The 72089-nt window shown below is 38.9% G+C and overlaps 2 protein-coding genes across 6 annotated transcripts; one reads left to right on the plus strand and one right to left on the minus strand.

Moving 5' to 3' along the window:
* The first annotated feature begins 19270 nt into the window (after positions 1-19270).
* Positions 19271-23982, plus strand: LOC104890625 (hypothetical protein). Its single transcript, XM_010676179.4, has 3 exons — positions 19271-19856; positions 20249-20417; positions 21020-23982. The coding sequence occupies exons 1-3, from the start codon at positions 19743-19745 to the stop codon at positions 23818-23820; spliced, it is 3084 nt and encodes a 1027-aa protein (XP_010674481.1). The 5' UTR covers positions 19271-19742; the 3' UTR covers positions 23821-23982.
* An 8654-nt stretch (positions 23983-32636) lies between these two features.
* Positions 32637-53856, minus strand: LOC104890624 (uncharacterized). Of its 5 annotated transcripts, XM_010676177.4 has the most exons (9): positions 53376-53855; positions 52870-52926; positions 36079-36153; positions 35527-35713; positions 34737-34891; positions 34337-34480; positions 34137-34237; positions 33889-34042; positions 32637-33090 (listed from the first exon to the last, which is right to left on the minus strand). In XM_010676177.4, exons 3-9 carry the CDS (start codon positions 36145-36147, stop codon positions 33007-33009), a joined length of 894 nt encoding a protein of 297 aa, XP_010674479.1. In that variant the 5' UTR covers positions 36148-36153; positions 52870-52926; positions 53376-53855; the 3' UTR covers positions 32637-33006. The 5 variants fall into 5 exon arrangements, with proteins under 5 accessions (XP_010674479.1, XP_010674480.1, XP_048499288.1 ...); XM_010676178.4 differs by lacking the exon at positions 52870-52926 and having other exon boundaries at positions 53376-53856; XM_048643331.2 differs by lacking the exon at positions 36079-36153 and having other exon boundaries at positions 53376-53856.
* Between the last annotated feature and the right edge of the window lie 18233 nt (positions 53857-72089).

Below are 72089 nucleotides of genomic sequence, written 5' to 3' on the forward strand. Positions count from 1 at the left end.
GGGGTATGAGGTAGAAGGATAGGAGGGGTAGGAGGGTAGAGGGGTAGAGGGATAGGCACGTAGGAGGGTGGAGGGGTAGGATGGGAGTAGGAGGATAGAGGGGTAGGAAGGTAGGAGGAGTAGAAGGGTAGAGGGGTATAGGATATGGGGTAGAAGGGGTAGGAGGGTAGAGGAGTATGGGGTAGAGGGGTAGGAGGGTAGAGGAGTAGGAAGGTAAGAGGGGTGGATAAGAAGGGTAAGAAGTAGGGGGTAGGAAGGATAGGAGAGGTAGGAGGGTAGAGGGGTAGGGGGTAGAGGGGTAGGACGGGTAGGAAGGGGGGGTAGGGGTAGGGTAGGGGGTAGGAGGGGTAAGGGGTAGAGGGGGGTAGGGGTAGAGGGGAGGGGGAGTAGGAGGGGTAAGGGGTAGGACGATAGAGGGGTAGGGGGTAGGAGGGTAGAGGGGTAGGACGATAGAGGGGTAGGGGTAGGAGGGTAGAGGGGTAGGGATAGGAGGGGAAAGGGGTAGGGGTTGGGAAAGGGGTAGGAAGGGTAGGGGATAGTGGGAGTAGGGGTAGGGGTAGGAGGGGTAGGGGTAGAGGGTAGGGGTAGGAGGGGGTAGGGTAGGAGGGGTAGGAGGGTAAGGGGTGGGAGGGTAGGGGGGTAGGGGGTTGGAGGGTAGAGGGTAGAGGGGTAGAGGGTTAGGAAGGGGTAGGAAGGTAGGGGTGGAGGGTAGAGGGTAGGAGGGTAGGGGTAGGAGTAGGAGGTAGAGGGGTTGGAGGGTAGAGGGGTAGGAAGGTAGATGGTGGGAGGTTAGAGGGAGGATAGAAGCGGGGGTAGGCCGTAGGGGTAGGAGGGTAGAAAGGGTAGGAGGGTTGGAGGGTAGAGGGGTAGGAGTAGGAGGGGTAGGGGGTAGGAAGTAGAGGGGTATGAGGAGGTTAGGGGATAGGGGGTAGGAAGGGGTAGGGGTAGAGGGGGTTAAGGGTAGGAAGGGGTTGGGGTAGAGGGTAGGGGTAGAGGGGTATGAAGGGTAAGGGGTAGAGAGGGGTAGAGGGGGAGGGGAAGGGGGTAGAGGGGGTAGGGTAGGGGTAGAAGGGTAGGGGTAGGAGGATAGAAGGGGAAGGGGTAGGAGGGTAGGGGAAGGGGGTAGGGTAGAGGGGTAGGGGAGTAGGGGCAGGTAGGGTAGGGGTAGGGTAGGCGTAGAGGGGTGTAGGGGGTAAGAGGGGTGTAGGGGTAAGAGGGGTAGGGGTAAGGAGGGTTGGGGGTAGAGGGTAGGAGGGTAAGGGGGTAGGAAGGGGTAGGGGTAGAAGGGTAGGAGGGTAGGGGGTAGGAGGGTGGAGGGGTAAGGGGGTAGGAGGATATGGGGGGTAGGAGGGGTAGGGGGGTAGGAGGGGTAGGACGGGGTTGGGGTAGAGGGTAGGAGGGGTAGGGGTAGAGGGGGGTAGGAGGGGGTTGGGGTAGAGGGTAGGGGTAGGACGGGGTTGGGGATAGAGGGGTAGGAGGGTAAGGTGGGTAGGGGGTAGGAGGGGCAGGAAGGGGTTGGGGGTAGAGGGGCAGGAAGGGGTTGGGGGTAGGAGTAGGGGGTAGAGGGTAGAGGGGGGTAGGAGGTTAGGGGGGTAGGGGGTAGAGGGTAGAGGGGTAGGGGTAGGAGGGTAGAGCCTATTCTTCTTTCTTGATAATTGACAATCAATGACAATATAATAACACAAATACCTAAACCTATTCTTCTCTCTGCCGTGACATGGTATCAGAGCCACGCGTTCTGCCGTCGGCCACCTGAAACTTCCGTCGTTAAAACACTCCCGCGTGAACAGCCGAGAGTTATCTACATTTATTTCCACTATGGTAGGAGAAGACAAGAAAGAAATTGTAGGAAAGGTCGAGTGGCACGTCGCCGTCTCGTCGCCATACTACTTGGGCTCCGGTGGTCATCCCGGAAACACTATTACCCATGTTATTTTTACGGGAGACAATTATGTGGCTTGGGTGCGCCATGACAATATCTCTCCGTGCTCGCCGGAAGTTCGGCTTTGTGGATGGGTCAATTCAAAAACCCATCGAACCGGATGCGATACTCGACTGGGACACCGTACACTCGATGATGTGTCGTGGCTTCTTCGAAGCATGGATTCTCGGATCGCTGGAACCATACCGCTTCATGATAACGCAAAATTCTCTGGGATTACATTGAACGACGTTTTTGCGTGGCCAATGGGCCTCGCATTCAGCAACTCAAAGTTGCCAATGGGCCTCGCAAAATTCTATGGCGATCCCCATGCTCCAACTTGAAGGGGGTTGTTGGACCATCTATGTATAGTAGCTTGGGGCTTAAGTTGTAGGCTTTGTATTATACTAGGCCCATTAGTCTAATTACACACTTAGGTTGTATATTTACTCTGATGATTGACAATCGATGACAAGATAACACAAATACCTAAACCTATTCTTCTCTCTGCCATGACACAAAAGTTCATTGTTATTATAAAAAGTTGGATCTCGCGAAGTTGCAGATTGCAAATCAATAATCAAAATTTGTGGGGGGGTTTCGAATTAATCGCAATTTTCTCTTTCCTCCTTTGATTCATCTTCCCACGTTTAGTCCACAGTCGCAATTTTCTCTCTTCTGCTTCTTTGATGTTCTGTACCTTTATTTATATAAACCAATAATGCATCTTTTCAAGCTTAAGCAAGTCCACACCAATTGGCACATTACTTCTCGCCTACTATTAGGAGCAAATATGGTTGATTTTCTCAAAGTCATCTTTTCCAAGAGTTTCAATTACATATGCTTTACCCTTTGAAAGCAGCGGATACTATCAACTACATGCTTTGTGATCGGTTTCTAAATAAATGCAACAATTAGGTTGAGTTATATGTAATTACTTCGGATAAAGTCTATATTATTCTTTCACATATCTAGTGTAGTACAAGTACCTATCATCCCGGCATCCCCTAACTATCCATCAGTAACCACCAATGACCAATGCCCAACCTTGGGGCACCAAGTTAGCGGACATAGCGCCTCTTAGCCACGTATAACTTGGGCAGGAAGCGGGAAGCGAGAGGCGGGAGGCGGGAAGAATTAGATTTTAGAGATACTTTTGAAGTTATAATGTCTTGATGCAAGATGAACCCGTTTTTAAGGAGAGAATGAACCTTTTAGTTAAATGTTAGTCACTTTTGCTTAATAATTGAGTTATCCCTTTATAAATGCAAGTCGCTTCCAAGTATTATAAAAGTCACCCCTTGGTAATTGGGTAATTGTTGGAGTAATAATTGACAACGAGCCATTGACCTTATTGATTGGGGTCTAGAGTGCCCTAGGGGTGTTCAGTATGCCTTTGGGGGATACCGACCTTAGTGAGGCCTCGCTAATGTAGAAGTAATTTCAATGTTAAATTTCCAAAAACAATACGAGAAAATAACGAGAAAATACGAGACAATACTTAACAAGAATAAAAAGAAAGGGAATAACGAGAAAATACGAGAACTAATTTTATTTGAATTTGATTCAAGGACATGCACAAACAAAGATAAGTTGAGGTTGAATAATAATTCCATAGAGTCATGGTGGAAGACTAAGTTACTCCCATCATAAACTTGACAATTACAAAATGGTTAATCAAATGATTTAATATTAAGTAAGGCGTACACGATTGGGATGAAAGGCGAGGCCCTGTTTCAGCAATGGAGCAGGGGGAAGAGAGAGTGGGTGGTGGGCTCTTTTCTATTTCGATATTCTACTATGTAATAGAAAGCTGTTTTTTCTTTCCCACTTTTGAATTCATTCTTTGCTGCGCTGTCCTAAGAGCATGAGAATTATGCTAAAAAACTACTATGATATAGGCTGATGAGCATAGATGCTAAGACTAGCGCTAAAAGCAAAGAAAATAGAGAGTAATTGGTATAATAATTAGTTGATAAACTACTATAATATAGGCTGATGAGTAGTGAGGAAAAGAGAAATGAATAGATAAACCAATATAACCATGGCGATATGAAACCACGAGAAAATTAGTTCTACAATCTCATTCTCAAAAGTCAAGATAATGAAGATACAAAAAAGCACTCTAAGAAGTCTACGAAAATACTATTGCAATTATAAACAAAGTCTTAACTACAAAATCAATCGTAGAAGAACGATGCTCATCAAGTACAACTAGGGATGACAATCTAATTCGAATCCGACCCTAGTCCGCTCCGATCCGAATGAAAAAATTCGAGTTGACTCCGACAAAAAAGTAATCCGACTCCGAATCCGTTTAAAAAATCCGACTCCGAGTCGGAGGAGGGTTGGAGTCGGATCTCATAAAATAATCTGACATCCGAATCCGACTCCGACTTTGAGTCAATCAATCCTTTTTTCTTATTTATGTAATGTATTATTTGTGTATAATCTGACTTCGACTTTCAGCCAGTTGTATTATATAGGATTTTCCCACAGAAAAAATGATTAAAAAATTGGAAGAAAAATAAGTCGGATCAGGTTCGGAGTCGGATATTCGGATTTTAAGTCGGATGTCCGAATTTTAAGTCGGATGTCCGGATTTTAAGTCGGGTCGGATCTCGGAGTCGGATGTTCGGATTTTAGATCGGGTCGGATTCGAATTTTCATAGTCGGATCTCGGAGTCGGACTCAAATTTAAAATTCGACTTTCTGTAGGGTCGGAGTTGGATTATGCATAATCCGGTCCAAGTCCGACCCGTTGCCATTCCTAAGTACAACTACATTGATTATTTTACACCCGTATGGTTCAAAAACAAAGAGAGGAAGTGCAAGAAAGAAAAGTCATTTTGAGAAGACTAAAAAAAATAAATTTCAAGAACCAAACTGAAATTGGTACAATAATTACTCCAAATGCTAGGTTGTTTTAAATTATTTTTGCAGGTTGTCTTTTGTATTTGACATTTTAGATTTGTAAAAAAGTTGTTTCTTCGTTTATATTAGAACCAAAATAATGCTCTATTAATCTTAACTAATTATAAAACAACACTAACTAACGTATGGAATATGTTAACTAAAAAACAATGAAAGTCTACATAAAGATTACCAGCTAGAAACTATTGTGCTAAAATACTTAACTAATTCGCCAAAATATTATCGTGAGAATTTGTGAGACGTGGTATGTTTTCTAAAAATATATATCTTTTGGGCTGGTCAGGTCTCACGTTAAGACTAATGTGAGACAGTCTTTTTTAAGACTTTGTGTTAAAAATACTGCTTTTGTTTTTTTTTTTTTTTCAATTTGTAATAAAAGATATAGTCATGTGATGCCTTGTTTGATTCGTCTCAATTAGTTATTAATATTTAATCATTATGATTTATATTGATACATAATAAAAGATATTTAAGTTCAAAGATATGCATAGGGAGACGTGCACAGGAAAGAGAGAAGGATAAGAAAAAATGGAGGAAATATTACGTTAGTTAGGTTTGGAAAGATCATTCAAATTAATCCCAAAAACTATTAAAATGATGGTAAAATGATACTTAGGTCTGTTCTTTTCGGCATAAAACAATTGAACTGAACTCAATTAAACAGAACTAATTGCAATTGAACCGAACTGATTGCAACTGAACTGATGAATTGAATTAAATTATAACTAATAGTAATGATAATAAATAATTAGAAATTGAATTAAAATGAACTGATTGGAACTGAACTGATTACAAATGAACTAACTGAACTGAAAATGAGACAGGAAAACAAACCCTAATATATTATTGATTGTAATTTTTATACTTTGAGGGGTAATAACTTTTATATTACGATGATGTAACTTTGATTAATCATAGCATAACTTTTGATTTGTTTCAATATGACATGTTATGCTCTTATCCCTAACCTATATTAACAAAAAGGAATAGTCAACTAAAGTCAAAGTTTGTAGTAATTGTGATTATCCCCAATTTACCCTTCTTTAAGTCAACCTCGTAGTGTTTGTAATTATAACCAATTTACCCTTCTTTCTCACATTAGGCTTAAGTGGCAGTTGCTTAGGTTTTTACTTTTAACAGATGGAGTTAACGGTTAACGGTTAACCTTTGTTAAAGTCCCACCTATTTTCACTTCTTTTACGCACTTCTATCACTCTTCTTTAATCACTTTCAGTTCTCATCAGTTGTACGGCACATGGAGAACGTACAAGCAATAATATGTACCATTTTCCTTTGTGCTGCAGTTTTGACTTTTGAGGTATACTACTCTGGTTTATTCTCATGCTTGATTTATGTATTCTACCGTCTTTTTCATCTCATTCTTCTAATTTTCTTTGTTCATGTTTTAAAGTATGAGAAAATAAAAATAAAGAAGATGAATAACATATTTACGTGGTTCACTTATGATGACCTACTCCACATCTTTACCTACTAGGGATAGTATTTTTTTTTATTAACTTTCGTGGAGGATCAAAGAAGATAAACAATGGAAGAGCTACAACTCTCTTTCTCTCAAAAAACACTCTTTTAAGTGGAGAAAATCTTAGCTTGAATTCGCTTTATGGCTTCAAAGTTCAAAATACAAATCATTTGTTAAGTTGTTTTCCTTTTATTCTAGTCTATGATATGAGCAAGTTCAGCATTGAGATCACCAAATCCATCAATTCATGGAAGTTAAATTGTAACATACAACAAAAGATGGCAGTTCAAGTATTATAGCATCGTGTCACTAGCAAAATTGATACGAAAATGCTCATTTTCCAACTTTTAGAAATAGAAAAGCTAACCCAAGTTCCTGTTGAAGATAAGAGTTGACATAGTCATCTCTATCTTATTACGTTAGTTGCTATTCTTTTGTTAAGTTGTTATCTTTTCATTATTATCTCTTCTTGTTAAAATATAGTAGATATACTATTAGTTATCTCTTCCTATCTTGTAGAGATCTTCTGTAACAATAATTATCTTCTAGCTTTAGCCCTGTATTATAAATACTTAGCAATACTAAACGTAAATACTCAATTTCCCAAAAGCTATTCTTTACATGGTATCAGAGCAGGTGTGACATAAAGGTCACGGGTTCGAATCTCATCACCCCCTCATTGCTAAGTGGAATATTTAGCGCCAGGTATGACGGAAACCTGTGCTGCATCCACACTTCAAGCCCAAAGGGCTCTGCATGAGGGGGCGTGATAGAGTATAAATCTATTCCTGGGGCCTCAACCATCAGCTTAAGCTTTTGGTTGAGTTGGTCCTTTGACATGGTATCAAGCCTACGATCTCCTACTGCATTTTTTTTCCAACACCCCACACCAATGACTACCGAACTCAACTCCCTCCTCAACTCCTCTGAGCCTTCCAAACCCCTTACCATCATGAATGCCACCTCTGTTCAGAAACTCACCCCCTCTAACTATATTATCTGGAAAGCTCAACTTGAGACCCTACTTATTGGCTATGATCTCCATCAGTTCATTGATGGATCCTCCACCTTACCTCCGCCAAAAATCACCAACTCCTCCGGCGAATCCGTCCTCAACCCTGCCCATGTTACTTGGGTTCGCCAAGATAAACTACTTTTTGGTGCTCTTGTGGGCACTCTCTCTCCCACTCTCGGCCCTCTCATCTCTCGTGCCACCTCCTCCAAAGAGGCCTGGGATATCCTTGCTCACACTTATGCTAAACCCTCACGTGGCCATATTCAACAACTCAAAGCTCAAATCAAAAACATAAAAAAAGGCACCACCCCGATTGAAGATTATATGCACAAATTTCTTCGTATAATCGATGAACTAGCGCTCCTTGGCGCACCTCTGGATCCCGAGGACATCACCGACTATGTACTTGATGGTCTCGACAGTGACTACAAACCTATTGTTGATGCTGTGCAAAACCGTGACACCCCTATTTCCTTTGAAGAGCTCCATGAAAAGCTCATCCGTGCCGAAAACAAATTACCCACACCCTCTCTCCCACCCCCTACTATTTACCCACCCACGGCCCATCCTTCTAATACCCGCCCAACCTACTCTCGTGGCCCCTCACCGAAATCTCCCTCCACTCCCACTCCAACCCTCCCTAACCAAAACCCCCGCAACCCTTTTAAGGGTCGTTGCCAGTGGTGCAACGTTCAAGGCCACACCCTATCCTATTGTCCCACCTTTCGGGCACTTCACCCAGCCATCCGCCCTCCACCCCGCACTCCTCGCCAACCTGATACTCCCCCTCAAGCCCACGCCACCACTATCTCACCTGCCTCTCCTCCTCCCACTTCTCAAACCTCTTCCTCGTGGCTCCTAGACAGCGGCGCGTCGCATCATGTGACGACTGATCTCGCCAATCTCTCTCTCCACTTTCCTTATGATGGTACAGATGAACTTGTAATTGGTGACGGTTCGGGCCTCCCTATCTCTCATACGGGTCTTGCTCACCTTTCTACTCCCACTAAAACTCTCACTCTTTCTAATGTTTTGTTTGTTCCTACTATGCACAAAAATATAATCTCTCTCTCTAAATTGTGCTTAGATAATAATGTCACTGTTGAACTCACTCCTCTCTCTTTTTGTGTTAAGGATCCAACCACGGGGACAACGCTTCTTCAGGGCCACTCTAAGGATGGAGTCTACCACTGGCCTCTTCCTTCCATCCCACTCGCCCTCACAACCGTCAACCGACCCATTGACTGGCATCATCGTCTCGGCCATCCATCTACCTTTACTTTAAATCAAATGATGTCTATTCTAGCTCTTCCTAGGTGTCGTGATCTACCTTGTAATTCATGCCACATTAATAAAAGTCATAAACTTCCTTTTCATGACTCTTCTCTATGTACTACTTTTCCTCTTGAAGTTGTATTTAGTGATGTATGGTCTTCACCTATCTACTCTCATGATGCCTACAAATACTACATTATTTTTGTTGATCATTTCACTAAATTTACGTGGCTCTATCCTCTCAAAAACAAATCCGACACCGCTACTATTTTTCCTCAATTCAAAGCGCTTGTTGAAAAACGCTTTAGTCGCCCTATTCTCACGCTTTACTCTGACAATGGTGGTGAATTTCTTAAACTTGCCACTTTTCTTGCCTCTCACGGCATCACCCATCTTACATCCCCTCCCCACACCCCTGAAGATAACGGCTATGCCGAACGCCGTCACCGCCACATAGTTGAAACAAGCCTTGCCCTACTCTCTCATGCTTTCATGCCTCTCCCTCTCTGGCCTCACGCCTTCCAAACTGCAGTCTATCTAATCAACCGCATGCCTACTCCTTCCCTTCACCACAACACGCCATACTTTACTCTCTATGGCTCTCCTCCCAAATATGACCATATTCGTAACTTTGGTTGCCTTTGCTATCCATGGCTCCGACCCTACACCACTCACAAACTCAATCCCCGCTCCTCTCCATGTGTGTTTGTTGGCTACTCCCCCACCCAACACGCCTACTTATGCCTTGATCCACTCTCCTATCGACTCTACTCTTCCCGTCATGTTCGTTTTGTCGAAGGCACTTACCCCTTTGCTACTCCACTCCCCTCCCCCCCTGCCTCGACACTCCCCTCGTCCCAAGCTTGGTGCGACTTTTCCTGCACCATTCTACCTCCCCCCACTCTCTCGCTCTCACCTGCTCCACCCTCGGTCTCGGCCTCTCCTCATCCTCGCACAGCACCCTCTCCTCCTCCCAACCCCCCCTCTCCTCCTCAGTTCTCTCCTCTCACGACTTCTGCAACCCCTCCTCCCCCCTCTCACCCTTACCCCACCCGTGCCTCCCACAACATCTTCAAGCCCATCCAAAAACTTAACCTACACGCCCAGCTCACCCCCACTGAACCAACTACTCTTAAACAAGCCCTCGCCTCTCCCCCTTGGAACCAGGCCATGAGCATCCAATACCATGCCCTTCTCCAAAACCAAACGTGGGAACTTGTTCCCCGTGCACCAAACCAAAATCTAGTCGGGTGTAAGTGGGTGTTTCGTACAAAATACAACTCAGACGGCTCCTTTCAAAAACACAAAGCTCTTCTCGTTGCCAAAGGGTTTCACCAAAGACCCGGGCTTGATTTTACAGAAACTTTCTCACCCGTTATTAAACCTGCCACCGTGCGCCTCATTTTGAGCTTAGCTACTACTAACAATTGGTCTTTACGCCAAATAGATGTGAATGATGCTTTTTTGCAGGGTACATTAACTGAAGATGTCTTTATGATCCAACCTCCAGGCTTCGTCGACGCCACCAAACCAACCCACGTGTGCCGCTTGCGTAAGGCTATCTACGGTCTCAAGCAAGCTCCAAGGGCTTGGTATACGGAGCTGCGCAACTATCTCCTCAGTATTGGCTTCACTAACTCTGCTGCAGACACCTCTCTCTTCTACCGCAGTGGCACACCCTCTCTCTACGTCCTAGTTTACGTAGATGACATTATCATCACCGGCTCTTGCTCCACACAAGTTTCGGACTTCATAACTACTCTTGGGGCTCGCTTTTCACTCAAGGACCTCGGCTCTCTATCCTACTTCCTTGGTGTCGATGTCAAACCTACCCCCCATGGGCTATTTCTAAGTCAACGTCAATATATTGTTGATCTTCTTCGTCGTGCCGCCATGCTCGAAGCCAAACCTGTTACTACTCCCATGGATATCACTGCTCCACTCAAACTTACATCTGGTACCCCTCTTGACTCCCCTACAGAATATCGTGCCCTTGTCGGGAGCTTGCAATACCTTGGTCTGACTCGACCCGACATTGCCTTGTGGTCAACAAACTCTCTCAGTTCATGCATCGTCCAACCACCGCTCACTGGCAGGCCCTCAAGCGGCTGCTCCGCTACTTAAATGGCACCCTTGCGTATGGTCTCAATATCTACCGAAACTCCCCCATGACATTACATGCTTATTCCGACTCCGATTGGGCTGGTGATAAAGATGATTTTATTAGTACCGGAGCCTACATTGTCTATCTAGGGCGCAACCCCATCTCCTGGAGTTCTAAGAAGCAACGTTCGGTGGCTCGCTCTTCTACCGAAGCTGAATTTCGGTCTCTCGCTAATACTACTGCTGAACTTTCTTGGTTATGCAATGTGCTTCATGAACTTGGTATAACTCTTCCAACTACTCCTACTATCTACTGTGACAATATTGGAGCTACTCATCTAGCTGCCAATCCCGTTTTTCACTCTCGCATGAAGCATTTGGGTCTTGATTTTTATTTCATACGAGAAAAGGTGCAAGCTGGTGCCGTACGTGTTGCGCGAGTGGCTAATGATGATCAACTGGCCGATGTCCTAACTAAACCTCTTGCCCGTCCCAGATTACATATGCTCTTGACCAAGATCGGACTTACCTCACTGCCGTCCGTCTTGCGGGGGGATGTTGAAGATAAGAGTTGACATAGTCATCTCTATCTTATTACGTTAGTTGCTATTCTTTTGTTAAGTTGTTATCTTTTCATTATTATCTCTTCTTGTTGAAATATAGTAGATATACTATTAGTTATCTCTTCCTATCTTGTAGAGATCTTCTATAACAATAATTATCTTCTAGCTTTAGCCCTGTATTATAAATACTTAGCAATACTAAACGTAAATACTCAATTTCCCAAAAGCTATTCTTTACAGTTCCTACCAACAACAATGTTTTAAACTTCTATTTACAAAATGGGTGTTGACATTTCTTTGTATCATGTACAACTTATAAATGGTTGAATGGGATATATTTTGCAAAGTTAGGTGTCAAAAGACCAACTCAACTAAAATGTTAAGTTGATTGTTGGAGTCATGAGAATAGTTTTATCTATATCATGCTCCCTCATGCGAGATCTCATTGGCCTCTATTAAACTTGACGCTAAATATTCTACTTACAAAGGAGGGGTTGAGATTTGAACCCGTGACCTTTATGTCACACTGACTTTGATACCATGTTAAAAGAACAACTCAACCAAAAGTTTAAAATAATAGTTAGAGTTCCAATAATAGTTTTATACTCTATCACATCGACTCGATGAAAGAAAGAACATGACCAACAACTAGTTTATGGGTTATCAGGATCCTGCTTTGCTATCACATCGACTCGATTAAAGAAAGAACATGACCAACAACTAGTTTATGGGTTATCAGGATCCTGCTTTGCCCAAAAAAAAAAAAACTTAATTGTACCCTTACCTGACTACCCAATTCTTTTCTCAAACAAAACCACTTTTTTTTACCATGTTTTTCAAAAGTGTGTCAGCAGGCCGGGCTTTGTGGGTTGTAGTCGAGTATGAAACCCAATATAAAAAATTGGAATTCTTTTTTGGGCTTTCTTTCGAAAACTCGTGGTAAGATGAAATTCCTCTGGACTTCTCTCGCACAAGACCACTCTCACAAGAGGTCCAACAATCCCTGAACCTCTCCTCTCCTCAACAATATTGAAATTTTGCTTCCACCAAGATTTGAACCTTGGTCTCCCATGTAGGAGATAGATAACCATATCATTGGATCCAAGAGTCCTTGGTATAGAAAATTGGAAATGACAGAGGGATCATATCACATAATAAGTTCCCTGCATACTACAATTTCTAATGATTTTCACTCGTTATACAATTGAGCTCGTTACATGAAAAGACTGTTGCTCCAATCCTCAATCACAATCATGCAGAGCAAAAAGAGACAAACATGAGATCGATTGCTTTGATTTCAAGTACTACAAGACTATCTAATCATATCTTAATTTAGACAAGTACAAGGGTATAAATATACATATACAACACAACAATTTTAATGACTCAAAACAGATCATCCTTTTTCTATACTAATACATAACATGCCTAATAATTATAATCTTACAGACTTACACAACATACATTAAGCTTCAGTGACAATCACCCCATCACAGAGTCTGCGCCACCGAGCACCGTCATCTCAGTCTGAGCTTTGGGAGTGTATGTAAATGAACAGCTACAACCACCTGATATCATGAGTACATATTAGAGCATTACAGAAGAGTTGTAACCTTTAAATGGCTGTAATGGCAATAAAATCATGCATAGAGTATATATAAATCTCATCCCTTGGAGTTTCTTCACAAATATCAGTCCACACTTCATAGTTCATACCACCATTATGATGGCATTAAACATATTTTTTTTCTTACAAGACAGCACCTAAAATTTATTAAGTTACCTCTAGGTTCATGTAAGAAAGCCATGAACAACATAAAAGACAGTGTTATTTTAGCAGAAAGTACCTTTGATGCAAAAAATCCACAGGACGTAGAGGATCACAATGAGTACGCCGACAAAAGTTGGCACGGCTATCTTGAAAGCAGTACCTCCAAAAACAAGAACATCACCACCACCACCACCTCCTCCATTAGTTTCGGATTGCGAAACTGGTGATTCGCTTACGCTTAGAGACAGAGTGGAGTGCCGGCCAGAAGCAAGCACTATAGGAAATAGAAAGATGATGAGGAGGAGATAAACCAGTGCTCTAAAGGTAATTGAGCGATTAGCTTTGAATGATGACATTGTAACAGGAATTGATGAACAAAGGCAGGATTTTATTCGCAGAGAAGATGTAAAATGTGAAGTTGTTCTTCCGTATATATAGGATTTAGGAAATGGGAACTTGGAGGGAAATTTAATTGCCTGTGTCTTGACTTACAATTATAAATCAGTGTAGTATAGAATATACGTGGTCGTATTGTGGACCTGAACCTTTGGGTTGCACCAGGAAAGGTTCAGGTTCAGATTCAGGTTCACTTCATAAGTAGGCTATGGGTTTTTAAAAAGTCAAACGATATAAAAGATTTGAAATTTATCACTCCCATTGTCCAATTCTTACTTACGTATGTTACCTCTGTACTCTTTTAGTTCCATCATTTGCTTTTTCACATTTGTTGAGACGATTCTTTGAACGTTAATATTTCTTATTGGGTGTAAGTAAAAATTATAAAAATTTGATATTTGGAATTCTCGCATTGAGACGAATCTAACAAGGTCCCACTTGACTATATTTTTTCTTATATAATAATGCGAGGTAGCTTAATAAAGTTGGTTGATGGATAGTGTCACAAAAACAATGGTGCAACTAAAAAAGTATCGAGATAGTATAAATGTATAATATAGATTGTAGGCTTGTAGTTGTAGCTATCAGATGTGGAGGTCCATGTTATACTCTCTTATTAGGCAAATTGCAAACACCTCATTTTCTTCCAGCTCGTTTTGTTCTAGCTAAGAAAAGGGATAAATGGACCAATTGCGAATTTTCAGGTGCTCCTGGAGCACCAAGAATTTTGTGCTCTTAGTTCATTTTATCACATATTTTGTTCAAATCAACAATATGCGAAATGCAAAAACTATTTGTCATCAGGGAGGCTCTGATGGATTCGATCGAATCTTGTTGAAGTTATGATGTATAGTGCATTATCCAATTAATACATGTGAATGTCCCATATCAACTAAATAAGATAAATGAGTTCACTTTATAAGGCTAAGGAGTTATTCCCCTTATAGCCATATATTTTACGATGGAACCTTCTTTGATTTTGTAATGTTGTCCGACTCTGATTTAAGTTTTTTAGAGTCATTAATTTCTGGACGAATCCTAATTTATGTATAAAAATCAAGCCTTGGTCCCGTTCTTATATGTTAAGACTTTACATAACCATTTATTCTTTTACATACTCTAGTTTTTTGGACACGTGCGTTGTACTTCTTTAAATAAAGTAGTATTTCATTAATCGCTTTTTTATGTTCCTATTTACATTTTGAATAATTTCAATACACATATTTGGAAATCAATATTATTAATTACGTATTATCAATAAAAATTTAAAATTCCAACGCTACATATTAAGATGAATTAAATAAGAACCCTTATGAATATGTTTTTCCTTATATATTTTTGTGTATTCTTGCTCAAAATTTTGGCTATCTAAGAAAAACATTGCAAGTAGGAACATTAAATAGGAAAAAGACATGTTACATTTGCTAATTTTTTTTAATATTATTTTAAACAGATATTCAAACAAATTCCATAACACTTTGCACACTAAAATTCATTTTCATTTATAAATATCAAAGTCTCTATAGTGTTATTGGGAGGCTTGAGAGCAACTTTTTTTTTACACAAAATAGGGCATTATATTAGAAAATCAGTTTACTACATCATAAACAGAAACTAGCAAAAACCACCACTGATTTGAGCACATTACAACCAGCCAAGCAATTCTACTAACATACATCATCACCAGAACCCAAAAGGAAACCAACAGAGCAACTATGCCACAGGGTTGACCAGTTCGTGCATATACTCTTTCATTATGCATTGTGGTGGTGCAATATGAGTGATCTTGTTTGCATCCATTGCCATTCCAAATCTAGCTAAACCATGAGCAACCATATTTGCATCCCGTTTTGCATGAAGAAAGACAACTACCCAGTTCGATTTAAGAAGTTTAACAATATCACAGATGATAGCATTTGATTGATGATGCGGGTGATGTTCAGCTCTATCCATCATGATCTTAAGCGCCTGTGCGTCAGTTTCAACCTCAAGCCGGGAGATGTTGTGGTCTTTTGCAATCGAGACTCGAGAGCCCTTCTCTTATAGTCATTAGCTCCGCTGCAGCTGGGTTAATGGCACTAAATTTGATAGAAAATCCCATAAACCAAGAACCATCGGTCCTTCGTATCACCCCTCCACCACTAGCTTTATCATTTGCTTTCCACGAACCATCAGTAGTATTGAGCTTCAGGTAGCCATGAACAGGTGGTTTCCACGCTACAGGTTGGGTTGGTTTGCTAGTTATCTTGCTTTGATTCTGAAAAACATTGTTATTATGCATGTAATCGATGAAGAAATGGTTATAATGAGAGGCAGAGCTGGCCATAGCACCTTCAAACACCACCCTATTCCTGTTTTTCCAAATATGCCATAAAGCAACAACAAATAGTTCTAGCCAATGCAAATTTTGAGAGTGGTTGAATTGGATCCAATCATTCCAGTCGTCATTAAAAAAATGAAAAACATCAATTGCTTTAGCTAGATGGCAGTTTTGGAAGATCCTTTTCCACAATATACTAGCATGAAAACAGTTTCGGAACAGATGCAAATGAGACTCTGAATCCATAAGACAACATTGACAGGTTGCATCAAACCCATGAATTTTTTGGAGCAAATTAGAACCTGTTGGAAGAATTTCGTGAATAACATTCCAACAAAGCATTTTGTATTTAAAGGGAACATTTATTTTACACATTTTATATTGCACATATTATATTCAAGCTCATTTGAACAAAACATGTGACAAATGTGCTGTTTAGAAGCATATAATTCTACGTGTTCCATAAAACACCTAAAAATATGCAATATAATATAGTCAAATCGTGTAACATTGGATAATTTGTCAAAACATACCTTTTATATAAGATTTTTACAAGAAACAACTTTTATAATATTTCTAACAACTTACGGCCTTATATTTTTTTTAAGATAATCTTTATCCTATTTTCAGGTGTTAAACCGCTAGTTACTGGCATTGACCCACCAATTTTCAGGTTTTTATATACCATTTTTTTCAATCTAATGTCGCATGTACGCCATTTTTTTCTAACCGTTTTCCATCCATTTTCTTTCCAAAATAATGTAAAAGCTCGTTGTACGTATAGAGCACATGGGAATTTATCATTTATGTGGGTCTGCAACGGATGTCGATGGGTCAATGCCAAAAAAAGATAAGTTTGTTTCTTGCAAGAACTAAATTTTTAAGGTATGAAGTTACAAAAAATATTATAAAAAATTATTTAATGCAAAAAGTAATATATCTCTATTACATAAGGGAATGGGGGACATATGGTGTTCTCTTTTAAACTGACTATTTTGCCCCCCTTTCCCTTACTAAATTACAAAAATAATATCAATACCAAAATAGGGATTCAAAAAAAGCTACCGGATATTAAATTTCAACATCACTCCCAAATTACTTATGTTAGGAAACTTTACAAATCCGTTTCTAAATCACGTTCAAGAAATCCCGCAAATCACTAAACTTTACAAAAAAACTAAAAATTAACTTACAAACCAAAACTAATATAGTAAGGCGTAAATACATAAAAAAAACATTCACAAAATTTACTTACAAATCATTGTTCTCAAGAACTCACATATTTCACTTACAAATTATTCTTTACCTATACACGATGTGCATAAACATCTGTAAAAAACATAAAATTTTGACGGGGATATCACACATTTATCCATTGACGATTTGCAAACTTCCAAAAAGGTACATAATTCTTTTAATCTTCCAAGTTATTTCAAATTAGTTGAAAAAACAATAGCAATTGTTAGGTAGCGACTAATAGAAAAAAGGGAGAAGATAGCAATTAGTTAAAAAAGACTTAAATTCAACCCTTTATTTTCACATGAATTGAGAGAACAAGATAAAAGTAACAAATTTAGTTTTTTTTTTAAATTCCAATATTAAAAAAATTATGCTCATAACTTTTGCAAAAAAACCATTTTCACAAATAAATTTTGAAAAAAAAAAAACCAAAATCAAAGTTTTCGCGAATGGTTTTTGCAAAAATCAATTTTCAAAAAAAAATTAAATTAATTTGCTAAAACCATTTTTAGAAAAAAAATTACATTATTTTGCGAAAACAAATAGTGAAATTAAGCACCAAGACAACTGTAAAATTTTGAAATGGAAAAAAAGGGCTTTTATACAATTTAAATTTAATTCATTTTCATGTTAAATCAGAAAACAAGATAAAAGAAACGATTTTTGTTTTTTTTTAAAATTCCAATATCAAATTATGAATGAAAATTTACAATTTTATCTCAAATATAATTTTAAATATGAGACTGATGAAAATTTTAAATATAAGTTTGTGAAATCATAATTTAGACATTAGGCAAGGGGAAAAAAAACTGAAATTGATTCATACTTTTCAAATTAAATTTTGGAATGATAGAAAATCGACCCAAGAAAAAACTGAAGTTGAGTTACCTTTCTTTGTTAGAAAATCGACCCAAGAAAAAACTGAAGTTGGTTTGCTTCAAAAGTGGTCGATTCAGCTGATGGATTTTTGATGAATTAGCAGATCTACTACTTTGCTTAATACTTGAAAAGACTGATTTTCTTATTTTATAATGTATAGTTTGATGAACTAGGTTCCTTGATGATATGGTTTCTAGATTTGTAGTGAGAGGAGAGAGAAAATGAATAGCAAATGTGGTGGAATTATAATGATGTTGCCAAGTAGTGGAAAAGGTAGTGAAATATTTTTTTGTTGAAATTCTAGAAGGATGTGCCTACAGGCTACAACACGTCACTCAAAATTTTGGGTTTCGAATACAAGTGTGGATCAAAGTATAAATTAGCCAAATTATAATATGGGTTTTAAATACAAGTGTAGATCAAAGTATAAATTAGCCAAATTATAATATTGTTGGATTGGAAATTCAACGTAACAGATAATATGGACTCTTTTTTTTTTCAATAGATATAAGTTTAACTAAGGGAGTAATATTGTAATGCTACTTAAATGCAAATAGTTAATGACTGCAAAAGAAAGAACATAATGTAGAAGGAGTACTATTTGATTGTATTTCAAAGAATCTTATTCACAAAATAGAGGTGAACTTAAAATACTAACTTGCATTTTCTTTTTGTTTACTACTTAGCAATAACTGAACTTCTATACATCGCCCCACTTTACTAAAAATCGCCCAAAAAAAAACTAAAATTACATTTATAACCTTACTCCACCACCTTCACCTTCACCTCCATTAAAATCACCACCTCACTCCACCAACCACTCTCACTCCACCACTTCCTTCGTGGCATAAATCACCACCACCTTCGCAAGTCACATGGCACATAACCACCACCACCTTACCACCACCACTTCGCAGCGTCACGTCGCACCTAACCTCCTCCACCTTCGCGTAACCCAGATCTTCAAATTTTTTTATGGCGAACGTCCGGCTAGGACGTTCAAGCCATGGGGCGAACGTCCGGCCAGGATGTTCTAGCCGGACGTTCACCCCATGGCTAGAACGTCCTGGCCGGACGTTCGCCCCATGGCTTGAACGTCCTGGCCGGACGTTCGCCATACAAAAAATTCGAAGATCTGGGTTACACGGCTTCACGGCTACGGTGGAGGAGGTTAGATGATGGTGGTGGAGGTTTGGGTGACGCGGCTGCGGTGGTGGAGGTTAGGTCGCATGCAATGGGAAGGTAGGTGGTGGTGGGTGGTGTGGAAAAGAGGAGAGGGTGATATGACAGTAAGTTGGTGGTTGGTAGGGGTGGTGGGTGGTGGATGGTGTGGAAAAGTGAAAAGAATAAAATAGTATATAAAAATAAATTTGGGCGATTTTAAGTAATTTGTGGGCGATATTTAACAAACCTCAATAATAATTAGGCCTAAAAATAGTAAAAAATATATGTTAACAAAATTTTCCAATTATATAACGAAATTTCAAAATATGTGCTCAAAGTTACAACGGTAAATAAATTATGTATTCCACCACATGAAAAATCATGAACAAAATGAAGTAAAAGTAAAAATAAAACGGATGGCGAGACCAAAACCAAAGTCACAAAGAAGACAAAGTGACAAACCATCATCAAAAGGAGAAAAAAAAAAAAAAAAAAAAAAGACCAAAGAGAAAAAAAGTCCATTGTTATTACAAAAAGTTGGATCTCACGAAGTTGCAGATTGAAAATCAATAATCAAAATCTGTTGGGGGTTTCGAATTAATCGCAATTTTCTCTCTCCTCCTTCTTTGATTCATCTTCCCGCGTTTAGGCCAAAAATCTCATCTTTAACATAAAAAAAAGGATGTTAGAGAAGATTGGATTACCAACAAAACCCTCATTACGGGGTAATACTTGGGTTGTTGATGCTTCTCACTGTCAATCTTGTTCTTCTCAGTTCACTTTCCTCAATCGCAAGGTTCTTAATTTTCCTCAATTTTTTTCTGTTTTGAATTTTTCAAAAGTTTGTTTTTTTAGGTGATTATGATAGATTTTGTGATGTGGGTAATCGCCAAATTATAATATTTCTTGTTAAATTTGATGAAAATGGATATGCTAAGTTGAGAAATTTATGAAGTATGTTGAATTGTGTATTTTCTTGCTTAGGTTATTTTTAGTGAATCATAGTGTGAGCTTAGTTTTAGTATGATTAGTGATTATTATCATTCATTGTGATTTGTGAGTGATAAAGGGGTTTTTTTTTTATTGTCATTGATTTGGTGGGGTAGAAGTATATGGAAGTAGGAAGATGTTCGTGTTTCTGAAGAAGGGTATTGTGGATTTTTATTTTGTTTTTGTATTTTGTTTTAGCATCATTGTCGAAGATGTGGAGGAATCTTTTGCAACAGTTGCACTCTGAACAGAATGGTGTTGCGGGGACAAGGCGATTCTCCGGTTCGTATTTGTGAAGCTTGTATGAAACTAGAAGAGTCTGCTCGGTTTGAGCTGCGGCATGGACATAAGAATCGAGCTGGGAAAGGTATCAACTCTTATTTTACTTCATGTGCTTAATGGCTTGAATCTTCTTGCAGATGAAAGTCGATCTGGGTGAGACCTTGCTTTGTATTGATTGTGTTTGTTTCGCATTTGTTATTCAAATGTTGTGTCAAGACTGTCAACATACTTGCTTATGGCAGGTTCTGTTGGGGCGGAATGGCAGATGGTTAATTAGACTTTAGTAGACTTACCATTGTGATTGAGATGAGACACTTTACACAGTTTACAGTATATGGTACCTTAGTATACTTTACTAGTATTGTATGAATGCCTTTGTGCTCCTGCTAGAGCGGAAAAAGGATGGTTAGATTATTCATACAATCATGAAGAAGTCTTAAACAAAAGACAGTTGTGGTGAGTCATTTGTTTAGTCCGTGTTCCTTTGTAGTCCAAGGTTGAAACCTGGTCCATGAGAGACTCTACCAACGGACAGCATTGTTTAGGGTTGACTCAGTTGATTGTTGATTGTACAGTTTCTGGTTGGAAACACTTTGTACTGTTGTGTTTTCGGATTTTTTTTGGTTCTTTTGTTACATGGTGTTTTAAGATCTGTTTTATCAGCTAATGTTGATTTCGTCTCACCAGGGACCTCAAAAACTGCATCAAGGAGTGTGGATGAAGTTCTAAATGAGTTGATGAATGATGGGAAAGAATCTGCTCGTATGGGATCTGGGAAAGAAATTGCTAGCCAAGATGAAGATGTAGATCTGATAGGCGATCCCTCTAATAGCAGTAATAATGAGATGGATTGTTCTACTCCTGAAGAATTGCGCCAACAAGCTTTGGATGAAAAGAACAAATATAAAATCCTTAAGGGAGAAGGAAAATCGGCTGAAGCTCTTAAAGCCTTTAAGAGATCACGGGAACTTGAGCGACAAGCTGCTGCTCTGGAACTCCAATTGAGGAAGAATAGGAAAAAGGCTTTGGCTGAGACACAGAAAACCCAAGACACGTCTCCTGAATTAGGCATAAGAGATAAGCCTGTGAAAGTTAAAGAAAAGGATGATCTCACAGAAGAATTAAAAGAACTTGGATGGTCTGATTTGGATATCCATAGTGCTAGTAAAGCACCACCCCCGACAAGCTTGGAAGGTGAGCTTCTCAATTTAATCCAGGGTTCTGGTGACACTAGTCGCAGTAAAGTGTCTTCTGGTTTAGACAAGACTCAAGTAATTGCCATGAAAAAAAAGGCTCTCGCGCTTAAGCGTGATGGGAAACTTGCTGAAGCCAAGGAAGAACTAAAGAGAGCAAAAATTTTAGAGAAGCAACTTGAGGAACAAGAGTTTTTGGCTGATGCTGAGGAGTCTGATGATGAGATATCTGCTTTGATTCGTAGTTTAGATAATGATGAAAAACAGGATTTTTCTGCTGGGTTGGATCTGGATTCTGTATCTGACTTCAATGATATCTCGGCCTTTGCTGGTGATTTTGGTATTGATGGGAACTTTGAGATTACAGAGGATGATATGGATGATCCTGAAATGGCTGCTGCCTTGCAATCACTAGGCTGGACTGAGGAGCCTGATCAACTCGAAGATTTTGTATCCCAACCCGTTTCTGTTGATAGGGAAGCACTTTCAGATGAGATTCTTAAGTTGAAGAAAGAAGCTGTGAGCCAGAAACGATCCGGGAACATGGCAAAGGCAATGTCACTGCTAAAGAGGGCCAAAGCTCTTGAGAAAGATCTTGAAAGTTTTGATTCTGTCTACAGGGCTACACTTGATTCCAGTGCTGAAAAAGAATCCGAATTAGGTGGATTGCATTCTAGGACATCTAACATAATCCCAGACACAGACAGAAAATTGCCAAAAAAGAGTAGATTTATGATTCAGAAGGAGCTTTTGGCACTGAAAAAGAAAGCTCTTGCCTTAAGAAGGGAAGGGAAATTAGAGGAAGCTGATAATGAACTGAAGAAAGGAAAAGTCCTGGAGCAGCAACTTGAGGAGATGGATAATCCTGTCAGGATGGACACTCAGTTGAATGTTGGCAACGAAGTATTAGAGCCAGTTTCGGAGCACCTTGATTTGTCTTCTTCTCTTGCTCCTAAGGATGAAGAAAGTGATGTGACAGATCAAGATTTGCATGATCCGGCATATCTTTCACTTCTCAAGACCTTGGGCTGGCAGGATGAAGACAGTGTTAGTGTGATGCACCCTGCTGAGGTGTCTAATAGAAAGGCCGAGGTCACTGTGGAAAATAGAAACACTGCTCCTGCTGGGCGTACGGTTGAGAAACGGAGAAGAAGTAAAGCGGAGATCCAGAGGGAACTATTAGGCTTGAAAAGGAAGGCTCTGGCCTTCAGACGTCAAGGACAAGAGGCTGAGGCTGAAGAAGTGCTTGAAACTGCTAAGATATTGGAGGAAGAGCTGGCTGAAATGGAAGCACCAAAAGTAGAAATACAAGAGCGCAAGGCTGAGGATGAAGCTGCAATACAAGGAAATCTACCTGAAAACACTGAGACTAGGGAAAGTGGAACTCACCAAACACCTCTCAAAAGACCAGCTAAAGTTAACGATACCTCAGAGAAACGTCAAGTGGTGCAGCCAGCCATACAGGGAGCTGACCTTTCCCCAAGTGTTTCTCCAGATAACCAAAAGAGTGCAGCTATACAGGGAGCTAACCTTTCCCCAAGTGTTTCTCCTGATAACCAAAAAAGTCCAGTCCAACAAGAGATTCTTTCTCATAAAAGGAAAGCGCTTGCATTAAAAAAACAGGGTAAATTGGCTGAAGCCAAAGAGGAACTTAGGAAAGCGAAGCTGTTGGAAAGAAATTTGGAAGACGATAAGCCCCAGAACCCCACGGGTCCCATACCCACGGAAGTATCTTCAAGAGAGGAACGTAGCTCATCTATTTCCGCCTTACCTGAGGAGCGGGACCCTCCCAATGTGGCCCCGAAACCAATGTCGAGCAATGAGCGTTTAAAATTGCAGCGAGAGTGCCTGAATCACAAAAGGAATGCTCTGAAGCTCCGTAGAGAAGGTAGGACTGAAGAAGCAGATGCTGAACTTGAAATAGCCAAGAAACTTGAAGCACAGCTCGAGGAGGTTAGTCCTGCTAATCCTACCGTACCCTCGTCAAATGGAGGACCCGTTGAAGATGCTATTGTTGAGGATCTTTTTGACCCTCAACTCTTATCGGCTCTTAATGCAATTGGTCTACAAGATGCTCACATTGTTTCACATACCCCAGTGAAAGCAGAGCTGCAGACATCAAGCTCCATTAGGAATGAGAGTTCCAATCAAGAGAGAATTCAGCTGGAAGCACAAATTAAGGCTGAAAAAGTGAAGGCCCTGAACCTGAAACGCAGTGGAAAGCAAGCAGAGGCGCTGGATGCTCTTCGCCGGGCCAAACAAATAGAAAAGAAGCTCAATTTACTGCCTTCATAACTCATAATAGAGATCCATTTTTGTGTTGAATTTCAGTATATTCTTGAGGATCAAAGGCAGAAAATTTGGTATAAATTTACAGGAATTTGCCAATTCTGCTTTAATTGGCTGAGGATCAATGTAAAACTAATTAACTTTTATTCAACCAAGCTATTCTGTGAATATTATAGATACCTTTAGAATTTAAATGTTTGTGCAACTTATCCTAAACACATAGTCCTGATATCCTATGGAGGCTTGTGTTGTCTTGTGTGTATTCTTTATTATCTTCTTCCTTAAAAAACACTTAATTACGTGAGATTCGATTTAATGTGTATATACAAATAATTTTTTCTTTTTCCTTACATAATCAACTTATCTTTCCATCTTGGCTTTATGAGCTGCTTCGCTTTCTTATTGCCATTGCTATTGCCATTGCCATTGCCATTTCCCTTTGAGTTCGGATTCTCGTGTGGCTGACTCGACGAGTCCAATTTGTGCTTGATTTTAGCTCTCCTGAACCGTTTCTCACCGTGTATGAACTTGTAGTGTGAGCTCAGCATTCTGACTCGTCGATTTTGCAGCATGAAAAGCCTTTGATTCAGAAAGTTCAACATCATCTAAACGAGTACCTATGTTCCAACCTTTGGTGGTAGCACCAAAACATATCTTTTCCGTTAGGTTGTTGATCCACGCAACTTACGTAACATCATTCTCTCCTTTCTCGTCCTCTTTATTCATTCAGGTTTCATGAATATGTTTCTTGTTTCTTGGACATTAATAATTTAATATGAACACAATAGAAAATTATGACTTTACTCTCTTCAATATACTACACTACTGCTTAAACTTTTTCTTTAAAATAATTATTATTGAGTTAATCTTTCTATTAGTGAATTAGTATTGAAAAAAGTCATAATTAGCTCATAAATTTGCTATATACCACAATCCTTGATTGTTTACTTCATTTCATATTCCATGGCATCCCAAAAACACATACTTATTTGACAATTATCATGTTTAATTACGTATTTGTAAAATATATAAGAAAACTGATCTACAGGTCCTGTTTAGATTTAATGAGGATTTGAGGTAGATATTGGTACTTTGACTCTAATAATGGAATTGGAGTGCATAATTTCTATTACATAAGAGAAGGAGGAGGAAGATGATGTTCTCCCTTCGGAAATTCTAGAGCGCGCTACATAGGATTCATAGATTTAAATACATATAACGAGCCTTGGCTAAGCGAAAATTAGAGTTTCGTGTTGAATGAACAACTTAAATTATTATATTATGTAATTTGTATATAACTTTTGCGACGTAATTCGGAATATAATAATTTTTGTACTATTCGATGGTGCTCGAAATATGCTTCTAAAATCTATATCACGTTAAGTTTTGAATAAACAACCTAATTATTATATTACGTAAATTGAATATAACTTTTGCTACCTAATTCAAAACATTATCATTTTCTACAATTGGAGACTGCTTGAAATATGCTTCAAAATGAGAACCATCTACAATACAGTTTTACAACTCATGAAAATATAAGACATTTTTTAGTCTTTCTTTTTCATAAATATAATAATAATTAAGCTATAAGTATAGTGTACAACATGTGATTATAGCATTTTACAATCGGTGAAATTTACAGAATTGGACATATTATCTCAAATCCTCAATCTTAATTGCTCCACTAAACCAAAACAATTTAGTATTGCAACAAAAAATTTTAAGTAAAATTTATTATTACATCAAAAACTAAAATATATAGCGATAAGGTTACATATATGTATTAGAATTTTGATATATATACTATGTCTACCTAAATACATTATCATCACCTATCATCCTCCTTGATATATAGACCGAGCTTCTCCAATGGGCTCCTGGACATTGTAGCGCGGGATGTGCGATGAACCACCATATTAGAGGTCCCAATTAGAGCTTCAAGATCTCGCATAACTTGGAAATTATCAACTAAATCGACAGATTATTCCATCTTATCAAGAGTCATCCGAGCTGCCTCCCTTTGTTGTTGCCTTTCCCTTTGTTGTTGTTGCCTTTAGCGTTGTTGTTGCCTTTCCCTTTGTTGTTGTTGTCGCCTTTCCCTTTGTTGTTGCCTTTTGAGTTCTAATTGTGTGGCAAACTTGATTCTAGTTTTCACTTGATGTTACTTTACCTGTAGTTTCTCCTTCTCTTTCTGGCAGATTGTTGCATCAGTTACACCATCGTCCATGTCGAATAGTGTATGGTTTTGGGCCTTACGGATGATGTGAGCATACCGATTAATCTTTAAAGTGCGCGAATCCATTAATGGCGAGACTTGAACATCATCTACTATAATTCCCGAACCTTTGCTAGTAGCACTAGCACCGAGAGAGCCCATAATATGTGACTTTTTACCGCAAACACTTGCTAAGCCATGTGCTTGAGCTTTATCATCTACAGACTTCAAACTTTCATTAGAATCTTGACCATAACTACCTTTTTATGGACTCGACAAGATATAGATCGAGTAGAATAATCTGAGCTTGATGTTGCACCTTTGTATCTTATCTGAATTGATGACAAGTCTACGGAGTTTCTTTCTTCTTTATCATATTTACACTTGCCATAACAACTCATCTTCGTCTTCGTCTTCGATTCCATTCTTGCTTTAACAGGCTCCCAAAGACCGTCAAACACCATCATGACTTCTTTCGCGGCAATGTTCAAGCTATGCTAAATGTTGAGTTGATGCAGACGGACAAAGATCAGATTTAATACCCAAAGCAAGCCACACACAAGTAACTAAGTTTCATCACTAAATGATATATATTAGGGGTGCTTATTGAGCGAGCCGAGCCCGAATAGTACTGGGCTCGGCTCGAGCTCGTTTGACTTTTCATGGGCTCGGCTCGGCTCGTGAGCTCGCCAAGCTTGGGGGAGCTGAGCTCCGCTCGAGCTCGTGATTAGAATTTGCAGCTTGAGCTCGACTCGTGAGCTCGTTAGGCTCGACTCGTGAGCTCATTTAGGCTCGACTAATGAGCTCAGCTCTTTCGCGGCAATGCTCGAAGTAGGTGATCTTGTTCACTCACCTAGCATATGCTTTTATAAGTTGATTTCCCTTAGCATTGCATGTGGGACTTCATGGTTTGTTAAAGAAAAACAAACTCACTATCCCCATGCTTTATAACTTGGTTTCCCTCTTAGTATACTAAGATTTCAATATGAGACTTCATGTTTTGTTCAAGATAAAGAAACTCATTCTACATATAATTATATAACTTGGAATCCCTCTTAGCATTGCTAAAATTTCAATGTGGGACTCTATGTTTTGTTAAAGTAAAAAAAAACTCATTATACCCTTATTTTGTTTACATATGCTTTTATAACTTGGACTCCATGTTTTGCTAAAGAAAAAAATTATCAAATATTTTAAGTACTAAATAATCAAATATTTAAAAATATAAAGTATAGTTTTTGTTTTCCAAACAAGGAGATACAAAATTAAACTTTAAGTTAAAGTAAGGAGTAGTAGCTATTTATAAAAGATAAGGTTGATCCTTGTTTTCTTAACCAATGTGGACTTTAGTGCCTAGTGGAGTAGAGGTGAGTTGGATCACAAATTAAAATTATAATTTCTAATCTAAATTAAAATATAAATTTGTAATTAAATTTTTTTAATGTAAAATATTTTTTTAATATAATTTTTTTTAGTATAAAATAATAATCGAGCTGTTCACGTGCTTTACGAGCCGAGCTTTGCCTAGCTCGGCTCAGCTCGTTTAAGTCTCTAGCCGAGCCCGAGTTCGAGCCGAGCTTTGACCGAGCCAAGCCCGAGCTGCTCGCGAGCTTGTCAAGCTCATTATCACCCCTAATATATATAATGTGGTCTTATCCTAATAATCACTTGATAATAGGTACATAAGCCCATCAGACTTATCTGATAACCATCTCTAATTGCTCAAGCTGGATAATTCATATTTGAGTTTCCTTTTTACATTTTTCTCACATGTGACCCCATTTATTTTTTACACGTGAAAGACTCTGACATCCTTCTATATCAAGTTTAATTAAGGTTCCCTCTTAAGGGAATATATATAGTTTGTTACAAGATATCTTATGTCTCTTACAAGACAAACTCGTCAGTCAAATCAACTCATTATGTCTATTTTTTTAATTCAAAATTCATAAAGTAGAAAAGTCACTTGCAACTTTTGTTAGTTTTTTACATTGGTTAATTATTAATTTATTATATCTAACTTCATCTAGCTTTTAATCTTCACTTTGCAAATGTGTCTAATTACAATTATAATATGGATGAAATATAATAGAATAACAAGTTTTGAGATTAATATACGCATCGTGTCCATATAAGACTAGTAATTAGGAATGGAGGGACATAGCGGTATCCATTATGTTAATCTTCGTTTTTTTTTTTTTGCTGTTTTAAACGATTGATCTGTTAAATATATGCGCGGTAAGTTATTGATTGAGTTTAAGAAAAACGTTTTTTTATCCTCTCTAAAATCAAGTAGGTTTAAAATAATAGAGATGTAAGAGCAAATGTCATGGGAAAATAAAAGAATAAAATCAAATTGTTTGCCTAAGGATGATATTGTGACACTTGTTTGTTTTTTTTATTTAGACAACTTCTTTATATCTCTAATATTTTTTCTCAGTGGATTACAAAATAATAACATGTTCTAGTGCTATAAGTGTATATACACATCCTCAACCAATTTTCACTAGCCGTATATGCACGTAATGTTTGCAAAAGCAAATAAAATTTATTATTATTATTATTATTATTATTATAGGCGTTCGACGTCTTTAATTTTCAATCCATTCCTTTTTTTGGTTGCATATCTTGTTTTTTTTACCGCAAACACTTGCTACGCCATGTGCTTGAGCTTGATCATCTTGACCATAACTACTCCGTTGGACCTTTTTATGGACTTGACAAGATATAGATCGTAGAATAATCTGAGCTTGATGTTGCACCTTTGTATCTTATCTGAAATGATGACAAGTCTACGGAGTTTCTTTCTTCTTTATCATATTTACGCTTGCCATAACAACTCGTCTTCGTCTTCGGGTCCATTCTTGCTTTAACAGGCTCCCAAAGACCATCAAACACTGTGATGAGTTCTTTCGCGGCAAGTTTATCAACCTTATTGTATGACGATACTGCCTTAGAAAATATTAGCCTCACGTCAGCTTCAAAGTCTATAGCATGTACGTATTTCTCCCGCATCAGTTTCTTCTTTATTGTCCCGAAATCAATACAGTTTTTTAATTAACAGGAAACTCAAATCATGATTCATAAGCTTTTCAAGAATGTTATAACAATTTAATATCGTAGCTCCCTCCATCATCTTTAACCCCTTTCTTTCATGACCTTCTAACACTATCTCGATATTACGCTTGCATCCTATAGTAGTTATGCCAATCATGGTCTTCATCGTCGCACGGTTACGGTTTACTTGTTTAGTACCTACTAGTGTTGATTCGAGCTCCTGCTTCTTCTCGTGGATATGAGTGTTTTCACTCTCATCAGCTGTCTTCTTGACTTCAACTAGTTGTGAATCTTTATTCACAGGCTTCTTTCCAAACATCTTTAACCTCAACTTTGTTAGCTTAGTTACCTTCCCCATCACTTTCGTCTTTGATGATTTTGAAACTATTGAACCAAAATCTTCTAGAATTGTTGGACGTAAGGTAGAAATAATTTGTGGGAGAGAGTTGCAGAGAAGATCTAATGATATGTATACTTGTATGGTTGATATGTATGAGGATATAATTACCATTCTCTTATATGTGTTAAACAACTCTATATGTATAGTAGATATGTATGAGAAATAATTACCACTCTCATATACCTATTCGGTTATTAGACGTGTTACACAAGTCTATAATTACTTTTTGATGCAATAATACTTATTATTTATAATTAATAATAATAATTTTTCTGTGTAATCTATCTAATATGTCATTTCTTCCTGTTTTTAGTTGACCTGTTTTTTATTCACGTTTGCGAATATAATAATTTATAGGGGAATAATTTTTGTCGTTTATATCTTACTATCAGTAATCATCCTTAAGCAAATTTTCTAAATTAAAATTGAATATTTTGAAAACATATAGTGATAAAAATTATAACAAGGTTCTATTTGACTATATATATGTTTTTTCTTAATTATGAATCACAAAAGTTAGTCAAAGTAAATACGATTGTTTGGAAGTTGGTTATGAATGATGGTAATATATTTGTCAAAAAAAATTAATGTACATTCCCTTAGTGTTCATTTGGTATACATGGGAATTTAATTCCTGTAGTACGTTTCCATTCTAGGAAATTACTTCATCTATGTAATTTATAGGAAATGGTCTAAATTTGTTTGGTTGACATCAAGGAATTTGCAATTCATGTGGAAATTCTAATTGACTAAGGGGAAGTGGGTAATTAAATTCCCACATTTTGTGGGAATTTAATTTCCCAAGGAATCTCCATTGCACCCAATTTTTAAAAATTCTTGTCAACTAAACTTTTCAAATGAGAAATTCATGTGAATTTTCATCGCATACATAAATTCTTGTCAATCAAAAGAGCACTACTACTAATTCATCTCAAAGTGTCCATTTTTCTTCTTAAAATTCTCATTCCCACCTAATACCACTCCCCGAAGTGGTAGTGGGTGATAATGAAAATCCATGAATAAACACAAGTTTGAGGGTGAAATTGCTTCCCATGCATAAAAAAACACAAGTTTGTGGGTAAGAGATTGCATGTTCTTATGTCTATAGAGATTTTAAGGGTGTTTTCTATTAAATTACTTTTGAAATTCATTATTCTTACCACCATTTATATATCTATCTAAAACCAAAAGTTTGAGGGTGAAATTGCTTCCCATGCAGAAAAAAACACAAGTTTGTGGGTGAGAGATTGCATGTCCTTATGTCTATAGAGATTTTAAGGGTGTTTTCTGTTAAATTACTTTTGAATTTCATTCCTCTTACCACCATTTATATATCTATCTAAAACCCAAGGTAAAGAATTGTAATACTGATACATATACCCCCCTCCCTCCTAAACAAAAGACACAAAGTAAACAACAAAAATGGGTGTGGAAACTTGAATTATAACCTCTCATTTGAAATACAAAGATTCTAACCATCTAATCTAAAATCTTATCTTGGTCATTGTGGAAAAAAAATAGAAGTATTTAAAAACAAGATAACATACACCCCACGGTCAAAATTATTAAAATCGCGATTCAAATCTTAAAATCTTACGATTTTACGATTCAAAATATGATAGACGATTCGATTCGCGATTCTAGACGATTCTATACATTTCTGTTGACTAGCGAAAACCTCACAAGTTTAAATCATGTTAACAAAGAAAATAAGAGATATATATTGTTAGTTATTGCCAATATAGTGGGTAAACAACTATTTTTTCCAATTTTTAGGTCTTTTAACTTATCATTTTAGCATATTCAATGGAGATTGAGTGCAATATCTTGATTATACATGTTTGTAGAATCTTACGATTCTACGATTCGATTTTACGATTCGATTCTAAAGGTTGTTTTCAATTCAAACTAGATACTCGATTTTAACAACATTGCCCACAGTTATTGAATTTAGTAACTAATAAGCTTACATTCCGTTATTCCAAAATGACAATTTCATATACTAAAACACAAAAACCAAATATTTTAATAAAATAATTTTACCATGAATTTTGTTTTTTGAGAGTATGATGACTCTTTTAATCTCTTGCATGAGTGTTGTTCTTGTCAAATGACTATGAGTAGCTTTCATCGTCATGTTTAATTAAAACTTTGACTACATTTGCTAGATCGGTAAAAAAAAATGAATATAGTCGAAGCTATATGTGCTTTTAACTATAATTCTACAAATATATATCAAATTGAATTATCGCCATTTCTTTATTGTTAAAAGGTTTTAGTTGACATTTCACCAAAAATAATTAAAGGTTTTAGTTTCACATTATGTCTTTTAGTTTCGTTTTGTATTGCTCTTTTGTACGTTTTCTCGATGTAAAAACCATCTACAAATCCTAGGGTCATTTTTTTCGGATCTGATTTCCATTAGCTTAATTTCAGTACATTTATACAACTGAAATCGCGGTAATATGGTTTGCCGAAGCCTTTTATACGGTAGATGTGCCACCTCTTCTGGGTTTTTGGTACGTTTAATTTGCCTACAATATCTATTAGATTGCTTGCTAAAGACTGGCTTGCTGAAGACATGAGGTCTTTGTGCAATTCCTTCTGTGCTTGTGTTGTGTTGTCAACTAACTCGGTCGCAAGAGCCTAGGAAATGTTCTCGTGAGCGTATGATTCAGTGTTGGATTTTGGCAATCGCCGAGTGAGCTTTGCTGAAATTATCTACGGTTAACAATGTCTTGTTTCATATAAGCTGGTTTTTGCAGTTGATCTTTCCAAGTACTCAGCAACAGTTCACAGCAATGGTAGTAGACTTAACAGTCCATTCTAATATATATTTCCTTCTGAAGCATATAAATTATTGTTTGATTGTATCTCCAAGTATCTTAAAATCACATTCAAATAATAGTAATAGTATTAATTAGCAACAAGAATAGTTTCATAGTATTATTATATTAAGCTCATCGCGTAAATCATTATCAATTTTAATCTCTACTGGCATATTCTATAAAACATCCATATGCATAAACTATATACTTTCCAATCTGGTCTAATATGATCTGATAAAAAGTGAACCAAACATAATCTAGATTTCGAACTCATCGTAATAAGGCCCTATAGTTTACTTTCTAATCAAGACATTTCTGATTGAACAAAACAATACAGAAATAAATTTTGAAGTAATAGGACGAGGTCATCTCAAATTGCCTCACTACAAAGAGTCGCAGATTGACAATATTTTGGACAACGAAATCAATAGTTGTGAGCAAAATAACATGAAAAGAAACTTAGCAACAACTATGAATCAGAAAGGGCGCGGGATTAAGTGAAATTGAAAACAATTCGAACAGCAACACAGCAATGACACTGAAGGTATCTTAACTCTGTTTCTCACACTTGCATATTAACTTACAAACCACGGAAAGAAAAGAAACTAAAACAAGAGGTGAAGATGCTATCTGATGAGAAGCATCATCTGGACAGCCGCAATAATTGTTCAGCCAGAGAAATCTTGCCGTCATGACTGATCTTCGTCACTTTCATTGCCAAAGATAGAAGGAACTGGTACTTTTGGCTTCTTAGCAGCACCCCCGAATAAGCTCTGTCAAGTAAGAAAGCAAAAATATAAGAGTTATCACTTGTTAGGTAGCAATCATGGAGATAAAGGTAGGGGGAGGAAAGAACGAGAACTTGTATTTTTCTTCTACATCTTTCGAACATTGGATTACCCTTCCCTTCTCCCATGTAATATCCAAACTAGTATAATTAATTCATTCTCTTCCCTTCTCCCTCCCTTTCCGTATTCCCTTGTCCAAACACACTCTAAGACCATACCACTATCAACATATCCATTGATATGGGATACCAGGAAAAGACAAAAGAGCACCAAGTACAGGAAACAAGAGGAGATTATAAGCATATAGCTACTATTGTGACAACCTATTGCATCCTCCCCAAATCATTCAATTCCTTGATGATGAAGTTAGTTACTTGTTTGATTGACACTTGACAGTCTTGACACAACATAGTAGGGAAGTGGAAGTTCATGGAAATATGGCTGGAAAAACTCCAGAAAATGGAGAAAGTTGCTTATTTAATCCCCCTAAATAAGCGACACTTCATGAGGGGAATTTCACTTCCCATAATCAGTCGAAGAACTTTTTTTTTCTAAGGAATCAACTTCATGGGAAAATCTACTTCCTAGTAAGTACTACTTCCTACATTCAATTAAACAACCAATAAATGTTGTATGGAATAAGAAAACAGTTAACAAGCTTATAAGCAGTTAGAAATGCAGAAGCACAACTGTGTGTAAGAAGTTTCTTAGTTCAAATAGCAATCTTTTCCAACTAATGCACATAGCTTTTATGTCATCATCAAAATTCATGATCTCACTTACTTTAGATGTGCCACTTTTAGCGGAAAAGCCAAACTTCAGTGCTTTCCGCTGATCATTATCAACAGGTGCAGCAGTTGCTTTTGTTGCATTCGTAACAGGAGCACTTCCAGGCTGCTCTTGCTCTTGCATTTGCTGTTGCTTGCGAGCATCAGCACTGATCACCAAAGATATAGTATAAGACGCATAAAGACAAAAGAAACATCTACTATATGACTATATCCTAATAAAGTTCACAGAATAGAACCAACATTTGGGCAAACTTGGCCATCTCTTTCTCTTGTCGTTGCTGTTCTCGCTTTAGCCGATCATCACGACTGCTACCATGCATCTCTCTCATCTCCTTGAAGCGCTGATAAGCCAATAAAGTATATTGATTAGACTTAGAATGTCACACGGAGATATAGTGCAATATAATGATATATCATATATATGTAGAATTCAAATGTACCTTTCTATGATTGTGGTCATAGGAGCTTAGGTGAGCTTCAAATTCCATAGCCAACTTGTATTGCTTGTTACACAGATCACAGAAAAATACTTTGCGTATTTCTTTCACCTCAGTTTGAATTTTCTGCTCCCGTTCTGCCAACACCTGATTTCAATATGTGCACGAAGCAGGCAGAAGAACCCACCAGGTAATAAAAACTGATCGAAATTCTCAAGAGCTTCCAAAGTGGAGGTTCGCTTATCCTATACCACTCCCCTCAAAAGACATATATATATGCTATATGCTGCCTTCTGCTATTAGATATAGGTTTCACAAAAAGTAATGAATCAAATAACTTTATCTCATAGTTCTATTACTTGCATTTGTGAAAATTCAGACTAATTTAATTGTGTCAGCATACCTCTCTCTTCCTTGCAACTTCCTCCGTCTCCTCCATCTCAATATCAAGCTTTTTGCGCTGAATATTTTCTTCTGCGGTAAAGTAATCATCTTCTTCTTGCTTTCCGATCCCTAATTTCGGATCTCTCAAGCCAGACTTTATTGGTTCAATTATACCTGCATAGATCAAAAATCTCTTATAGTAATAGAAAACAGTAGCTAGACAGACCAATAAGCTAAAAGACAACCCTAGGACATTTGTAGAGAATTTAAACCAACAGGTGGAAAAATCTCTAGCAATTAACACATAATGCTTGCCAATAATAAAGTCTCAGAGAGGTGACACATGATACATATCAGATTGTCAAGAACACTTCAGTCCTCTACAAAAAAAAAAGGGTCGGTAAGAATTAAGGGGAACTACTAAATGACCCATGTCATCTATGGAAATGCTGACTAAGGGCATATTCTTTTTACTTAGAAAAACCCCTTAACTTATCTGATGTAAACTTATCTAAACTTACTGGTAGTTGTCTAAACACTTCTAAGATACTTATATATTTCTAAAGGTAAAAGAACAGGGATTAAGCATACGCCAGCATAAATTGTAACTCGTAGACATGTTAATTCCCATGACCATGACGTAAACCAAAATGGAACAGAAATACAGCTCCACAGGCAGGAAGTGAAGGTGTTACACTCACATTCATTCACACAAACACACCACACACACACACACACACACACACACACACACACACACACACACACACACACACACACACGATTTGTATCGTTGGAGCAACACGTACCCTGCTCATCCTTTCCCAGTCCCTTTCCTTTCCATCCCATTTTCTGAAGAAGCTTGAACCCAATATTAGATGATGACATATGCTTGTCCTCTGATGCTTGCTCAACATTATCTAAATCAACATTCTCGGTAGGCCGGTGGTAGATTGGCAAGCGAAAATCTCCGCCCATATCATCGCCAAATAAATCCTGATAAGCAGAAAATTCACAAAAATGGAAAGATATGAGCCAAACACACTACAGTAGCAATCTGAGTCATGATTAAAGTACCACCCCAAGGCATAATTGAAAGGCTAGGCAGGAAAAAAAAAACCACATTCTTCAATAGGATATCAAATCTTTAACTGGCACTGAGTTATTGACAATTCTAATTTCTAGAGAGAAGAAAATTTTCACAATCATTAGAAAAGAATTACTCTGGTTCACATTAAGCCATGTAGAGTTCTCAAAGAAACAAAGATAATCATTCAAGATTTTTGGCTGTAGTCCATAGCTAGCAAAATCAATATCCAAACAGTGTCAATCTCAAGTAAGAAAATACTTAAATACTTTACCTCTTCCTTTTCTTTCTTTTTGTTTCTCATGTTTGACTCTGCTGCACTGTAGTTCCTTCTATAGTCCATTTGACCCTATAAGAGACAGAACAACGAACATCACTCCCCTGATGGTTCTTATCCCACACACTTCTTCAATTAGTAGGAAGGAATACTTCCTGAGGTCCTTCTAATATAACAAAGCCACTCTTCCAATTTTAAGTTCAGTTTCAATTCCAACAATTTAAAACGCAGAACATCACAATTCTCAAGCATCCACCAATGACAAGCAATGAACAGAAGAGTGAACCCAATTCGAATAATTCACAAGTAATGATGGTAAAGACAAGGTAAAACAAACTGCTACGAGTTTCTTCAACAATAACCCAAAATTAGCAGTTAGCAGTGCAGCCATTTTCCAAGAAATTCCAATTACATTATACTGTTCTACATCACGTATTTGCAAGTAATAGAATGCCGTTTAGCTTGAGAAGCGGAGTAGTATCTAGGTGAAGGCTAAAAACCTAAATTTAATTTCTGCTCCTTGGTATATAAACTCACTAACATAACTTCCTCTACACACCACTCATGATTCATGACCATTTTACTAGTAACCTATGTAGCACGGGTACTTCACTTGATACCCGTCCCTTGTGCCCGATACGTCCTCGTACCACGTATAATAGCGGTACTCACTAATTTTACCATCTACAGACTTGGAACAAATCAAGATAACTGGATTGACGACAAAACTCAACTAAAAGAACATATCCGGTCTGCCTTCCAGCAAAGATTCACTACCTGTACTGACCCAATCATATCACCCCAGGATGCAGAAGTACTCACTGCACCATACTGTTGAGGAAATTAAAAATGATTTCTTTGACATGAACCCGCACAAAGCACCTGGTTCGGATGGGTTCGGAGCCCACTTTTACCAAGCCTTCTGGCCTCTTATCGAGAATGAGATTTGTATTGCAATCCAAGGGTTCTTCCGCCATGGGAAATTACCACCCTCTCTAACTCATACCATAATCGCACTAATTCTAAAGAATGCTAACCCGGAAACGGCAAATCATTTTAGACCCATTAGTCTTATCAATACCTTATACAAAGTCATCTCAAAACTTTTGGTAAATAGACTTTGTCCTATTTTGAAAGCAAATATTAGTCCACTACAAATTACAAAATACATTCACCCCACAAAGATCCATTCATGATAACCTGCTTATAGTTCAAGAGAACATGAATGTTTTTCAGAAATCGTCCTCTGAAATTGGATGGTGTGCCCTTAAACTTGATATGGAAAAAGCTTACGATAGAATCGAATGGGTTTTCTTGTGGAAATGCATAATCGCATTAGCTTTCCACCATAATGGATTATCTGGATTAAAGAATGTGTTTAGTGTCTCATACTCGATCAAAGTAAATAGGGAGAATACTCCTTGGTTCCGACCACAAAAAGGATTACGGCAAGGGGATCCATTATCCCCATACTTATTCATTATGTGTATGTATATTCTCATTCAGAAATTATCCCTTGAAAGCGCTACTTCAAGTTCTGATCTAGGGAGAAAGTTATGCCCAAATGGGTTAGGGTGCCCTGTCTCATGATTGCACATGATAGCTTGGTTATTTGCAAAGGTACCACCTGAGCCTCTAACAATCTTAAGCGGATTCTTATCGATTTCCAATCAACTTATCAATTTCCGCAAATGTCCAGTCAACTTATCAATTTCCATAAATCATCCTTGATTTCCTCTCGAAACATACCCAATTCATTACCCCAGGCCATTATTTGGGATGCACTTCTCCTCCTTCCGACCACTAAAAAAGACTACCTTCCAATCCTACAAAAAAACTCAACAATGAATCAACCAATGGGAAGCCGACTTCCTTTCAAAAGCAGACAGATTCACATTGATTCAATCCAACCTTGAATCACTGCCAGCATACTCTTGCTCCTGTACTCTCCTTCCTAGTGATGTTTGTAAGCAAATTGACTCTATTCATAGCAAGAAAAAAATTAGAGACAAAATAAAGAAAAATTAGTATTCCGCTTATTAGTTGGTCGAAAATTAGCCAACCAAAAACACACGGTGGGTTGGGCCTCGGGAAGACCCAACCCCTAAATCAAGCATTCCTAACCAAACTAGGATGGCAACTAATTTCTAACAGCAATAGCTTATGGGCTAAATGTGCGTCGAACCACGTTCTTCTAATACAACGCTAAAGCAAATGACTCCACTATTTGGATAAAAGTCCTAGCACAACGAGAAATTCTACGAAAAGGCATACGATGAAAAACAGGAAAAGGCAAGTCTGTTTCTTTCTGGCTCGACAACTGGGCAATTGATGACAATTTTGCGAACATTATGAAACAATCATTGAGCACTATTAACGTCAACCTCAAAGTCGTTGATTTCATAACAGCGTCTAAAACATGGAACATCACGCGCCTCATGCAACTATTGTCGGATTATCTTAATCCAAGGCATCCCCCTCCCAACTTATGTTATGGAGGATTCCCCGGTATGGGGTCCTACTTCCTGAGACAACTTCTCCATCAAATTGGCAACTTGGCTAGCGCATAATATCACCAAGGACAATGTCTGCCTTTTAAATGGATTTGACAAATCAATATACCGCCAAAGATCCAGATTTTCTTATGGCAAATTTGCCACAAAAGTCTAGGGTGTGTCCAACCTTATTTCAGAGAAAGATCATTCTGTTCCAATCTTCCCTCTTTGCAACATAGATACAGAATCTTTCGATCATCTTTTTATTTATTGCACAAGAGTAGCAGAAATGTGGCTCTCTAACCAGATCATTGATTGGATTCACTTGCAAGTTCCAATGCAACCAGTGCTTAGTGCTCCAACAACTAAAATCTAAACGCTCCCTAACCAAAATTATTCTACTTCTATGGAGTATCTGGAAAGAAAGAAATAGCATTATCTTCTCTAATGACACGTGGGGCTTGCATCGAGTCTTCCACATTGCCAAATTCCTTTTTCTAGAGTGGCAGACAAGATTCGATCTTGATAGCCATCAATCTACTGGATCTCCCCTAAAGGGAGCACTACCCCTTTTCCATCCCCCCACTCATTCCTTCATCCTCACCTTGTGGCTCCCTCCGCCACCAAATTCCATCAAACTATTCGACTGCTCCGTCAAATACCAAGGCACGGCAGCAGGATTCATTTTCATAGACCACTCAGGAAGCACTTCAGGCCACAACTTACAACCTTGGACAAGCACCAGTTTTCATAGCCGAAGCAATGGCACTTCACAAAGGGTTTACAACAAGCCACCCAACTTGGATTCGACAACATCCACATTGAAGGCGACAATCTTTTAGTCATAAACACAATTAAGAATATATGGAGTGCTCCGTGGCAAATTCAGCCATCATCAAAGACATACAATTTCTTATGCGACACTTCAATTCGATTAACATTGCACATATCTACCGCGAAGCTAATAGGGAAGCAGACTGGATTGCAAATGTAGGGCATTTAGTTACAGATTCTTTTATTATAGATCTCTGTAATGCTCCTGAACTTTGTAAGATCCTTGTAACAGATGCATTAGGTATTCCCCTCGAGCGGAGGGTCTCCTAATGCTTTTTTATCTTACCTTTATTTTTTTTTTTAAAAAGCGTGTAAGCGTGTTGTACCCTAAATGATATCTACTTCCTCCAGTCTCAGCCAATAATAGCACAAGGTTCACAATAAGTGCAGACAGATCTTGGTCATCCACAAAATAGATGGATCCCATAACAAAAAATGAAGGCCAAACAAACAATAACATCCTTTAATTAATTCATTCACAAACAGTAACATCTAGTGACAATAAACCCACAAAATCTGGATTTTTTTAGCTTAATAGTGAGTTAAAAATAAAAATCTGAATTTTCAAACAAATATTTAAGTGTAATCTATAAAAATTAAATCTTGAAACTAATAATCGCAAAATTAGTCCTAAACATACCTTCAATTTTTTCGGGAACCGTCGAAGAAAACCCTTCAATTTCTTTCCTCAGCTCCCCCAAGTTCCAGAAACAAGTAATTGAATTGATGCTCGCAATACGAAATTCAACTTCTTAGATAGAAATCTGGGATGGACGAATATGAATGTAGAGACTAGAGAGAGGGGGAATTTCTTTTGTAATCGAGGGTTAGGGTTAGAAACTTCTTGTTTCCTATCCCTTTTCCGTTTGTTAAGATTGTGGGGTAGATAATTTTTTTTTTTTTTTTGAGGGGAAAGAGAAGTGCATTAATCAAAGGGACAAAGTGTCCATAAGTACATAAGGTGTTACAGTACTAGGGCAGTGATGCTCCCAACATTGCTCAACACCAAAAGGCACAACTCTAGCAAGGTTATGGGCGACAGTATTCCCATCCCTTTTAACATGAGAAAAAGAAACAGAAGAAAATGCATTACATATAGAAAGAATGTCCCCAAGTATTGCATCCAAATCTGAGAAGAAAATTGCTGCTTTCGATAACCTTTTCGTTACTACCAGAGAGTCGGATTCAAAAATTACATCACCATATCCATGAGCTTTGGCCAAGCGGGTTGCCATGTAAATGGCCTTGCATTCAGCTACCTCGGGAGGCCAGTAGGCACGCACACGTCTAGTTGCAGAAAAGCGCACCTTACCTTCCGAGTCACGGGCTATCACTCCAAGTCCCACCCATCCTTCCTCGGCCAAACTTGCATCCGTGTTCAATTTAATAGCGCCAACCGGGAGGAGCATACCATCGGCTTGGGCTCGGAGCCGCGGGGGGCGCACTCCTCCATAAATCCTCACAGCTAGTTATTAAAATCATCAACTTGTCTCATAACTCTCACCCACAACAGTGGCAGGGTGACTGTATGCTCAAAGACTCTCCTATTTCTTTCAACCCAAACGTTCCAAAGGATATAACATCCCTTCTGAACCACAGTTGCATCCATCTCACTCCATCTGACGAGGGTATCACACATGACTTCATCTTCCACCCCTGGCAATAATATATGCAGCCCATCTCTTCCCACAACTTCAGGACATCGGGCAGCGTAGAATAAATGTAATTGCGTCTCATCCTCTCTAGCACAGCAGGGGCATCCTGCTTCGTCGATAAGGTGGCGTCTCTGAAGCACTTCCTTACTGGGAGCGAACTTGTGCAGGCACGCCACAGGAAATGACGTACCTTAGGCGACACATTTAACTCCATAAAATATTCCACACTCTATGAAATCATCCAGGTTCCCCCTTTCCCAACATATAGCAGTTTTCACCGAATAATTGCCGTCCTTTGAGTATGCCCAAGTTAAATCGTCCTGTAGACTCTAGTGCTTAAAGGGATGGCCAGTATACTCGTTGATCACGTTCATTGAAATGGCTCTCAATAAGTTCACATTCCACTCCTTCCTTTCAACATCCATTAAATCTCTCACCACTTCTAGTCCCTCCACTCGGCACTCTTGATGAATCTGCCTTCTTCATCCCCCACCCATGGTGCACTCCATATGTCAATTTTCGTGCCATCGCCAACCCTCCAAATCAAACCCTCCAATACCAAACTCTTCGCACCCCAAATACTCTGCCACGAGTAGCTATGCGAGTATCCTAACCGCGCTTGACAAACATCACCATCAGGATAATACTTGGCACTCATTACCCTACTCAAAAGGGACTCTTTTTATGTAATAATCGCCAACTTGTTTACCAATAAAGCATCATTAAAGACCGCAAGGTCCTTAAATCCCATACCCCCCATACACTTGGGTTTGCACATTTTCTCCCAACTTAGCCAATGCATTTTCGCTCATCCCCTTTCCCTCCCCACCAGAATCGCCATAGCAGAGTGGATTTCTTTTATGACAGCACAGGAAGCTTATAAACTCCCATTAGGTATGTAGGCAATGCTTGGTAACAGCCTTGATAAGAACCTCTTTCCCAGCTCGCGACAATAACTTTTCTTTCCAACCCCTTAACTTTTTCCACATTCTATCTAAGAGTTCCCGAAAAAGCACTTTCTTAGATCTCCCACAAAGAGCTGGAATACCAAGATACTTCTGGTGTCTATCAACTTGCCTCATATGGAGAAGATTAATCAATTCTTCTTTTTTCGCACAGCTTACACCCCTAGAAAAGGATACCTCCGACTTTTCATAATTAATTTTCTGCCCGGATGCTGCTTCATATTTGTTGAGAACATCAACTATTGTCAAGCACTCCTGTCGGGTAGCCCTAGTAAAGAGAAGCTGTCATCTGCAAAAAGAAGGTGAGAGATTTCTGGACCATTCCGGCTTGCTTTCGCACCATGAATTTCTTTCGTAGCCACCTTTTGTTTAACCATCTGAGAGAATGCATCAGCAACCAAGATAAACAGGAAAGGAGACAAAGGATCACCTGGCGTAATCCTCTAGAAGGGGTAACAGAACCACATACCTTCCATTAATAATGAAGGAATACGAAACAGTAGCAACACAACTCATCACCAGATTAACCCATCTTCCATCAAACCCCATCGTCAACAGTAGCTTCCTGAGAAAACCCCACTCCACTCTGTCATAGGCTTTACTCATGTCAAGTTTCATCGCAATCAATCCTTTCCTGCTTTTATTCCTCTTTTTCATAATCCAGAGCAATGAGAGTTATCAGAAATCATTCGTCCAGGGACAAACGCACTTTGATTCTCCGTTACAATACAGGACAGAAATTGTTTAAGCCTCAAAACAATAGCTTTAGAAGCTATTTTGTACAATACATTGCATAAACTTATAGGCCTGAACTCAGAGACAATAGTAGGGGATTTAACTCTCAATGATCACCAAGAACAAAAGTGGCAAAAGAAGCCTATCTTAAAATTGGGAGGTTGAATCCAGAAAAGTCTCTCTCTAGCGTCTGACTAGGGTTTGAGTGTGAGTCTTGGTGTCCATCGTTTTTCTCGATTTTTCGATCATTTTGATCCCTCTTGGGATTGGTGTTAGTTGACATGGCTGATGAGATTCTCCTTAAGGTTTCCGAATTGACAATAACAGCGGAGGAAACCAATCAATAATCTTTGATGATATACTGGATAATGAAAACTCTCAAGACTTTGCCCTAGCGTTAATTGGAAAGGTTGTGACAGTAAGGTCGTTCAATTTCGAAGCGCTTAAACGTACTCTAAATCAGGTTTGGGCGATTTCCAAAGGGGCACTATTTCGAACCATTGAAAACGACCTCTTTGTGGTCCAATTCGCATGTAAACGTGATAAAGAAAAGGTTATGGCAGGCAGGCCATGGACCTTTGATCAAAGTTTGGTGATATTACAGGATATCGACGCTGACATACAACCATCAAACATTACTATGAACCTGTCACCGTTCTGGGTTCGACTCTATAATCTTCCAATGCGATGCCGGTCGGAAGCGCATATTAGAACGATAGGAGGGAGTCTCGGGGAGGTTCTTGAAGTGGATACGAGCGAAATTCTTTGGGATAAATCGGCACGTCTTCGGGTGCTTGTTGATATTACAAAGCCGTTGCGGAGGGTTCAGCGAATTTCTTTAAGAAATGGCGGTTCTGCCATGGTTGAGATCAAGTACGAGCGGCTTCCAACCTTCTGTTTTTTGTGTGGTGTGATAGGCCATATAGGGCGGGATTGTGTGGATTTTTCTGAGGATGATAAAGAAGGTGATAGACAATGGGGTGCTTGGCTTAGGGCATCACCTAGGCGTGGGAGGCAGAAGATGGAAGAGGAAACAAAAGCTTTCTTGAAGGTGGCTCGTGCGATTGACTTTAGGAGGTCGGAAGGGGAGTCGAAGGGAGCTGTAAAACAGAAAGAGGTGCAGGAGGGGGCTGTACAACAACTGGCGGGTCCTTCTCTTGTGGATAACCGTGTTTCAGGCAGCCCAAGCCCGACTACCGTATGCATGGCTGCTGCTACGTACCGAGATCACGGCCCATTTGTTTCTGCTAGCTGGATGTTGGTAGCATGGCTGCCGATGTCGAGAGTGATGCTCCACCTATCCAAGGTGACGTGAATATAGTTGCAGCTGTGGATATCAATCATCTTAACATGGAAAAAGGTGATGGTTTTGAAAGTTCTATTAATTTTGTTGCTGGAGAAGGGAATGTGGCCACTAAATTTAAAAAACAAAAACATAAGCCACGGGTGATAAAGAGTGGTGGGGTTTCTTTACATAATTCTTTAAATAATTCTATGAATATAACTCATTGCAATATTGCTATTGGTTCTATGGTTGGTGAAAAAAGGAAAACTGTTGATCATATGATTGTGGATGATTTTTGTGACTTGGATGATGTGGGTTCTAAGAAACTTAAACGAAATGACTTTTCTGAAATTGGCAGTAATGTGATTATTGCAGAGGCGGAGGTTGGGTGTGACCAACCCGCCGGGCATTATGAAAATATTGTGTTGGAACTGTCAGGGTATGGGTAACCCTTGGACAGTTCGTCAGTTGAGAAGACTTAGTGCTTCTAATACCCCCGACATTCTGTTTATGTCGGAAACTAAAGTTACTAAAAATATTGTCGAGCAGAAAAAAGAGAGTCTTGGATTTTCCGGGGCCTTTGGAGTGTCGTGTGTTGGGAGAGCCGGAGGTTTATGTATGTTTTGGAAGGAAGAAACGATCTCTTTTAGATGGTGTCTTTTTCCCAAAATTATATTTGTGGTGATGTGGGGAGTAGTAATGATGTGCGATGGAGGTTTGTGGGTATTTATGGTTGGCCGGAAGAGGAGAATAAATAAAACTTGGGCTTTGATAAGGGTTGTGTGATGAATATGAGGGGCCTATAGTTTTTGGGGGCGATTTTAATGAAATTTTGAGTTATGATGAAAGGAAGGGGTGCTCGAGGGAGCGGAGAGCTATGGTGGGTTTCGTAATGTGATGGATGATGTAGTCTTGGAGATTTGCGTTTTGTGGTCAGTGGACACTTGGGAGAGAGGGAGGAGTCCGAATCTCGAATTAGAGAACGCTTGGATCGGTTTATCGTCTCGCGTTCTTGGTGAATTTATTTCCAGAGGCTTCTTGATCATAAGGTGCGTTACTGTTCGGATCATGCTGCTATTGTATTACGTTGTTTGGGAAATGAGGGGATGCCGAGAAGACAGGCTGTGGTTTTCGTTTTGAGACCTTTTGGCTCTTGATGATGCTTGTGAGGAGGTGGTGAGGGGAGCGTGGAGTGCAGCAGAGGGTGGTAGAATTTGTGAAAAATTAGGGGTTGTTGCGAGGGAGTTGCAGGGATGGAGTAAAAAGTCTTTCGGATCTCTGAGAAAGAAAATTGAAGTAGTGGAGAAAAAGTTACATGAAGCCCAGGTGAAGCTATTTCGAATGACAGTTGTGAGAGGTGTGCGAGTTGGAAAAGGAGTTGGATGAATTACATGCTAAGAATGAGGCTTACTGGTACATGAGATCGCGAGTGGCGGAAGTGAAGGATGGGGATAGAAATACTTCCTATTTTCATCATAAAGCTTCCAAAGGAAAAAACGGAACCTTATTCATGGTATTTTGATGGAGGTGGGAGGTGGCAAACGGAAGGCGAGGAGATTGAGTGTGTGGTGGAACGTTATTTCAGAAATCTTTACTTCTTCCGAGCCTTCTTCTAATGATTTTCAGGAGGTATTGCAGCATGTGAAGATGTCTGTGACACAGGAGTATAACGATATTCTTCTGAAGCCTTACTCAAAAGAGGAGATTTTTGCAGCTTTGAGTGATATGCACCCTTGTAAAGCCCCAGGGCCTGATGGTATGCATGCTATCTTTTATCAGAGATTCTGGCATATAATTGGTGATGAGGTTTTTAATTTTGTTAGCAGCATTTTACATAACTATTCTTGCCCAGGGAATGTTAATTGTACTAATATTGCTCTTATTCCCAAAGTTAAATCCCCTACTGTTGTCTCTGAGTTTAGGCCTATAAGTTTATGCAATGTATTGTATAAAATAGCTTCTAAAGCTATTGTTTTGAGGCTTAAACAATTTCTTCCTGTATTGTAACGGAGAATCAAAGTGCGTTTGTCCCTGGAGAATGATTTCGATAACTCTCTCATTGCTTTGGAGATCTTTCATACTATGAAAAAGAGGAATAATAGCAGGAAAGGATTGATTGCGATGAAACTTGACATGAGTAAAGCCTATGACAGAGTGGAGTGGGGTTTTCTCAGGAAGCTACTTTGACGATGGGGTTTGATGGAAGATGGGTTAATCTGGTATGAGTTGTGTTGCTACTGTTTCGTATTCCTTCATTATTAATGGAAGGTATGTGGTTCTGTTACCCCTTCTAGAGGATTACGCCAGGGGATCCTTTATCTCCTTTCCTGTTTATCTTGGTTGCTGATGCATTCTCTCAGATGGTTAAACAAAAGGTGGCTACGAAAGAAATTCATGGTGCGAAAGCAAGCCGGAATGGTCCAGAAATCTCTCACCTTCTTTTTGCAGATGACAGCCTTCTCTTTACTAGGGCTACCCGACAGGAGTGCTTGACAATAGTTGATGTTTCAACAAATATGAAGCAGCATCCGGGCAGAAAATTAATTATGAAAAGTCGGAAGTATCCTTTTCTAGGGTGTAAGCTATGCGAAAAAAGAAGAATTGATTAATCTTCTCCATATGAGGCAAGTTGATAGACACCAGAAGTATCTTGGTATTCCAGCTCTTTGTGGGAGGTCTAAGAAAGTGCTTTTTCGGGAACTCTTAGATAGAATGTGGAAGAAGTTAAGGGGTTGGAAAGAAAAGTTATTGTCGCGAGCTGGGAAAGAGGTTCTTATCAAGGCTGTTATCCAAGCATTGCCTACATACCTAATGGGAGTTTATAAGCTTCCTGTTGCTGTCATAAAAGAAATCCACTCTGCTATGGCCGATTCTGGTGGGGAGGGAAAGGGGATGAGCGAAAATGCATTGGCTAAGTTGGGAGAAAATGTGCAACCCAAGTGTATGGGGGGTATGGGATTTAAGGACCTTGCGGTCTTTAATGATGCTTTATTGGTAAACAAGTTGGCGATTATTACATAAAAGAGTCCCTTTTGAGTAGGGTTATGAGTGCCAAGTATTATCCTATGGTGATGTTTGTCAAGCGCGGTTAGGATACTCGCATAGCTACTCGTGGCAGAGTATTTGGGGTGCGAAGAGTTTGGTATTGGAGGGGTTGATTTGGAGGGTTGGCGATGGACGAAAATTGACATATGGAGTGCACCATGGGTGGGGATGAAGAAGGTAGATTCATCAAGAGTGGCCGAGTGGAGGGACTAGAAGTGGTAGAGATTTAATGGATGTTGAAAGGAAGGAGTGGAATGTTGAACTTATTGAGAGCCATTTCAATGAACGTGATCAGCGAGTATACTGGCCATTCCTTTAAGCACTAGAGGTCTACAGGACGATTTAACTTGGGCATACTCAAAGGACGGCAATTATTCGGTGAAAACTGCTATATGTTGGGAAAGGGGGGAACCTGGATGATTTCATAGAGTGTGGAATATTTTATGGAGCTTAAATGTGTCGCCTAAGGTACGTCATTTCCTGTGGCGTGCCTGCACAAGTTCGCTCCCAGTAAGGGAAGTGCTTCAGAGACGCCACCTTATCGACGAAGCAGGATGGCCCCTGCTGTGCTAGAGAGGATGAGACGCAATTACATTTATTCTACCGCTGCCCGATGTCACTGAAGTTGTGGGAAGAGATGGGCTGCCATATATTATTGCCAGGGGTGGAAGATGAAGTCATGTGTGATACCCTCGTCAGATGGAGTGAGATGGATGCAACTGTGGTTCAGAAGAGATGTTATATCCTTTGGAACGTTTGGGTTGAAAGAAATAGGAGAGTCTTTGAGCATACTAGTCACCCTGCCACTGTTGTGGGTCAGAGAGTTATGAGACAAGTTGATGATTTTAATAACTACGCTGTGAGGATTTATGGAGGAGTGCGCCCCCCCGCGGCTCCGAGCCCAAGCCGATGGTATGCTCTCCCGGTTGGCGCTATTAAATTGAACACGGATGCAAGTTTGGCCGAGGAAGGATGGGTGGGACTTGGAGTGATAGCCCGTGACTCGGAAGGTAAGGTGCGCTTTTCTGCAACTAGACGTGTGCGTGCCTACTGGCCTCCCGAGGTCGCTGAATGCAAGGCCATTTACATGGCAACCCGCTTGGCCAAAGCTCATGGATATGGTGATGTAATTTTTGAATCCGACTCTCTGGTAGTAACGAAAAGGTTATCGAAAGCAGCAATTTTCTTCTCAGATTTGGATGCAATACTTGGGGACATTCTTTCTATATGTAATGCATTTTCTTCTGTTTCTTTTTCTCATGTTAAAAGGGATGGGAATACTGTCGCCCATAACCTTGCTAGAGTTGTGCCTTTTGGTGTTGAGCAATGTTGGGAGCATCACTGCCCTAGTACTGTAACACCTTATGTACTTATGGACACTTTGTCCCTTTGATTAATGCACTTCTCTTTCCCCTCAAAAAAAAAAAAAAATTATCTACCCACAATCTTAACAAACGGAAAAGGGATAGGAAACAAGAAGTTTCTAACCCTAACCCTCGATTACAAAAGAAATTCCCCCTCTCTCTAGTCTCTACATTCATATTCGTCCATCCCAGATTTCTATCTAAGAAGTTGAATTTCGTATTGCGAGCATCAATTCAATTACTTGTTTCTGGAACTTGGGGGAGCTGAGGAAAGAAATTGAAGGGTTTTCTTCGACGGTTCCCGAAAAAATTGAAGGTATGTTTAGGACTAATTTTGCGATTATTAGTTTCAAGATTTAATTTTTATAGATTACACTTAAATATTTGTTTGAAAATTCAGATTTTTATTTTTAACTCACTATTAAGCTAAAAAAATCCAGATTTTGTGGGTTTATTGTCACTAGATGTTACTGTTTGTGAATGAATTAATTAAAGGATGTTATTGTTTGTTTGGCCTTCATTTTTTGTTATGGGATCCATCTATTTTGTGGATGACCAAGATCTGTCTGCACTTATTGTGAACCTTGTGCTATTATTGGCTGAGACTGGAGGAAGTAGATATCATTTAGGGTACAACACGCTTACACGCTTTTTAAAAAAAAAAATAAAGGTAAGATAAAAAAGCATTAGGAGACCCTCCGCTCGAGGGGAATACCTAATGCATCTGTTACAAGGATCTTACAAAGTTCAGGAGCATTACAGAGATCATAATAAAAGAATCTGTAACTAAATGCCCTACATTTGCAATCCAGTCTGCTTCCCTATTAGCTTCGGGTAGATATGTGCAATGTTAATCGAATTGAAGTGTCGCATAAGAAATTGTATGTCTTTGATGATGGCTGAATTTGCCACGGAGCACTCCATATATTCTTAATTGTGTTTATGACTAAAAGATTGTCGCCTTCAATGTGGATGTTGTCGAATCCAAGTTGGGTGGCTTGTTGTAAACCCTTTGTGAAGTGCCATTGCTTCGGCTATGAAAACTGGTGCTTGTCCAAGGTTGTAAGTTGTGGCCTGAAGTGCTTCCTGAGTGGTCTATGAAAATGAATCCTGCTGCCGTGCCTTGGTATTTGACGGAGCAGTCGAATAGTTTGATGGAATTTGGTGGCGGAGGGAGCCACAAGGTGAGGATGAAGGAATGAGTGGGGGGATGGAAAAGGGGTAGTGCTCCCTTTAGGGAGATCCAGTAGATTGATGGCTATCAAGATCGAATCTTGTCTGCCACTCTAGAAAAAGGAATTTGGCAATGTGGAAGACTCGATGCAAGCCCCACGTGTCATTAGAGAAGATAATGCTATTTCTTTCTTTCCAGATACTCCATAGAAGTAGAATAATTTTGGTTAGGGAGCGTTTAGTTATTAGTTGTTGGAGCACTAAGCACTGGTTGCATTGGAACTTGCAAGTGAATCCAATCAATGATCTGGTTAGAGAGCCACATTTCTGCTACTCTTGTGCAATAAATAAAAAGATGATCGAAAGATTCTGTATCTATGTTGCAAAGAGGGAAGATTGGAACAGAATGATCTTTCTCTGAAATAAGGTTGGACACACCCTAGACTTTTGTGGCAAATTTGCCATAAGAAAATCTGGATCTTTGGCGGTATATTGATTTGTCAAATCCATTTAAAAGGCAGACATTGTCCTTGGTGATATTATGCGCTAGCCAAGTTGCCAATTTGATGGAGAAGTTGTCTCAGGAAGTAGGACCCCATACCGGGGAATCCTCCATAACATAAGTTGGGAGGGGGATGCCTTGGATTAAGATAATCCGACAATAGTTGCATGAGGCGCGTGATGTTCCATGTTTTAGACGCTGTTATGAAATCAACGACTTTGAGGTTGACGTTAATAGTGCTCAATGATTGTTTCATAATGTTCGCAAAATTGTCATCAATTGCCCAGTTGTCGAGCCAGAAAGAAACAGACTTGCCTTTTCCTGTTTTTCATCGTATGCCTTTTCGTAGAATTTCTCGTTGTGCTAGGACTTTTATCCAAATAGTGGAGTCATTTGCTTTAGCGTTGTATTAGAAGAACGTGGTTCGACGCACATTTAGCCCATAAGCTATTGCTGTTAGAAATTAGTTGCCATCCTAGTTTGGTTAGGAATGCTTGATTTAGGGGTTGGGTCTTCCCGAGGCCCAACCCACCGTGTGTTTTTGGTTGGCTAATTTTCGACCAACTAATAAGCGGAATACTAATTTTTCTTTATTTTGTCTCTAATTTTTTTCTTGCTATGAATAGAGTCAATTTGCTTACAAACATCACTAGGAAGGAGAGTACAGGAGCAAGAGTATGCTGGCAGTGATTCAAGGTTGGATTGAATCAATGTGAATCTGTCTGCTTTTGAAAGGAAGTCGGCTTCCCATTGGTTGATTCATTGTTGAGTTTTTTTGTAGGATTGGAAGGTAGTCTTTTTTAGTGGTCGGAAGGAGGAGAAGTGCATCCCCAAATAATGGCCTGGGGTAATGAATTGGGTATGTTTCGAGAGGAAATCAAGGATGATTTATGGAAATTGATAAGTTGACTGGACATTTGCGGAAATTGATAAGTTGATTGGAAATCGATAAGAATCCGCTTAAGATTGTTAGAGGCTCAGGTGGTACCTTTGCAAATAACCAAGCTATCATGTGCAATCATGAGACAGGGCACCCTAACCCATTTGGGCATAACTTTCTCCCTAGATCAGAACTTGAAGTAGCGCTTTCAAGGGATAATTTCTGAATGAGAATATACATACACATAATGAATAAGTATGGGGATAATGGATCCCCTTGCCGTAATCCTTTTTGTGGTCGGAACCAAGGAGTATTCTCCCTATTTACTTTGATCGAGTATGAGACACTAAACACATTCTTTAATCCAGGTAATCCATTATGGTGGAAAGCTAATGCGATTATGCATTTCCACAAGAAAACCCATTCGATTCTATCGTAAGCTTTTTCCATATCAAGTTTAAGGGCACACCATCCAATTTCAGAGGACGATTTCTGAAAAACATTCATGTTCTCTTGAACTATAAGCAGGTTATCATGAATGGATCTTTGTGGGGTGAATGCATTTTGTAATTTGTAGTGGACTAATATTTGCTTTCAAAATAGGACAAAGTCTATTTACCAAAAGTTTTGAAATGACTTTGTATAAGGTATTGATAAGACTAATGGGTCTAAAATGATTTGCCGTTTCCGGGTTAGCATTCTTTAGAATTAGTGCGATTATGGTATGAGTTAGAGAGGGTGGTAATTTCCCATGGCGGAAGAACCCTTGGATTGCAATACAAATCTCATTCTCGATAAGAGGCCAGAAGGCTTGGTAAAAGTGGGCTCCGAACACATCCGAACCAGGTGCTTTGTGCGGGTTCATGTCAAAGAAATCATTTTTAATTTCCTCAACAGTATGGTGCAGTGAGTACTTCTGCATCCTGGGGTGATATGATTGGGTCAGTACAGGTAGTGAATCTTTGCTGGAAGGCAGACCGGATATGTTCTTTTAGTTGAGTTTTGTCGTCAATCCAGTTATCTTGATTTGTTCCAAGTCTGTAGATGGTAAAATTAGTGAGTACCGCTATTATACGTGGTGCATAATACTAAATCTTTCGGCTCACTATGTTACATCCTTTAACCTTAAATCTTTAATCTTTAATTGGCATCGAACGGGCACCGTCATCTTACTAGAATCATACGGGCTACTGAATCCTTAACAGACACTAGGTCTGTTAGATGAAATGCAAATACGGTTTCGAGCCGTCTCACACCCATCACCTTAGTATGCATACCCCCAAGATCGAACGGAACCTTCCGCCTACTTGAGTGTCAAAAATATAAGGACACTACTGTCGTCACAGTAGGCCTGCGTAGGAGCGTAGGACAAGTCCCACACTCCCCCCATTGTTCATGTACACTTGTAGGGAGTCCAGCTACAAGATATTGCCATAATTCATTTTAATATTAACCATTCATTTCATAACCACATATCGTATCTCTTGTAACACTCTTGTTACACTATGGATACATAGAATCAATTACCTGTTCTCTTCATTAAAATGCTCAAATCGTATCTCTTGTAACAACCTTGTTACACTATGGATACATAGAATCATTTACCTGTCCTCTTATGCTCAAATCATATCTCTTGTAACAACCTTGTTACACTATGGATAGATTAAAAATGCTCTTTGAAATACTACGATAGAATTACGCATTCCAATGCAACATATCAATTTCAATTACAAATGTCTAACCAGACAATCTCAATCAATCAAACATTCCCTATCATGCTTCTAGGTTCCAATAACATAGATTGCAACCTAATCATGATACTAATACTTGGGATTAAACTGGTACGCGTACGTACCTTGTAACGGAGAATTTTCGCTGTCTTAATCGAACGTTCCGCTTATGAAATTGGGACCTAAATCGTTAAATAAAAGCTTTAGTGCTACGTCGTTGGTAATATTAACAACTACTACGTAACTAAGACTATACGGTTTAATAATTTGAAGTAAACGATAACTAAACCCCTTGTTTATGAATTTTCGTTACTTTTCTATTATAAAGAGTTTAACGTCTTTTAAGAGTCAAAGCTAGTGAACATACTAATATTAGTTAGTGTCATTAGTCCACTATCTTTACCAAACCAGTTAAATTATAAATCCAACCATGTTTTATGTCCAAAATCTTATGTCCAAAAGTCTTAGGTCCAATCCAGTATTATGTCCAAAAGTCAGATTCGCATCTTTAGTCAGAATAATAACATGAACTCATTAACTTGAATTATTAATTAATTAATTATAATTTAACATAATTATGAAAACATAACTTATAATTAAACTTTATATAATAATATAATTGATTTTATACCGTTAAGCTCGCCGGCAATCAATTTCCGGCGACCGATTTCCGGCAACGGGGCAACAACTTCGTCGCACCACTCGCACAGCAGCAGCAGCGCACGTTTCGAGCTTCGTCGCACAGCTCGCACAGCAGCAGCAGCAACAACCTCGCGCAAGCCTTCGTCGTCCCTCGCTCAACACTTGAACCACTCGACTCGCACTTCGAGCTTCGTCGCACAACGCCCCTCCTGCTCGCTCCTTTGCTCGCACCCGAGCCTCGCACCAGCTTCGTCGCTCGCAGCCCGCACGTCCCTCGAACACACGGACTCGCTCGCTCACCCACACACCAGCACGTTCGCTTGCACACACCCGCTCCCTTCGCTTGCACACCTCGACAAGGATCCGCGAAGAACCCAGCGAGGGAGACGAAGAGAGGGACGAACAGCGAGAGAGAGGGAGATGAGGAAGAACAGTGCGAGAGAGGAGAGAGAAGAAGAAAGGGGGATGACGGCTGAAGGAGAAAGGAAACTTAGGGTTTTCTGAAATTTCTCATCTTGCTTCCCTTTTTATAACCTTCTAAAAGTGGTAACTCTAGATCGGGTGAACTCGGTTTAACCTTTATAAATCCGAAATTAACACAACCGACTCGTATTAATATTATTATATTCTTATTATTCTTGTAAATAATACTAAATCCTTTTTATTAACTTCCTTAGTATTTCTTAATTATTACGAATTAATTCCAAAAATACGGAGTATTACAGGCTTTCCCCCTTAAAAGAAGTTTCGTCCCGAAACTTGGAGGTAGCCAGTCTTAACAACGATCTTTTGCATTTCTAAGTCCCAAAATTTCATAAGCGTTTTCTAACGTTCGCACAACAGATCAGCAATAATTACAAATAACTATCATAATTAACATACTTTAGGGTGAAAGCGCGAAATTCTATCGCATTCTTCCCCTCTTAAAAGAAAAGTTACGTCCCCGTAACTCACGTACCTCTTGAAAAAGCTCAGGGTACTTCAGACGCATTGCATCTTCGGCTTCCCAGGTGGCTTCTTCAGTATTTTGATTTCTCCACAACACTTTGACAATTCTTATGTCCTTATTCCTCGTACTACGCACTTTGCGGTCTAGAATTTGGACAGGTTTCTCCTCATAGGATAAGGTCTCGTCTATCTCGACATTTTCAGGTTCAAGTACATGTGACTCATCCGGTACGTATCTCCGGAGTTGGGATACGTGAAACACATTATGGACCCTTTCTAAGTTATTGGGCAAATCTAGGCGATAAGCGACTTTGCCTACCTCGCCAGAATCTCATATGGTCCTATGAATTTAGGGCTTAGCTTCCCCTTTTTCCCGAATCGCATCACTCCTTTCATTGGAGACACCTTAAGCAATACTTTTTCCCCGACTTCGTAATTCTCATCCCTTCGCTTCTGATCCGCATAGGATTTCTGCCTGTCCTGTGCAGCCTTAATCTTTTCTTGAATGAATCGCACCTGATCCACTGTCTCCTGAATCATCTCAGGTCCTAACACCACAGTCTCACTAATGTCGTTCCAACACAAAGGGCTACGACACTTTCTCCCATATAGTGCTTCAAATGGTGCCATCTTAATACTAGCATGGTAGCTGTTGTTGTATGAGAATTCTATGAGGTCCAAATGGTCTTCCCATGATCCTTGGTATTCTAAGGCACAGCTCTCAACATGTCCTCTAAGGTCTGAATAGTTCTTTCGGTTTGACCGTCTGTAGCTGGGTGAAAAGTTGTACTCATCAATAGCTCACTACCAAAGCTTCCTGAACCTTTTTCCAGAAATTCGAAAGGAATCGCGAATCTCTATCTGATACTATACTCATGGGTACTCCATGCAATCGAATGACATTTTTCACATAGGCCTTGGCTAAGGCTTCCATACTCCACGTATCTTTCATAGGTATGAACCTTGCTGCTTTGGTTAGTCTATCTACTATCACCCATATGGTATTATTGCCTCCCCGACTCCTAGGTAAGGCTACAACGAAATCCATGGATATCGAGTCCCATTTCCATGTCGGAATGTCTAAAGGTTGAATCTTTCCTTGAGGTCTCTTGTGTTCACTTTTGACTTTCTGGCAGTTAGACATTTTGAAACAAATTCAGCTACTGCTCTTTCATCCCAGGCCACCAAAACATTTCTTGAGGTCCTTATATAACTTATCTCCCCCTGGGTGGACGGAATAAGTCGTGTTATGACCCTCACCATTATCTTTTGTTTCAATTCTTCACATTTTTGTGGACACACCACCTACCCTTATATCTTATGCTTCCATCCTCATGGATCGCAAACCCTTCCGCTTTTCCCTCCTTAAGCTTTGCTTTAACTCGCTCAAGCTTCACATCCCCAGGTTGACTCTCTTTTATTTCGTCTAGAAGTTGGGCTCGATGGTTAGGGCACTCAGCAATCTTTCTACCTCCCCTTCATGAACAACTTCTATCTGGAGTCTAGAAAACTCCTCACAAAGTTTGTCGGCAACGACTAATGTATTCAGGCTATGGCTAGACTTGCGACTTAACGCTCAGCAACGACGTTGGCTTTACCCTCATGGTACTGGATGTCTAAGTCATAGTCCTTGATGAGCTCTAACCATCTGCGCTGTCTCATATTAAGGTCTTTCTGGGTGAAGATGTATTTGAGACTTTTGTGATCCGTGAAGATTCGACAAGTCACCCCGTAAAGGTAGTGTCTCCAGATTTTTAGGGCAAACACTATTGCGGCCAATTCTAAGTCTGTGTTGGGTAATTGACTTCATACGGTTCAACTGCCGAGACGCATAAGCTATGACCTTCCCATTTTGCATAAGAACACAACCCAACCCATTCTTGGACGCATCACTATACACATCATATCCCTCATTCCCGCTAGGCAAGGTTAGGACAGGGGCTGATGTTAACCTTTCTTTGAGCGTTTGAAAGGCTTTCTCACTGTCCTCATTCCAGTTAAACCTACAATCCTTCTTCATCAAAGTGGTCATGGGCTTGCTATTTTGGAGAAGTCTTTCACAAATCTCCTATAGTAACCGGCTAAACCCAAGAAACTTCTTATGTCTGTGACATTCTTTGGAGTAGGCCATTCACTCACGGCTTTGATCTTTGCAGGATCGACTGACACACCCTCCTTGGAGACAAAGTGACCCAAAAATGACACTCTTCCAACCAAAATTCACATTTCGAAAACTTCGCATATAGTTGGTTGTCCCTAAGTGTCTGCAAAATGACTCTCAAATGACCCTATGGTCCTCCTTGCTCCTAGAATAGATCAGTATATCGTCTATGAACACAACGACAAATTTGTCGAGGTAGGGTCGAAAATCCATTCATAAGGTCCATGAAAACTGCAGGTGCATTAGATAACCCAAAAGGCATTACCGTAAACTCATAGTGGCCATATCTAGTCCTGAAAGCAGTCTTAGGTATATCATGATCAACAATCCTCAATTGATGGTAACCTGACCTTAATCTATTTTGGAGAACATCCCGCACCCTGAAGTTGGTCGAACAAGTCATCAATCCTAGGCAATGGGTACTTGTTTTTCACAGTGACATTGTTCAACTCTCGATAGTCTATACACAACCTCAAACTACCATCCTTCTTTTTCACAAATAAGACAGGTGCTCCCCATGGTGACATGCTAGGTCTAATATACCCTTTGTCGAGTAGTTCCTCCAACTGGTTTTTCAACTCATTCATTTCTGCTGGAGCCATTCGATATGGGGCTTTCGAAATTGGTCCAGTCCCAGGTACTAGGTCAACGGTGAACTCTACATCTCTCCTTGGTGGCATACCAGGTATATCTTCAGGAAAAAATCCTGAACTCTCGGACTACTGGCACATCCTCAGGTCTTAACGGATCATCCTCAATTCTTCTCACCGAACACATAAATAGAGGCCATCCCTTGTCTACGTAGTTCTTAAGTTGTAAGGCATTGATCACCTTAATTCCGGTTCTCGAGGTATTCTCCTATATGACACTCTTTTTCCCAAAGGATCTCTCAGTTCCACTTTCTGCGCATCGCAGTCTATCTTAGCCATGTACTTTCCAAGCCAATCCATCCCCAAAATAACGTCTAGGTTTGATAAGTTAAACTCTATCAGGTCAGAAGGAAAGAAATCTCTCCTATTTTCAGTGGCACTTTTAGAAATCTTTTAGAGCAATTAACAGTCTCCCAGACGGAATGACTATAGGCATAGAAATCGACTCAGACTCGATCAATGTTAAAGTCCTAACAGTTGAATGGGCAATAAATGACAATGATGCTCCAGAATCAAACAATACTTTAACAGGAGTGGAGTTGATAGAAAATGTACCCGAGACAACATCCCTTCGAGCCTCTTGTTCTCTAGTCGACATCATATACAGCTTCCCCTTGCCCTTATCTTGGGAATTGGTTGCATTGTTCCCATTAGATGTCTGATTATTGGTGTTGGTTACAGGCTTGGAGTAGTTAGAATTCCCATTATAAGCACTTCCCCCATTTCCATTCCCGTTTCCATTTCCATTTCGAGGTTTGTCCCCATAATTCCCATTCTTTTGGCCATTAGGGTTGATCAGTTTGTTCTTCGAATAGCACTCATATGCCCTATGTCCCAATTTCCCGCATTCTCGACATTCCACCTTGTTACCCTCACAATCTCTGCCAGGATGGTTGTTAGGGCACTTCCTACACCTATACACACGCTCAGTCTGCGGTTATTGGTGTTGTTATTGCGGTTATTGTTGTTGGGATTAAGTTGTTGTTATTGGGTCCCTTACCGAAATTCCTTTGAGGGTCTTGATGGTTTTGGTTCCCATTATGCTTCTTCTCAAACTTCTGGACCTCAGGTTTGGATTATCCTTTCGTTTCTCACCCTGCTTACCCCCTTCCTCTCTCTTCCTGATGGCATAAAGATGAGCAGCTTTGCCAAACACATGATCTAAAGAGGTGAATGTATCTCCCCCCAGTCTTCCTTGCAGGTCAAGGGTAAGTCCTAGTTCGAAACGTGAGGCTTTAGATTCCTCAGTAGGTGCTATTTCCGGGGCAAATCTCATCAGCTCGATGAATTTCCGGTAGTACTCCTCAACAGACAGAGTCCCTTGTTCCAACATCATAAATTCTTGGGCTTTCTGCTTCTTAAGGTATGGAGGGTAATATTGTCCCTTAAGGCCTTTTTGAAAGTTTCCCACCCAAAACCAGGCTGACTCAGGAGGTTGCTCTTAGCTTGGGTCCACCAGAAATGAGCATCTCCCTGAGTAGTAGCTAGCTAAGGGACAGTTTTCTCATCAGGGCAGGATAAGGTGAAGAAAAGTTTATCGAATTCCCCAACCCAGTTCTCTAATTCTTCAGGTCCCCCTTTCCCATTCAGTATTGGTGGGTTCCTACGGGCAACCTTTTCGGATAAATCCCCTTCACGATTGTGACCTTGGGCTAGGTTGGCAGTGATTTGCACCAAGTCACGTATCGATTGCTCGATATTCAGAGAGGTTTCAGGCGTGCCTCCCTCCCGAACCATTCTACGCTGAAAATAACATAATAGCTATCTCAGTGACACACATCATCCTGTCCTTTCTTAACCAATACACATTGCACATATAGCAAGTAGTTGTCACGAACGGATATTAAGTCTATTGACTTGCAACACAAACATCTCACATGAGACGTCACAACCATAACAAGGAATATCATAAAGTATCCTTAAAGGTTTTCGAACGTATATCATATATATGTATTTAAGAGATAAAACGATTGTTCCAATCAAGTAAATAGTTTTGTCGCAAAAATAAGGTTTTAGCTCAACACCATTTTTGAAACATCCTTGTACATCCTCTTTACCTATTCATATTTGAATATTGCAAGAATCGTTCGCAACTTCGATTGAACAATCAAACAACACATTTGCGTTCAAGACACGAAACGAAATCACATTTGCAATTATTCCTATGACTTAATGCACATAACATAATATGTTCTATATGCTCCTATCCCATAGTACCCATTTTGAAATCGTTTTTAAAACGTCTTTGAAATTCAGAGCCTTCGGCTCTGATACCAGTTTTGTAACACCCCCAAAATCCACGCGCGCCTACCACTGCTGCGTCGCGTCGACCTCGGGGGCGTTACTCACTAATTTTACCATGATATTCTTATTATTCGAAATGTCCGCCCTAGTCCATGATATTAAAATGCTACGTAGTAAGTTTAATTATTGCATTATTAGTAATGTAAGTCGGCAAGAGGTCGCTCCAGCTCATGTGCTAGCCACCACAGCCAGACTTGGTAATTTGACGGTTTGTTCTTATCGTCAAAAAAAAAATCTATATCAAACTGAAAATCAATTAAATGTCCAACATTGACAATTCAATCTACTATTTTTTTTTTTTTTTTTTTTTTTTTTTTTTTTTTAACTTTTACTTCCTGACGGTAAAAAGTCGATGGAGAGTTGAATACTCCCCAATTAAAATTAAACTTACTACGTAGCATTTCAATGGTTCGAAATAGTGCCCCTTTGGAAATCGCCCAAACCTGATTTAGAGTACGTTTAAGCGCTTCGAAATTGAACGACCTTACTGTCACAACCTTTCCAATTAACGCTAGGGCAAAGTCTTGAGAGTTTTCATTATCCAGTATATCATCAAAGATTATTGATTGGTTCTCCTCCGCTGTTATTGTCAATTCGGAAACCTTAAGGAGAATCTCATCAGCCATGTCAACTAACACCAATCCCAAGAGGGATCAAAATGATCGAAAAATCGAGAAAAACGAATGGACACCCAAGACTCACACTCAAACCCTAGTCAGACGCTAGAGAGAGACTTTTCTGGATTCAACCTCCCAATTTTAAGATAGGCTTCTTTTGCCACTTTTGTTCTTGGTGATCATTGAGATTTTGGACTCTTTTGCTTTCCATCGACTTTTTACCGTCAGGAAGTAAAAGTTAAAAAAAAAAAAAAAAAAAAAAAAAAAAAAAAAATAGTAGATTGAATTGTCAATGTTGGACATTTAATTGATTTTCAGTTTGATATAGATTTTTTTTTGACGATAAGAACAAACCGTCAAATTACCAAGTCTGGCTGTGGTGGCTAGCACATGAGCTGGAGCGACCTCTTGCCGACTTACATTACTAATAATGCAATAATTAAACTTACTACGTAGCATTTTAATATCATGGACTAGGGCGGACATTTCGAATGGTTGTTGTTGACTGTCAATTGCGCGAACTAGTTCTTTGCAGTCTGATCGGATTTGGACAAATCTGATATCCCTATTGATTGCTTCACGAAGTCCTTGATACAGCGCATAAGCTTCTATTTTGAAGAGGCGTTGAGGCCATGAGTTTGGCATTGCCTTCGAAGATTTTGATATTGTTTATGGAGGTTGACCAGCCTATTCCTGCTCTTGGCAATTGATGTTTATGCCTCTTCTAGGCCCCATCGACTCGAATGATGCAGATTTCTCGTTGGTCGGAGTTAGCTGAGATGAATTTGTCATTTCGGGTGTTGATACCATTTTGCGCCCGTTTTGTATACATCTCTCTGAGCTTGATACCTTCAGTAAGATCCTTGAGAAGATCATCTTTGTGAAGAAGGATCAAAACAGGGTTTACATCCAAGTGCCTAAAGACTACATTATTTATATGTAACCAGATCGCCCAAAGGGTTGCTATGAAATCTTTTGTTCTCGCTGACTTCACTCCATCCTCCTTCCAGAGTAACTTCAGGAAGTTCTTGATCCATTCTCCAATAGGTGTTGAGGGAGTAGAGCAAACCTTAATGCCCAAGGAAGAGCAGGCCCAGACACGAGTTGATATGTCGCAGTCTCGAAAAAGATGGCTTTCGTTTTCTATATGCATATTACATAGATGACAGGTTTCTTGGACTGGAATGTTGCATGTCAATAAATTGCAGTTGGTGGGAAGAGCTCTATTGAGTAGTCTCCAAGTGAAAAATTTCCATTTAGGGCTGATATCGGAAGCCCAGAGTTTATGCCAGAATTGTCTGGTACTTTGAGACGTATCCAACTTGCCTTGTTGGGCTAGATAAAACGCATAGACATCCTTTACTCTCAAGGTACCCGACTTTGATTCACTCCACGTATATTCGTCTTGCAGCTCTTTAGTAGGGATATGGGTGGATAAGATTCTGATGGCGGTGTCCGGGGAGAAGATCCTCCAAATAAGAGAAGAGTTCCAAACTTATTGAGGTGAAATCATCAAATCCTTAACCTTATAGATTCCTAACTCTGCAAGGGAGATACCTTGTTTAATCTTTATCGGACCACCTCTAAGCCATTTGTCGGTTTGGATATGTGTTTGGGCGCCATCTCCTATTCGCATAGTGAATCCATCTCGATAGTCTTGGATTGATCTACATAGCCCTCGAAAGCCCCAGGAGACTCTACCTAACTTTGACCCACATAGAGCAATGTTAACTGGAGAGTCTTTGTATTTGCCGCATAGGAGCTGCGGTATCAAGGACTGTAACACCCCGATAATTCTCTCTTTTTAGAAATACCTTTATAATATAAAACTTAGAGAATTACCAAAGCATTATCGCCCGTGTGATAACGTATCGGCTTATTCAGAATTTTGTAGCGGAAAATCATTAACTAAACTTTAACTTTATTATAACTCAAAATGAATAACAAATGTTTAGGATTTAAACAAACCAACTTATAACTCAAACAACTTAAATAAATATGTTCTCAAAAGCATAAATGAAACTAAGCTAGTTACACAAACTCTCCACTCCAGATTCCTAATGATGCACATCTGCGAACCTGTAATGTCAATGTTATGCCGACTCTGCTCACCATAAGGATCATCACAGGATCAATAAGGCAAAGTCATGATCACACACACAAACAAAGCACGTAATCAGCAAAGCTGAGTACTACATATCAAACATAAGTAATCCTAAACATGATACTAAACAATAACGTGCAATGATAAATAATAGTATAATAATCATATAACATTCTGCAGGTAACTTTTACTGAACTAGACTCTAAACATCACTTCTCACTTTAAATGGAATAGTTATTGGAATTGAGTTGTCTTATCTACTAATGCCTTCACTAAGAAGACGAAATACAGGCGCGACTCCGTATTCCAGAGTGACCTGCGATATCAAGGAACCTTTGAAATAAAAGAGGGATAGTGATCAATACATTCCTAGGAAAGCCATGGGCTACCACCATGTACTCCAACCCTTAATGTCCAACTCTAGACGACGTGCACGAGTCTAAAGTCTATAACTATTCTAGTTACACTTTACGTTATTTACATATTATCACTTGTGTTGACACACACATACAAGTGACACATAAATAATAATCAGACAGTCACAACTGAACTTCTTTTATCTTTGGATTTAGCAAGTGATCACAACTTACAATCCAAGAATACTTTCCTCTTTAATCTCAACTTTCTTTACTTGTTGAACCTAGCCAACAATAATTTCACCTTTATATAGGCATAACTTGTAAACTTACCAAATAAGGTCCACAATCCTCATAAGATAATAAAAATAATACTTCTCAAGGAATACATGAATAACATGATTCAACTTCTATAACATATACTAATTCTTCATGCGAATTAATAAATAAACTTTCTTTTCATGCTTGCATCAATTATTCCATACAAACATACAATCAAATATTCATAATAAATTCCAAATCACATGTTGCACACGGGCATAAAACATGTAAATCAATTACTAGAAATCACATATATATAAACAAAGTAGGTTCCTATACATGATACTAAAATTTAATCCTCCTTAGAACATGATACTAATCACATAGCACGTAATTATGTACGTACCTCGTGTAAACTAGCCTGTAGGCCACTTTTAATCCTTTAAAAGTCCCCTACGAGATATTCTCCGCCTAGAAATCAATGTAACCGAAATTAATAACTTTAAATAAAAATTACAGCAGCCTTAAAGTACTTAAAACCCCCTTTAAAACGTTTAAAAGTTGAGTTTAATATCAAAACTTGAATTATTTTTAATTCCTAGCATAGGACTACCATACTAGTAACTAAAAACTCTTAAAAACTCTATAGATAAACCTTTTCTGAAATTACAACAACTTTAAAAATTAATAAACCTCCTTAAAACATGTATAACATATTTAAAATCATATACTAAGTTAATCCCATAGTACCTAATATGCTACTATGGTTTTCTAGCAATTTAAAACCCTAAAAATTCATGTTTTCATGTTTAAAACTAAAAATCAAATCATAATAATAAATTTGAAATTTCTCTTATAATACAAACTATAGATGAATCGAAATTACATATTAAAAACAGTAATCTAAACTAATAAACATGATTAACAATAATAGAAAACATAAAAATATAGTTTTCAATGGAATCTTAAGAAGGAAGAAAAGAAAACAACCAACAAAAAGGAGGAAGAAGGTGCCGGCAAAGAACAGTCCACGGTAGCAGCCCTTCGGTGGTTGTGTAGTGTTTTCGGATTTCTTGTGACGTTTCTTGTTGAAGAAGAAACGTTACTTGAACAAGAAGAAAAGAGTTTGGAAGGAGAATTGAGAATGACGTGCAAGGAGAGAGAGAAAAGTCGAGTATTGATGAGTGGCGTGTGGAAGAGAGGAAGAGAAAATAATTTGTGTGGGATAAAATAATTCAGTACTAAGGTATTTATATAAAGGCTTCCTTGGTTGGGCTTAGGAAAACAGATAAAGTTTGATGAAAATTGATGATGAACATGATAATTAATTTGAGACGTTAATCATCACTAGGATTCTTTTCCTTTTTATCCTTTTAGGATTATTAGGTCTCTCAATTCCATTAGACTTCTTTTTCAATATAAATTAGTATATAAAACTTTTTATCAAAGCATGCTTAATTAAAATATTTTCAACTTTACTATATCATGAAAATAATTTCATTTGACTTTTAAAATAGTCAATCATTTTAAATAGTCAAATTATTTTAAAACTAATTCGGGTTTAAATATAAGTACATATATTTATAAAATCCTTTAAAATTATGGGGGATTACAAGGACTGATTGGAAGTGTGGATCCTTATGGCTTGTTTGATAAGTGGGGCTTTGTTGAACAGATGAACATTTCTAATGCCCAATCCTCCTCCTCCTTTTGGGAGTTCAAGAGTCCACTTATTCTTGCAAAAGATTGGCCTTGAGTCCCGAGAGCTTGTCTAAAGGAATCGAGCAAAAATCGAGTTTATCTTGTCGGTTGTGCCTTTGAGGATTAGAAAAGTACTTAGTATATTGAGGCTGAGCACTGCGAGGATGATGTTTATGAGTAGAATTTCTCCTGCGTGCGATAGAGATAAGTGGTGCCAACTCGAAACTCTTTTCTCGACTTTCTATACCAAATGATGATACTTTGTAGCACTTCTGCCATCCACTTCAATGTTGCATTCCAGATATTTCCCTGAAGTGTCAGCCGATGGTGTATCTATAATACTTCTCATGAAGCGCTTGAAGCGAGGAGGCGTATTAGGACTGAATAGAATGTGGGATTTGCTGTAGTTTATCACTTCACCTGACACTTGACTAAATTTTGATAAAATATTTTTTATTCCTTCGCAAGCTCCTGGAGTAGCCTTGAGGAAAATCAAGGAGTCATCAACAAAAAATAAGTGGAAAACAGAAGGGCACATTCTTGAGAGCTTTATACCTTGGAAGATTCCTTCAGTCATGGCATTAGCTAACATTCTAGACAAAATATCCATTACTAATATAAACAAATAGGAGGAAAGAGGGTCTCCCTGCCTGAACCCACAAGAGGGTTTAAATCTCTTAGTGGGATACCCATTTATAAGAATAGAGTATGAGACGATAGTGACGCACTACATGATCCACTGCCGACACATGGCTGGTATTCTCATTTGGTTTAGCAACCATTCTAGGAAATCCCAATCGACCTTGTCGTAAGCTTTGAACATGTCTATCTTGAGTGCTGTTAAAAAATATTTACCTTTTGTACTCTGATTGATTATATTAACTAGCTCATGAGCAATGAGGCAATTATCTGACAAGAGTTGTCCTGGAACAAAGGCGTTCTGAAAGGGGGAGACAATGCTTTTTAGAATTGGCTTGAGCCTGTTGGTGATAACTTTCGAGATGATTATGTAAATCACATTGCATAAGCTGATTGGTATGAATTGACTTGCTTCTTCCATTCTAAAAGAAGATACCCGGTAGAGAATAAGTGAGAGACTGCTCGACAAATATCTTCCCCGACTATTCCCAGTGCTTCTGATAGAATAGAGAGGGAATTCCATCTGGGCCAGGGGCTTTAAGACTACCCATCTGAAACACTGCATTCTTTACTTCGTCTTCTGAGACTGATTTTATTAACTCCAATTTTCAAGCGCTAGAGATTTTAGGGACTAAGTTCTGGATCGTGGATAGTTCCTCCCAAAATTCATTGCCATGCTGGTTTCCCTGATAAATATTGGTGAAGTGAGTCACTAAAACTTGCTGAATGTCTTGTTTGTTGGAGACCCATTTCCCTGTCGGATATTCGAGTAAAAGAATCTCTTTTAGGTGTCTGCGTGCTTTGGTTTTCCGAAAAAACCATTTTGTGTTCGAGTCCTCCCATGCCTTCCATTTACTCTTTGCTCGTTGTTGCCAGAATTTCAGTTGGATTTCCAATTTAGCTAAATTGTCAGCTTTAATTGCCTTATCTAGAGATCCAATGTTATGTTAAGGCAGATTGGCTTGTATATCTCCACACTGATTTAATTGTTCTTCCCATCTAATATTATGCCGCTCTTTATAGTTTTTGCTCCATTTAAAAAGGTTATATCTGACACAACGACATTTTTGGCCAACTTTCGGAGATCTGGTCACTGGAAGGTTCCAATGAGTAGATATAATGGATGTAGTTTCTTGGAACTCTAAGCACCAGGCCTCCATTTTTATTAGAGATTTTGTCTTACGTATAGTTGGCGAGGTAAGCCGTAGAATTGGTAGATTCAATATTGTTGCTTTGGAGTACTTTTGTAGCCAATTTCCTTTGACATATGCTCTATCCAAACGTTCATAAATTCGTGCCTCCTGAGATCGGTTATTACTCAAAGTGAACATCTGCCCGTGGAAGCCTCTGTTAACCCAGTTGGCTTTTCCATAAAGAAAATTGCTCTTTTCCTAGAATATGATCAGAGCATCCCATTTTTTGATTGAGGAACTCTATTTGATTTAAATCTCCCATAATTACACTATCCATGGAATTTTGGTCTAGGTAGTAAGATATTAGCTCCCAAACCTCCCTTCGGGACTCAAAATACGGTGACCCATACAGCAAAATAAGATTCCATTTATATACATTATCATCTACTACATCATTGATGATACAAGCAAAATGATTAGCAGAACTACTAATTAGATCTAGGTTTACATCACTACTCCAAAATAAAGCAAGGCCACCTGCATTATTTATGGAATCTATGGTGGCAACATTAAGGAAACCTAGATATACAGCTAGCTTGTTTATACTATTATCCTTGACTTTGGTTTCTGAAAGGAAGAGAACTCGAGGTAGGAACTTACGGACCATCCAACCCAAAAATGGAATCGTAGGGGAGTCCGCTATCTTTAAACCCCTACAATTCCAAGCTAAGATCTTCATGGAGCCTCAGGAGACTGATTTGGCCTAGAGTCCAAGCCGTCAGTGCCAAAGAAAGCCATGTACTTGAACTTTTTAAGCTTTTGTAAAATCTCCAGCCTTTTCTCTGTTATCCACTTATGCATGTCAAGAGTTATTTCACTCACAAAGGTTTCAATTAGAGGCTCAAATTCTTTAAATTTCCTTTTCTTTCACATAAAAGAGCTTGAACCACTTTTTGCTTGGGCCTCGGTGGTCGACCCGCTGCTCGTAATGGAGGGCCTATGAGGCTTTTATCAAGTGGTTTATTTACTGCCAAGATGGGCTGAAGCTAAGATTTGAGGATCCTTACCTTCTGTTTTGGGCCTGTGACTCATACTTGGGCTTGACCATCAATTGTGGGTCCATGGTAGTAGATTTTTAACCTCTTCTTGAGCCTCGAAAGCCTATGTCCTCCGGGGAATTATGAGATGAGAGGTCTTCATTTCCTCTACCTTCTTCTCTTTATCCTTGGTAGCGGCTTCGACCACTCCTTCAAGTTCCTCCATTTTTCTTTTCCCCAGTACACCTGCTTCGGGCATCATATTCGCTATGGCTTGGCTAGGAGGCTGCGTCCAGGCAGGGAATATCCTCAGATCAGCAAATTCTATCGACGGTATTCCGGTAAAACGAAGAGTGGTAGGAAATCGACGAACCCGTTTGAAGGGATGAGTGAGACCCTGGGATTTGAAGTGGTGTTTGGGGGATAGACTCGAAAATTCAGGTGGGAAGATGTTCTGAAGTTCACTCCACATCAATTATTCATTTATAGGAAAAGTGTTTGGTGGTGGGGTCCATCAGAAAGCGTTATCTTATGAGTTGAAGTAGGAGGAGAGGATGTCAAGGCTAATTAAGTTTTCCCAAGAGTGACGTAATTCGTCGTTTTCCCCAAGATCATGAAAATTGAAAGGTAATGGGTTTTCAATGTACCTCTCTGTGTTATCAAGTGAAGCTTATGTGAATTGAATGTGTCATAGGCTTGTGGGGCTGAAGTGGACAAATGACAAATGGGGGGTTGAGTGCTTGAGTTGGAGGAGTGGGGTGAAGAGGTGTTAGATTCCATATTTACATCAACAAGATCACATGGGGAGGGATGAGTTGTTAAAGGTTTCAATGGGGGAGGGGATGAACAAATATTTTGATTGGAGTTTGCTGTTGAACAAATATTCTGGGTTTTCTGATGTTTGTTGATGGATTGTTTATTATGAGCCGGGTCAAATGGAGGGAGTAATGTGGGGGGGGGGGGGATTTTGAGGGTGATATAATGCCAGCTGGGACAGATTATTGGGCCGCCAGACATTCAGATGGTGAAGAGAGAGAAACTGCTGCTTCCTGGCAGAGGGTATGCCAGCTTGATTTTCTCTTGATTTTTTTTTAAAGAACCACTAGTGGAAAAAACCTTATATGTCACTTAGTAGCAGATGCGATTTTACAAAAACCGCATCCGACAAGCAACCAAAAAATGAGAGGGAAGATGAGAGGACAATATGTTGCGGTCCTTTGATGGACCGCATCAAATTTTAGAAACTGATGCGGTTCCTTATGGACCACATCAGAATTCAGTCCATAAAAACGAGCGTCCCAACGCGGCCCAACAAATACGGCCCAATTTGTTTATCCCATCAACCCAAAAAATACCGACCCCTCATCTCTCACTCAATACAACTCATTCCTCTCCTCTCTCTCCTCACTCAACTGAACCCTAATCCCATTCCTCTCCCCTCTCTCCTCACTCAACTGAACCCTAATCCCATTCCTCTCCCCTCTCTCCTCACTCAACTGAACCCTAATCCCATTCCTCCTGCCCCCACGGCACCCCCCTCATCTCTCAATCTAACCCCCTCCTCTCTCCTTCCTCCCGCATCAACGACGAACCCCAACGACGAATTGAACCATAACGCCTCCTCAACGATGAACAACAACACCTCCTCAACGTCGAACCGCAACGACGAACAGAAATTACGCTCGCCTGGCTTGCCGTCGTTTCGCGTCGCCATTGGCAACGAGGAATGCAACGTCGTTTTTAGTTAGATCTATTATATTTTTTTAATTTTTGGCTATTTTCTATAATTTATGTTTTAAGTTAGTTTTAGTTAATTTTTTTAAAAGTTTTCGTTTATTCTCTGTAATTTATATTTCTAGTTAGATTTAGTTCTTTTTTTTAAAAAAAAAAATTGTTTAATTTCTGTAATTTATGTTTTTTAGTTACATCTAGTTTTTTTTTTCGTTATTTTTACTTTTGGTTCTGTAATTTCTGTAAATTTCATTACTTTTCGTTATTTTCGTTATGTTTTTAGTTCTTTTTTTTCATTGTTGAATTGTAATTGTGTATGTATCTTTTTCGTTAGTTTTACTTTTGGTTCTGTAATGCAGCGTTTTTTTTCGTTTTTATGCTCTGTATTTTTTTCATTGTTGAATTGGAAGTTATTGGTATTTATTGTTATGCAGCGTTTTTTTTTCATTTTTTATGCTCTGTAATTTTTTTTTATATTTAGTTTACTGTTATATTCATTGTTATTGGTAAAGGAAGCATGTTAGTTGCAGACCTGCAGGGTGCAGGTCTGTAACTTTTTTTGGACACAAACTCAAAAACCTGATACGGTTCTAAGCGAAAACCGCATCAGTAAGTCCTTTATGAGGTTTTGGACCGCATCAGTAATTGGTTGTAAACTGCTGCGAGCCCACCTGATGCGGACCAAAACCGCATCAGAAAGGCCGATTTTGACCGCATCAGGTGGCGTTTTTTCCACTAGTGAACTCTTGTTAATTGAAAGGATTGATTTTCCCTTGGAATTTTTCATGGGTTTGTAAATAGACTATAAATTATTTCTCCTCGACTGTTTGGTTGATCTTTTGCTTGGTTCGCCTTTTTTGAACTGATTGTTATTTGGCGCGTTTGATTTGGGTCGTTTATATGGGCCGGTTTGAGAGCTTTCACTACTGTTGCATTTCTCTACTTTTGGAGGACGGGTCGTTGTTAGTCGATGCATTTCTCATTTCTTGATCGTTCATTTGATTTTCGTCGTCGTCGTTATCTGAGCTACTGCTTGAAGAACTAATATCCGAGGGGCGTCTTGGTTCATTTAACTTCACTTGTGTGGTTATGAACTTAGAAGTATGGGGGAGGCCAATTATTTTATTTGAGTACAGTGAAGCATTAGGATTATCAAACATGATAGGAGCCTCGGGTTTGCACGCTTCTACAATTGCCTTTTCTATGCCAGATTTGACTTTGGTCCAGGATTGAGAGCATGCAGAACTTTTATGCCCTATTCTGCCACATCGTTTGCAGAACATGTAGACACCTTCGTAACGAAAACGACCCATAATGGTCGTCCTTCTTGGACTTCAATATAAAGTCCCGGAATTAAAGGCATTTCAGTCTTGATCCATACCAATGGTCGGAAGTATTTTTTGAGGTCGGGCCTTTCAGAGGCGTTATCAAAGTGTAAGACTTTATCTATTCGGGAAAAAATTGTGTTGGCTAATGTTTTTGAATTGATCAATAAGGGAATGCCTTCCAATTTAATCCACATCGTTGTTTCAGAGAAATTGAAGGACTTGAAGGAGTCCAGAGGTTTCCAGAATTTAAGGACTAAAAAGGCTCCTCTAAAATTCATGGTATCATATGAGCCCAATATATCTGATTTGGCTTCAATTTCGCGACAGTGGAAGAAATAGAGTGTCCCTTCTTTTGTGACAGTGATGCGTCCTCTTGTAAGCCATGAGTCAACCCATTCTTGAATATGACGAACCAAGAAATCTCGTTGGTCAATGAATTTGCCCACCAAAACGAGCGAGACATCAATTGGGTGATTACAAAATTGCTCCATGGGTGTTCGTAGAATTGGGCCTTGTTTTTGATGCCCTACCACAAAACTAGAAGTGGATTGAGATTGTTCCATGAGTTAATCAAGTCTTTAATCTAATGTTAGACTGGGAATTAGAGTGTTACATTTGGTGAAAGTCTTTTCTGAATTTGGATTGAAAGAATTTGGATTGGAAGAGGATAAATAATAATTATTTGAGGGATGCAAGGGAAGTTAAATGAGGTGAGATTGCCAGTGATTAAGAGAACGAAATACTAGAGTAGATTATAAATTTAGTGAGAGGGATGTGGCGTTTTTAGGGAGGGTGTTTTGAAGGTTTTAGAGAGAGAACCTCTCGTTTCCATTGGTGGAGATATGTAAAAACTAGTATTTGCGCCGTAGTTTAATATAGATAATTGTACTCATTTTATTCTTGTAAATGATAAGTTTGGAGCTCTTCTTGTACAGATGGTCGGCTAATCTTGTTTTCTACTTACCTTAGTATATATATATATATATATATATAATATATAATATATATTATATATATATATATATATTATTATAATATATATTATTATAATATATATAATATAATATAATATATATATATATTATATATATAATATATATATACGCGTGTGTGTGCGTGTGTGTGATGTTACGGTAGATGAGCGTTTTACTCAGTTTATAACGGAGGAAGTAACAAATTTTCGACAGAGATTTACAAAGTTTTTATAATTGACAAAAAAAACAAATTAATCTTAATATATTACATATGGTGTTATATTATTAAAATAAACATTAATTTAAAACAAAAAATATGTAACATTTGTAATACTTATGTAATGTAATTCATCAAACATTAGATATGCTCTAACAATCAAACATCACATATGCTTTAACATAAATTTATTTAAATCCCTCAACACTCCATATGCTTAATTCTTATTGTTGAGCCATGTAGTGTTTTGATGATTGTAAACAAATGTAGTTTTAGTTTTTAAATAAAAGATTAGTTTTAAATAAAATAGGTTATAATTTACGATTCTGATTTTATATCTTTAGTTTATTTAATCTTATCTTATCCGTTTTTGGAAAATAAAAAGCCTAGATTTAAATTATGTATAATGAGTTTTTGTGAGTGCAGGAACTTGACGCGAGTTTTCCTGTACGCACAGGAACTCATGTACTTATGTCAGGTTTATGAAAAAAGCTTTCCATAAAATATTTTTGCATAAGAAAGTAAATAAAAAGTGAGTTTTG

This window comes from Beta vulgaris, chromosome 4 (genome assembly GCF_026745355.1).
Source record: "Beta vulgaris subsp. vulgaris cultivar EL10 chromosome 4, EL10.2, whole genome shotgun sequence".
Lineage (NCBI taxonomy): Eukaryota > Viridiplantae > Streptophyta > Magnoliopsida > Caryophyllales > Amaranthaceae > Beta > Beta vulgaris.

Bases quoted from the DNA above. Each gene is read 5' to 3' on its own strand.
- LOC104890624 (XM_010676178.4), bottom strand. From the start codon at position 36,147: ATGGACTATAGAAGGAACTACAGTGCAGCAGAGTCAAACATGAGAAAC. The intron at 34,238-34,336 runs GTACATTTGAAT...TTGGCTTATCAG, and splicing joins ATGACCACAATCATAGAAAG to CGCTTCAAGGAGATGAGAGA. The intron at 33,091-33,888 runs GTAAGTGAGATC...CTTACTTGACAG, and splicing joins CTAAAAGTGGCACATCTAAA to AGCTTATTCGGGGGTGCTGC.
- LOC104890625 (XM_010676179.4), top strand. From the start codon at position 19,743: ATGTTAGAGAAGATTGGATTACCAACAAAACCCTCATTACGGGGTAAT. The intron at 19,857-20,248 runs GTTCTTAATTTT...ATTTTGTTTTAG, and splicing joins TCACTTTCCTCAATCGCAAG to CATCATTGTCGAAGATGTGG. The intron at 20,418-21,019 runs GTATCAACTCTT...TCGTCTCACCAG, and splicing joins TAAGAATCGAGCTGGGAAAG to GGACCTCAAAAACTGCATCA.